Here is a 72,089-nt window from a genome sequence, read left to right on the forward strand (position 1 = left end):
CTCGACATACAGGCGCACAGTGAAATAGTGCCTAGTCTCTGAAGCCATGTGACTCTGGCCTGAATAGCGTCCCTAACAGCAAACGGTAAAGAGCGAGCTCTACAAAATTGTCTTTTCATAGCAAGACATGACTGTCACTGAGTAATTTGAAGCGGAGGCAACTGAGTCGACAATACATACCACCACTCATTGATGACACAAGAGCTCCAATGTCCAGCTGGAACTCAACTCACTGGATGGAAATGACAGCCGCCAGATTCCATGGTATTTGCTAAATAGCTTGCCCATTTCACGTGACCGCATGGAGAGGTTCTCCTTCATTGGGCCGTGCTGTTACGCAATGCCGGCGTGCATCTTGTTGACACACTGCTGTCTGGTGTCCGCTTTTTCCCCGAGCTCAACAGTCAGCAGCGCTGTGCAGGCAACTGTTTCTTGGGCCCTGTTAGCCATAATCTGATCATGACTGGAACTTCATTTACGTCTGTAATGCACACTTAAATGTCGAGGTAGTTGGTCGTTTATGAGCCGTTCATGAGCCTTTACTTCATTATGAGGGAAGATTATTACAAACTGCAGAGCCATGAGCTCTGCTAAGACGCCGGGTATAAGAAGAAGATGAGGAGTCAGAATCATCGTCTGGATGATGCTGGTGAGGGCGACGACTTTTGTACCAGTTCCGTTATGGAATGTATCCTGAGGTTCAGAATTAACCTCAAAAGATTTAACAACCTCGAAAAAACTTCTTTTAGGATCCGATGTTGCTTCTCACGAATAAGGTGAACAGTCTCATCACGAATAAATGTTTATGCTTAGGAGTCTTTACAATTACGACAAGTGAAACTGAAATGTAGGGCAAAACCTTGCATGTTGACGGCTCATAATGTATAAAATTGGCCATGGTGTTTATGACACAGATTCAGCTTTAGCCCATCTGCACATGGTGCGTCTGATAATGGTAGCATTTTGGTTAACAGAGTTCATTGAAAGATATATTAAATGGGGTTTACGAGTGGTTATAATTTCTGCAACACTTCATGAAAAATACAGCTGGACGACAGGAGTAAAGCACTTTGCTGCTTATCAGAAATCCTACAAGCAAGATACAGCAGTTCAAAACGTCAGAGGTATTAGTCCAGCTCTCTGAAGACTCGTTGAAACATTGGGGCTATAGGGTAGCCACCGATTGATGTTCCTGCTCACACAACAGCTGCTAAAGAGGAGCATGCTGCTCTTATTGGTGCTGCTGTGTTTCTATCGCAGCTTTAGTTGTTACCAGAGCTGTTGCTGCTAATACAGTAACAGCTGCCCAAGTTCAAAATCTACAGTACTGGCACTGAGACCAGTCTTATCACAAAACGTATGGTAGGGACTTTCTCATCTCCACTTTTCTGTCAGTTCTCTGCACAAAAGCATGCACCATAATCAGGACGAGATGCGTCGTCAGCTGCGCACTGAATGTACGACAGCAGAGAAAAACAGACAGTCCAAAAAGGGAACTGGGTCTTAGATGGTGCAACAAGATGATTGATTGTTGGAAAACACAGAACCAATGTCAAGACTGTCTTCCAACAAGCCATATACCCCAGATAGTGACACCACCCATATGACGTGGCAGTCTCATCTCTTGCGATTGGCTGCAACGACTCTCCTGCTAGTGACTTGCAGCTGCTATCGATAACCACTGTAGACGGGGATACTAAAGTGTTATGTTTCTGGGTTTTTGATTTGGAAGCCCGAATTACACAGCACTTTTTTTATGGAACTAGTGACCAGCCTCAGCTTGCATGGGTAGCACTAACTTATAAATATACCCAAGGGAAGCAACTCCATCTTGAATGACTTCGAATATTTTTTTGTGTACAACAAAATAAGATACACATTTTTTTTTCATGGACATACGGCCGTTAAGGGGGTGAAGGACTCCCTTGAAAAAAATTGAGTTTGATATCTCTGATTTAATACCGTTGAGATAGTTACAGATATAAGAAAATACTTCAAACAGACGTTCTATGGTTTTTAAAGTACTTTACGATGTTGCACCTAGATGTGTTGAAAAAGCCAGTCTGTTCGAAATCATTCCTCTGTCCCCCCCCCACATACACTCTATTTCGTTTTTCGTTTTCACATTTGACGAACAGCAGCGTTCACACCAAATTAAGCTCCATATGATGATGTTGTATTCCAAAGAAGCATTTGTCAGTCATGAGCTAGAAAAGTATGTGACTGTAAGCATGCCCAACATATGTACACTTCTATGCCAATTGTCATTTAGGTTGTTTAATAAGTCTTTCCCAGATAAATATATTCAAAGTGTAGATTCTGCATGTATAGCTCCATTATATGCTAGGGGGGGGGGGGGGGGGGAGGGGGGAAGGGGATTGGGGGAAGAAAGTGATTTTTTCAACACATCTATGTGCACCACTGTAATGTACATTAAAAATCAAAGAACTTCTATTTGTAGATTTGTTTTAGTGTATATATTACAGTTTCAATGATACTGATACAGAAATATTAAATTCGATTATTTTCCAAGTGGGAGTTTCACCTCTTTATCAGTGTCATTGGCACATATAAAGGAATATGTGTCTCTTATTTTGCTCTGCAGTACAACATAGTCAAAGCCGATCGAAATCCGAGTGTATCCCTTTGTTAGGTTTATTTTTGGCTAGTATAACGGCTGTAGATTATATCCATAAAATGTTACTACTGACCTGCCACAGCGTCACGCATGTAGCGCAACGACCAGACAACTTTGAGGTGCAGCAGTAGTAAATTACATACACAAACTGTCTTTGTGAATCAGTCTATTAGTGAAAACTGTACCGAAGTCCGTGTGGTAGTTCCTGAAAGCAGTATTTTCATACAGACAGAAAAACGCTACTGAGGACTTTGTATCAGTAACATGTTAAGACAGAATCCAAGTAGAGTGATAACCCAGCAATAGAGTGGTAACCTAAGGCCAATAATTCAAAATTTTAAATAGTGCCATAGAAGAGCAATTTTAGGGTAAGAGCTAAGCCCTTGAAGAACGTAGGAACAGTCTGAATGTACTCTGTCGCTCGAGCTGAGTAACAAGTACTCAGATTGTATACAGTCAGCTTATCTTCAGGTGATCATGAGGACCGGCCATATAATTCTCACATTATGGCCCATGCCACTAATTGCTATGGGAAAGACCAAGCACCACGTGGCACAAGATACCAACCATCCGAATATTTGTGCTACTTTACAGACCTTAGGACATGTTAGTGTGTCTGTACACTGCCAATCACTACTAGATGAGGGTGAAAATATGTGGGTGGTCCTTGCAGGGCTGCTATGGCTGATCTACCAACTCAGTCGGTTGGTAGCGCTGTCTCCAGGCGCTATCAGCAGCTGTGCTGAAACAGCACATATTGTGGACATGTGGACCACACTGCTGGCTCAGGATTCACGATGGGTGCTATGACTGACCCACTTTTATACAACCAGTATCCATGGGGGTCATTTGCTTCATTGTCTTCGCTCTATTCCAGTGTTACTAGAGGGAGCTGTAAAGGGTAGAAGATGTAGGGGACTACACCCAACAAATAAATGAGGACATAGTATGGTACATGTTCTGTTCTGAAATGTGGATTTTCGCACAAGAGATGGATTCGTGGTGGTTCTCATCAAACTGGTAAGTAGAAAGATGACTGAAATAAAAGTATAGTTAGGACAAAATGTATGTATGAGCTACATTCCCTCAAAGCAGAAAAATTTACTTCTAAGGATTGTGTATAGCCTATGGAATACTATTTAGACAATAACAACGACAGAACTTAGTTTCGTTGAAATGATAACTGCTGCTATTCTCTCCATTTGTGAAATGTGTTTTTCATCTATTCTCGACTTCTTCACAAAGTTCACTTCAATTTTCTTGTACTTGTGTGCCTTAAAATCTAAACACTAATAAGTTCTATTACCAAATGTTATAATTCAGTCAGAGTGAATTAATCACCTTACGTTGAATTGTGAATCAGTTACTTCATTCTAAAACTTTGAGGAATCCGACGACTTGCTTTTGCTTTTCTATGTAGAGTTACACAATAATTAACTTATTGGCTTCCAAGCAGTTGTTTGTGTTTGTATCTCAGTGTTTTGAGATTATTCAACATCATCGCTTCTTGCTATTAACTTTTCTGCTTGAGGTGTAACATTTTCCAATGTTTCCCACATGCAATACTGTGCTCTACTAGTAAATATGTGTTTTCAATAGCAAAATAACTAATATTATGTGTCAGCTTTGAAGAACCCTTTTGGGATAAGTTTGTGGTTGAAGTTGCACTGTAATCTGTACTGTAGCAGTAATACATGGTGCTTCAATTTTTGATAACTAAAATCAAAGCTGTGTTCACTGTTCTGTCGTTTTAATATCACATGATGTTTGATAGTTGTTAATATAATACACTTACAGAGCACACTTCAATTTCGTGTTGGCAGTGTTTGATTAAGTGATTCTACATGACAACATCTGATCATTAGAGAACATAATGTACGTGTTTTAAACACATTCACAAGATTTTCATCAGTTTTTTAATTTTTTCATGGGTTTTCATGTCCTGCAATTAGGGTGAACCTTATATGTACAGTTAACAGACATGTATTTTATGAGCAGTTCAACATTTTTGACTGTGGTTCATAAGAAAATGCCATTACCTCTAGTGTCACATAGAAATACATAATCATTTCATAAATGTAGTTATATTTTATTTATGTAGGTTAGAATATTACTTGATTATACTCTAAAACTCACAAACATATCTTGCATGCTCTTCATCCCAGTCAACATATATGTGGAGAAGAGCTCAGATATACATAAATGACTGGTTTGCTAATGTAATATATGTATAATACACTTGACAGGTAACGACAGTCACCCTAAGTAGCACATTTATTACTGCAAACAGAATTAAAGGACAGCTTTTATCTACAGTCAGGTATGTATAATAGACTGTAAATTTCTCAAAAGGTTCATAAATCACTCTAAGCAGAATGCTCTATTATTGTAAACAGAATAAAAAGATAGCACTTATCTCCAGTCAACTGGAGTAAACTAGAAAGATGGCTATCATAAAGGAAACTGAAACATATAAAAAAACTCCATTGTCTGCTAGAATGCTGTGCTCTCCATTATATGTCACTGGAATTGCTGTAGGAAGCTTAGCAACGAGATACAAACTGCTAAAACAAGTATTAATTGCCTGTATGAGCTGTGAATACAAACATTATTTGAGTTCCAGAAGAAACATTAGTCTTGATTTATATTCATGTGTGATTAAACTTTACAATTTGTAAGTGGTTAAGTTGAGGTATATAAACATACACACATTGAAAAATGAGTACACACAGTATTGAAATGATTTGAATATTGCAGGTGCCTTAGTTCATAAAAAAACTCTCCCAGTGTCACAAACCTATGAAGCTTTTCAACAGATTTATCACTTTATGGTTTTCAAAGGTAAAATATTATCAATTTATAGTTACAGTTTCATAAATGAAGCTATAAAATAAAGCTGTAATATGTTTTCACTAAGCATTAAATGAAGTTATACTTCCTTTGTTTGTTTTGTTTGTTTGTAGAAACTTGTATTAATCCTCAATCATAAATTCTTTTCTGAAAGTTTTAAATGTAAATTTGCGTTTAGTCTTTTAAAATAAATCTGTGAATGAATTATAGTATTGCAGCTTAGTAATCCAAAAAAGTAAAAGCATCTGTCGATTTGTAATACTTTTATTTTTAATTATATTTTGTAAGCATTCTAATATGAATTTTGATTGAGTGTTTTTACTTCCAATTACTTTTATACTATTGTATGGTTACCAACAGAGTTCTTTTATTTTATAATAAAAAAGCTGTTTCAATGCATACAAGAACGTCATTCATTTTAGGACAACTCTTACATAGTGAAGTAAGATATAAGTTGAAGGAAATGATGATTTTAGAAAGAGTGAAATATTTTAAAGTATTTGTAATAATTGCAGATGCCTTGATGAGTTCCAAATTGTTTGTGTCTCTCTCACACATTTGTCAGCTTTTCTCCCAACACTACATTTCTAATTATCACAGCTAAAAAGTACTGATTATATGCATTAAAGAAAAATGAATTTACATTGTTACTCATCATCAGCTATAGGCTTAAGTATTCCATTACCTCTTATTCTTCGATATTAGAATAAACTATTATAGGAAAAGTTTTATGGTGCAGTATATAATCTGAAATTCAAAACTGTGTAGAGACAATAAAGTATGTTAACTAACATTAACTGATCGTAAATTATGAACTGACAAGTACAGAATATGAAAGTACGAGGGCAGTTCAATAAGTAATGCAACACATTTTTTTTTTCTCGGCCAGTTTTGGTTGAAAAAACCGGAAATTTCTTGTAGAATATTTTCAAACATTCCCGCTTCGTCTCGTATAGTTTCATTGACTTCCGACAGGTGGCAGCGCTGTACGGAGCTGTTAAAATGGCGTCTGTAACGGATGTGCGTTGCAAACAACGGGCAGTGATCGAGTTTCTTTTAGCGGAAAACCAGGGCATCTCAGATATTCATAGGCGCTTGTAGAATGTCTACGGTGATCTGGCAGTGGACAAAAGCGCGGTGAGTCGTTGGACAAAGCGTGTGTCATCACCGCCGCAAGGTCAAGCAAGACTGTCTGATCTCCCGCATGCGGGCCGGCCGTGCACAGCTGTGACTCCTGCAATGACGGAGCGTGTGAACACACTCGATCGAGATGATCGACGGATCACCATCAAACAACTCTGTGCTCAACTTGACATCTCTGTTGGTAGTGCTGTCACAATTGTTCACCAGTTGGGATATTCAAAGGTTTGTTCCCGCTGGGTCCCTCGTTGTCTAACCGAACACCATAAAGAGCAAAGGAGAACCATCTGTGCGGAACTGCTTGCTCGTCATGTGGCTGAGGGTGACAATTTCTTGTCAAAGATTGTTAAGGCGATGAAACATGGGTTCATCACTTCGAACCTGAAACAAAACGGCAATCAATGGAGTGGCACCACACCCACTCCCCTACCAAGAAAAAATGTAAAGCCATGCCCTCAGCTGGTAAAGTCATGGTTACAGTCTTCTGGGACGCTTAAGGGGTTATTCTGTTCGATGCCCTTCCCCATGGTCAAACGATCAGCTCTGAAGTGTATTGTGCTACTCTTCAGAAATTGAAGAAACGACTTCAGCGTGTTCGTAGGCACAAAAATCTGAACGAATTTCTCCTTCTTCATGACAACGCAAGACCTCACACAAGTCTTCGCACCCGAGAGGAGCTCACAAAACTTCAGTGGACTGTTCTTCCTCATGCACCCTACAGCCCCAATCTCGCACCGTCGGATTTCCATATGTTTGGCCCAATGAAGGACGCAATCCGTAGGAGGCACTACACGGATGATGAAGAAGTTATTGATGCAGTACGACGTTGGCTCCGACATCGACCAGTGGAATGGTACCGTGCAGGTACACAGGCCCTCATTTCAAGGTGGCGTAAGGCCATAGCATTGAATGGAGATTACGTTGAAAAATAGTGTTGTGTAGCTAAAAGATTGGGGAATAACCTGGTGTATTTCAATGCTGAATAAAACAACCCCTGTTTCAGAAAAAAAATGTGTTGCATTACTTATTGAACTGCCCTCGTAAAATAAGTTAAATTTTGAAATTACATAACATATGTTTGTTGATAGAAGTTTTGCATATTGTACAAATACAAAAAGAATTACATATTTGTATCATGCTGCGGTTGAAATAGCGACCAATACAATCAGAAGAAAACATGCTTTTTTGTCTATAATCGTAATGTTTTTATTTTGCCTACTTGGTACCAGTTTTCTTTCACAGTACCATGCTCAGGCCATCCCCAACACGCAGTTACCACTCTCACTTCCCAGCTAGGTGCATCAAATACACACCTAAAAAGGCGTCTATAGATCACACCACTGAGCGAAGCTCAATATTTTAGCTGCTGAAACTCACAAAATTTATTTTGGGCTAGTTGGAACTGAAAATACAATACATTTCCAATAAAAATTATGTAGTAAGTGATAACACACACACACACACACACACACACACACACACACACACACACACACACACACGAACAAGCACTCACACCCTGTGGTTGTTGGATAAAATTCTTTTTTCTCAAACATCGAACAGCGAAACATCAACGTAGAAGTGTGAAACACCACAAGCACCAAATACTTCCAGGTCCTCTTCTTGGAATACCCTATTCGTAAAGTGGGAGAGCTCTATCTGAAGTCTGAAAGACTAACTTATCGAATTTCCTTTGGCCTGGCAGAGGTTCGCCACAATCATGTTGATTTTGTGGTTTCCACACATGAAAATACGTGTGATTTGCACTAAGATGCAACACTTTTTTTGTGTTTGACATTTTGAAGCACTCGAAATTTCGTTACCTAAGGCATGACTTATGCTCAGCTGAGCATCAATTTGATGAAAAGCAGAATACCTTGTACAAGTCCAACTGTAATACCCACACGAAATTTCTTAATGATACAACCAGCCACGTCATCACGTTTTCGGCAATAATAATATTTGGAGAAATTGTATGTTCGTCACTTTCGTTCATTCTTTGTTCATTATTTGTTCATTCTTACGTCATATTCTGTGATAAGCATGTTACGCATTCTCTTTAGCAAGCCTCACAAGTCTCTCTTGCGTCTGAGCCGAAGATGTTATAGGGGTCGGACAAAAATACTGAAATACCAAAACCACATTTGCTATGCCTAATACAGAGTAGAAAAACGTTAGCATTCGAAACAGCTTCCAGTCGTCTCTGAATGGATAAATATCGGTCCTGAATACAAAAGAATATTATAACATTCAAAGTAGCGACAAGATGAGCCAACGATACTGTATAGCGATCACGCACTAATCTCTCCTAACTAGAGCACAAAGGCTCAATAATATTGAGATATGGTGACACTCTGGGGGGCCAGAGGAGAGGCAACAATTCATAGTCATGCTGAGAAAACCAGTCCTGGATGGAAACGGGCTATGTCGTCATGGAACACAGGATCACAAGATCACCATTAGTGAACAAACATTGTACAATGGGACTGATCTGATCAGCCAAAATGCTCACGTAATCCTTGATAGTAATACGATCTCGAAGAGTAACCACGGGGTTCATGGAGTGAATCTCACCATGTTTCACTTTTGCGACGAAGTTTGGACATGAGGCAGACACTGTAAAACAAGATTCATCAAACTAAATGACATTCTTCCATTGTTCCACAGCCCATCTTCAGTGGCTTCGCTATCACGCTTTCCTGTTACGCGTATTTGCATCACAAATGAGTGGTTTGGAACTTCCAGCTCCCTATCTGCTATCCTGGTTATGGAAGGATCCACAAAACTAGCACCTAGGATTTGCCAACTTTCGAATTCAATTAGCTCCGACAGAATGCACTCACAGTTAAACAGTACACTGCTCTGACCGTGATTAACACTCGCAAGATATTGAGGACATTTCACCGGCGCCGTTCATTGGTAAATACAACAATGTAAACTGCTGGCTTGGCTAGCATTTGCATTAATGTTCAAGCATGCAAATGTCGCCGTTTTTCCATATTTTCGCTCAACCCCTGTATGTGTGAAACCTGGTACTGGTATCCATCATTGTCGTCCTTTTAGTTTTCTCAGCTTCATTTAACCTCATCTTACACGTCCTACATAGTATGCTCCACATTCTATTCACTAGGTCCTCCAGCTTTGTTTCAGCCATAGGGTTACGTCACATGTGAACAGTAGCAGTGGTTTTCATTCTTCTCGTACTGATCAGAAAATTTCTTTTACTACTTTGTAATAGTCATAAGTAAACACGGGATGTTTTACTTCATTTAATATATGTACTTGAGTGTAGCAGCTACAATAAAATATTGAAAATATGTCATGTTAATAATTGTTTGAAATAAGTTACTTCTTGTTATTAGTTTATGTTACTGGATTAGATCCAGGCGTTGCCCATTATCAGCACTATCTCATAATATTTTTTTGTATATGCCACTGATGATAATCTATACTATTGAGTTGGCATTGGCATTTAATGTACATGCTAAGATTATTTTTTTGTTATACAAGAGAGAATATACATTATGCTACCTCTAATTTTCATTGCTGTTATTAGTAGAATAAAGATATCTCTTGTCATTGAAGGCTACTAGTGAGATTTTCGAGGATTTTTTTGTTTTTTTTTAGATCAGTCTATTCATTTAAAATAATGTCAACATGTTTCAACATATGTATGAAAAACTCTATTTTGTCCAATATATTTAGTAAGCTGCCTCTTTAGGCAATTGTAGGACTTATAGCTGGTGTGTAATGTCACTGACTATGTGGTTTCATTGTGTAATGAATGCAAATAGCTTCATGCAAATCAGATTCAAATGTTATTTAAAATTTTTTCGAAATTACACACCATTGATTTTCTCACAGTTATTGCATGTTAACTTATGAACATATTTACAAAACTGTTATATTATGACACATTTGTGATCACTATATGTTGTGTGTTCTGCCACCTGTTTTTTGATTGTTTTTCTGAAGTGTATTTCTGATTTTATCTGAAATCATACCCCAATTTGGAATGATAGTGAACTGTGTATTTATGCTACAATGTGTCTTTGGTAAGGTAATGTTGTCTTTTATTTTCTTTTCACTTGTGTGTAGTTCCCTGGCATAAAATTTTGGCCACTATGGTAAAGTTGTAATTATAGTTTTTTTGATATTCTTCTTAGTGTCTTTTGTTTGGATATTATGTTTTCTTTACCCAATGAATGTTTCATTAGACTCTCCAAATAGTTCCAAAATATGCTTCTTTGTGTGCTTTAGGATGTCAAGAGTTGTTGTTGTTGTTGTGGTCTTCAGTCCTGAGACTGGTTTGATGCAGCTCTCCATGCTACTCTATCCTGTGCAAGCTTTTTCATCTCCCAGTACCTACTGCAACCTACATCCTTCTGAATCTGCTTAGTGTATTCATCTCTTGGTCTCCCTCTACGATTTTTACCCTCCACGCTGCCCTCCAATAGTAAACTGGTGATCCCTTGATGCCTCAGAACATGTCCTACCAAGCGATCCCTTCTTCTGGTCAAGTTGTGCCACAAACTTCTCTTCTCCCCAATCCTATTCAATACTTCCTCATTAGTTATGTGATCTACCCATCTAATCTTCAGCATTCTTCTGTAGCACCACATTTCGAAAGCTTCTATTCTCTTCTTGTCCAAACTATTTATTGTCCATGTTTCACTTCCATACATGGCTACACTCCATACGAATACTTTCAGAAATGACTTCCTGACACTTAAATCAATACTGGATGTTAACAAATTTCTCTTCTTCAGAAACGCTTTCCTTGCCATTGCCAGCCTACATTTTATATCCTCTCTACTTCGACCATCATCAGTTATTTTGCTCCCCAAATAGCAAAATTCCTTTACTACTTTAAGTGCCTCATTTCCTAATCTAATTCCCTCAGCATCACCCGACTTAATTAGACTACATTCCATTATCCTTGTTTTGCTTTTCTTGATGTTCATCTTATACCCTCCTTTCAAGACACTGTCCATTCCATTCAACTGCTCTTCCAAGTCCTGTGTTGTCTCTGACAGAATTACAATGTCATCGGCGAACCGCAAAGTTTTTATTTCTTCTCCATGAATTTTAATACCTACTCCGAATTTTTCTTTTGTTTCCTTTACTGCTTGCTCAATATACAGATTGAACAACATCGGGGAGAGGCTACAACCCTGTCTTACTCCCTTCCCAACCACTGCTTCCCTTTCATGTCCCTCGACTCTTATAACTGCCATCTGGTTTCTGTACAAATTGTAAATAGCCTTTCGCTCCCTGTATTTTACCCCTGCCACCTTTAGAATTTGAAAGAGAGTATTCCAGTCAACATTGTCAAAAGCTTTCTCTAAGTCTACAAATGCTAGAAACGTAAGTTTGCCTTTCCTTAATCTTTCTTCTAAGATAAGTCGTAAGGTCAGTATTGCCTCACGTGTTCCAGTGTTTCTACGGAATCCAAACTGATCTTCCCCGAGGTTGGCTTCTACTAGTTTTTCCATTCGTCTGTAAAGAATTCGTGTTAGTATTTTGCAGCTGTGACTTACAACGTTTTATGCAGCCTGTGTTTCTCTGTCTTCAGTAGATGTAGGAATTTTCACTGGTCCATTTTTATGGACTTTTATTGATTTAGAGGTCTAAGAAATATTTTATTTCACTATGCAGTTCATGTTAGTTGTAAAGAAGATATTTTTATGTAGGTTATTCCATTATGAGTTTAAGATATCTGTTTCATTTTCTCCTAGTTCAAATAAAATCAGGGAATTATGTACATATTTGCAATAGTACTGAATTTAAACAGTTAATTTTCATCGCTTAAAAAAAGAATTATTCTCTGCATGGTTAAGGAAAATATTAGCTACCACACCAGCAAGGCAAATATTCATTGCTAAACATAAACATCCATTGTCAAACATAAAATAACTATGGGAGAATGACAATTTTAATAAAGTAATAAATTCTTGTTCTTGAACTGTGCACATTTTACACTTTGGTGAATAATTTTAATAGTTCCTGGTGTATAAGTATACATGTCAGTTGTATATGAGAACATAATTTTTGCATTCTCTGAAGTATGTACATCTCCAATTTGTTGCATCAGGTCATATGAGTTCTTTACTGTATACTGATCATCGTATATGTATTTCTGAGTCTGAGTACAACTAAAATAATAATGAACTATTGATCTAACATGGGTGTTTGTTTATGAATTTTTGGGCAGGACTGTAACATGGGTGCATTATGATACAGTAAGCTTTTTTCCTTTCCTTAAGTAGAAAAATCAATTTTAGACAGGAATTTTTCAATGAGGACTTGGAATCGATTGATTACATTTTAGTCTGTGCAAGTAAAGTTATTTTTGCTAAAAAATTCAAGGAATTTATTAATGTAATCTGTTTGCAACATAATTACTACAACATTCCCCATGTTGGCTTTGAGAACTATAGCAGTGTTTCTATTTTCTCACAAATTTTACGAAAATCATAGATTTCATATTAGTAGAATTTATTGTTTTTACTTTTATAATTGTGTTTACCTATCTTTTGTATATATTTCCTATAATGTAGTTGTTTGGCAGTATGAAACCTTAGTTGAAGCTGTTACTATTTTATATATGCAGCAGATTTGCTAAATTAATATTAATTATGTTACTTGATACATTATATACTAGACCTTTCTATAAATGGTATATATCATTATTATTAAATTCTGTTTCTGTCAATCTGGATGTCTAGAAAAAATGAAATAGAATAGCTATGGCAATAAAGTGCAAATTCAATGTAATTTAATTATTTTTAGTTCTCCTGAATAACTAGACTTAGGCCACAACCAGATTTTGTTTACCTATTTTAAACTACTGTTATTCTCATAACAAAACAATGTGCCTCTATTATTTATGTCATGATCACTTTCCCTACAAACAACCTTAAGTGGACCTGTCCTTGGATGTACAAATCAAATTCATTGCTGAGAAGTTGATGGCAGCAAGGGACATGTGGCTTCTTTGTCAGCAGTCATGGGGAACGAAAGTCTCTGCTTTGGTGATAATGTTACCTCAGCATGTGGGTCACAATTGATTGTAACATTTTGAAAGAAATTTTTTAAAATCACACTTGGACTGATTGAACGTCCTTGATGTCTCTCTCCCTTTCGTAATGCCCTTGTATTATTAGGGATGCCTGGAGGATTTAGAACAAGAAACTAGGACTAACATGATATAGACAACCTCAGTTCACTTGGCCGCTAATGGCACTAGGGTATATATAAATTATATCGAACACTGAAATAAGAAGCATTGGAATGAAGTACACCAAACGGATGCACCAAGGAGAAACAGTATGAAAACATTAGTCACATGTGTGGAATAGGAATATCGATGGACTGATCAGAGCATGCTGTGCATGTTGCCTATGTGAAACAGAAATAGTAACATGCCTTTGGATTTTCACTGTTCTTACTCTTTGCTCTAAGAACCACAGTTTAATATTACAAGCATTTGTTCTGTTTTCACACATCTATTTCTTAGGAGCAGAAATGTTGGTGAACTTTCTTAAACCAAAGGATGAATAATAAGAACTGTACTTATAGAAACTACTACATGGAGAATAAGCATAGCAATTAATATCTTAGTTACCCTAAAATAACGTAAATATGAAAGAATTTCAAATGTTCAAATGCCTGTGAATTCCTAAGGGACCAAACTGCTTAGGTCTTCAGTCCCTAGACTTACACACTACTTAAACTAACTTATGCTAAGACCAACACACAAACACACACCCTTGCCCGAGGGAGGACTCGAACCTCCGGCGGGAGGGGCCCCACAGTCCGTGACACGGCGCCCCAGACCGCACAGTCACTCAGCGCCGCCCGCTGACAGTTGAAAAGGATCATAGTGTGTAATAGGCAGACATTTACCCAGACCATCATATAGGAATTCCAAACTGCATCAGGATCCACTGCAGGTACTATCACAGTTAGGCAGGAGGTGAGAAAAGTTGTATTTCATGGTCGAGCGGCTACTCATTAGCCACACATCACGTCGCTAAATGCCAAACGACGCCTCGCTTGGTGTAAGGAGCATAAACATTGGACGATTGAACAGTGGAAAAACGTTGTGTGGAGTGACGAATGACGGTACACAATGTGGCGATGCGATGGCAGGGTGTGGGTATGGCGAATGCCCAGTGAACATCATCTGCCAGCGTGTGTAGTACCAACAGTAAAATTCGGAGGCGGTGGTGTTATGGTGTGGTTCTGTTTTTCATGGAGGGGGCTTGCACCCCTTGTTTTGCGTAGCACTGTCACAGTATAGGTGTAAATGCACGGCCTGAGGCGGAGTGATTACACGACAATAACATCCCTGTAATGGACTGACGTGCACGGAATCCTGGCCTGAATCCTATAGTACACCGACCTACATCGATACCTCTCCTCAGTGCTGCACTCCGTGAAGAATGGGCTGCCATTCCCCAAGAAACCTTCCAGCAGCTGCGAGAGTGTAAGCTGTCATCAAGGTAAGGGTGGGCCAACACCATATTGAATTCCAGCATTACCGATGGAGGGCGCCACGAACTTGTTAGATATTTTCTGCCAGGTGTCCGGACACTTTTGATCACGTAGTGTAGTTGGCGTACTGCAACGTAAAGACTGACATAAAGTCCTGGAAACCTGAGTATTTATTACTAATGACCTGAGACAACTACCATATGTCAACTTGCCTATGAACTAGTGTGGCATACTTTTCTGGGCTCATTCGTGGTCTTCACCACCTCCCTATTTCGCGAGAATGGCTTTCAGGGCTTCAGGTTGTTGCTTTTCAGCTATATCAGCAGGCCGATAGGTTTTCTTGTAAAACTTGTACTCTCTCTCATGCAATTGGTATGGGCTGGGACATGATGTCATCTCCTCGCTCTGATCATGTTGTTGAGTGTATGATTTAAGCTTGTCGCTCGCGCAAGGTGAGGCAATCTCTTATGGATTTGTTCTGCTTCCCTCAGTATTGGCATTCTGCCTGTCTGTCGTTTTGATTGGGACACGTTGCACTGGCTGGCTTCCCCTGTCATGGTGCTGGTTGGAGAGGACTTCGAGAAATTTTTATATTTGTCCACGATATATTTCTGATGTGAAAGATTCCTGTCTTCTTTAACAGAAATCGTCCTGAATTTTTCTTAATTTGTTCTGAAACAATCATGAAATGCATGTGGCGTAGGTTACTACACATTGCACAAGTATATGTTATTTAAGCGCTTGATATCTGTATTCATAAGGGTTTTTGAACTGTCCTTAAGGGGGAAGTTCATGAAAAACATACACCACGTAAAAGATGCATACAATCCACAATTTTCAACATATAGAAATGAAATTTTTACCATGAATTTAAAACATTTACTGTCAAGCTCGTTAGATTATATATATTTAACTTTTTTATGGAATTTAAAATTTGTTTTCAAACAGTAATACACATACTTTGTCTCAAAAACTATTCAAAAGAAGCCTACATAATTTTCTCTGCTTAATATGCTTGCACATAGTAACCTTCTGTCACGAGCCATCTTGAATATATCGGATTGGAGAATTTTAATGAATTTCAATTGTGGTTCTGTAAGTATAATGTAAAGTTCGTGCAAAATTCCAAGCACTTTGCCCCATATCTCATCTTACATTCAGAATTTCAAAGTTTGCTCTTGACCGACATTTATTGGGTTTATAGAAATTAGTGTACAAAATACTAGCCTTCATAGATTCTGAGAGAAAGTACATAAACTGTGAAAAAGCACAATGTTCTAGAAATGGAAGTTACGGTTCAACCTAACGTTTTATCTTATGTTATCTCTTCGGAAGGCCCCATATTTGTGCTCAGAATCCTCTTTTCCATGAAGATTTCTCATCTGGTTTCTTCTTTTCTGCTTTCTTTCCTTTATTGGGTTTTCAACTGACTTTTCAGCTGGAGAGAGACGCTGTGAATCTATTTTTCTCATGATGTTTTGTATTATATTTCCTATCTCAAAGCCCATTCTCTCTAGTACTTTCATCCTCCGTACGTTCCCATCATTAAATGCAAGAAATGCATCATAAGTTGCACGTCTAAGACGTGTAGCAATGAAAACTTGGTTTTGAGACATTGTTTGCTCGTGAATGAATTTAGAGACTCATCTGAATTGTGCATTTAATCATGAACACTTTGTTGTAGAAGTTCATTATCGATCCACAACCGGTAAGTGGGCTTTACAGCATCAAGGATACAATTTGGAAAGCTCTCCTTGTGAATGTAGGGGTTGTTATCTCTCTCAGCTTACAGATACACTACTGGCCATTAAAATTGCTACACCAAGAAGAAATGCAGGTAATAAACGGGTTTTTCATTGGACAAATATATTATACTAGAAATGACATGTGATTACATTTTCACGCAATTTGGGTGCATAGATCCTGAGAAGTCAGTACGCAGAACAACCACGTCCGGCCGGAATGACGACCTTGATACGCCTGGGCATTGAGTCAAACAGAGCTTGGTTGCCGTGTACAGGGACAGCCGCCCAAGCAGCTTCAACACGATACCACAGTTCATCAAAAGTAGTAACTGGCGTATTGTGACGAGTCAGTTGCTCGGCCACCATTGAGCAGACGTTTTCAGTTGGTGAGAAATCTGGAGAATGTGCTGGCCAGGGCAGCAGTCGAACATTTTCTACATCCAGAAAGGCCCGTACAGGACCTGCAAAATGCCGTCGTGCATTATCCTACTAAAATGTAGGGTTTCGCAGGGATCGAATGAATGGTGGAACCACGGAATGTAAAACATCTGAAATGTAACGTCCACTGCTCAAAGTGCCGTTAATCCGAACAAGAGATGACCGAGACGTGTAACCAATGGCACCCCATACCATCACACCTCGTGATACGCCAGTAAAGCGATGACGAATACACGCTTCCAGCGTGCGTTCACCGCGATGTCGCCAAACAGGGATGCGACCATCATGATGCTGTAAACAGAACCTACATTCATCCGAAAACGGACTTTTTTCCATTCCTGCACCCAGGTTCGTCGTTGAGTACACCAACGCGGGCGCTCCTGTGTGTGATGCAGCATCAAGGGTAACTGCAGCCATGATCTCCGAGCTGATAGTCCATGCTGCTGCAAACGTCGTCGAAGTGTTCGTGCAGATGGTTGTTGTCTTGCAAACGTCCGCATCTGTTGACTCAGGGATCGAGACGCGGCTGCACGATCCGTTACAGCCATGCGGATAAGATGCCTGTCCTCTCGAATGCTAGTGATACGAGGCCGTTGGGATCCAGAACGGCGTTCCGTATTACCCTCCTGAACCCACCGACTCCATATTCTGCTAACAGTCATTGGATCTCGACCAACGCGAGCAGCAATGTCGCGATACGATAAACCGCAATCGCGATAGGTTACAATCCGACCTTTATCAGAGTCGAAAACGTGATGGAATACATTTCTCCTCCTGACACGAGGCATCACAACAACGTTTCACCAGGCAACGCCGGTCAAGTGCTGTCTGTGTATGAGAAATTGATTGGAAACTTTCCTCATGTCAGCACGTTGTAGGTGTCGCCACCGGCGCCAACCTTGTGTGAACGCTCTGAAATGCTAATCATTTCCATATCACAGCACCTTCTTCCTGTCGGTTAAATTTCACGTCTGTTGCACGTCATCTTGGTGGTGTAGCAATTTTAATGGCCAGTAGTGTATTTACTCCAGCTTATATGGAACAGATGTAGAATGACATGTTCATCTGTTGATACCATGTGGAAATATATAGCTCATGCTGCACTTTTCATGTTTCTTACACCGGATAGGTTCTGTCTGATAGCCTTGCGAAAGCAAAGTCGAAGGGTGCCTATCATCGCGAATCGACCTATCGCGCCAGGCTTTCGTGCTCGATTGCCTTTGGCTAGAGGGCGGCCACGGGCTGCTACTAACAAGGGAACTTCCCCATCGCACCCCCCTCAGATTTAGTTATAACTTGGCACAGTGGATACGCCTTGAAAAACTGTACACAGATCAATCGAGAAAACAGGAAAAAGTTGTTTGGGACCATGAAAAAAATAAGCATAATATACAAACTTAGTAGCCCATGCTCAAAATAGGCAACATTAAGGAGAGTACCACCCCAGTTGTGTCGTGGTTCTGTGGTTAGCGTGAGAGACGGTGGAACGAGAGGTTCTTGATTCCAGTCTTCTCTCCAGTGAAAATTTTAATTTTTTATTTTCAGACAGTTATCAAAGTTCAGGCACACACACATAATCAACTTCGCTTTCAAAAATTCCAGGACATTTTCAGATTTGCTTGGACATATGCAGGATTTGACGGTCTGCACACGGAAAAATTTGAAAACGTTAAAAACATATGTTTCGACAGAGCACAGGGAAAACAGTGCGACTGTGAAACTGTTGCATTAATTTGTTGCAGTTTATGTGACAAACTCTTATGTTTTCATCACTTTTTTGGGTGTGATTATCACGTCCACAAGAAAACCTAAATCGGGCAAGGTAGAAGAATCTTTTTACCCATTCGCCCAGTGTACAAGTTAGGTTGGTCGACAACATATTCCTGTCATGTGACGCACATGCCGTCACCAGTGTCGTATAGAATATATCAGACGTGTTTTCCTGTGGAGGAATCGGTTGACCTATGACCTTGCGATCAAATTTTTTCGGTTCCCATTGGAGAGGCACGTCCTTTCGTCTACTAATCGCACGTTTTTGCGGTGCGGTCACAAAACACAGACACTAAACTTTTTACAGTGAACAGAAACGTCAATGAACGAACGAACAGATCATAACTGCGAAAATAAAGAAATTGAACTTTTCAGGCAAGGGTGCATTTGAACCAAGGACCTCTCGTTCCACAGCTGCTCACGCTAACCACGGGACCACGGCGCTCCTGATCTCACACTGTCCTTGATATTGCCTATCTTGCACATAGACTACTCAGTTTGTATATTTCGCTTATTTTTTTCATAGTTCTACACACCTTCTTCGTGTTTTCTTGATTGACCTGTGTCCAGTTTTTCAAGGCCTATCCACTGTGCCAATTTATGACTAAATCTGAGGGTGGTGCGATTGGGAGTTTCCCTTGTAAGAGGTGTTCTGGATAGATCGTTGTGTCGCTGACAGACTGCAGAGGAGGCAGTTGCTGCCATGTGGGGGCTGTGCTCTCGACGACGGCTATGTGGGCCGCGTGGTGTCTTCCAAGGAGGGGTCTTTTCCATCGCGGCCTTGAGGACTGGTGCTGCAGACCGCCGTCTGTGCCAGAGTTCTACTCTACATTCTGCCACCAGTCCGCAAGCTGCAGGTTTACGTCTCTCCATTAATACTAGGAAGTGCTTTATTATGCAGTGCAGCAGCTCTGTTGTGTCTCCTGTTATGACAGGTTATACCAGCCAGTGCCTTGCAAGGTGCGCTAATTTGGGCAGTGCTTCTTAACTGGGCGGACCTCTGAGAAAAACCGATATCCACTAATTATCATCTTGCTGTTTAAATAATTTGATTTGTTTGACAAGGTTCAGGCTCCCATGGTAAAATATGTTTTTAAGCACGTGCTTGCTGTTTATTGTGTTGGTCCTTTGGTGAGACAAGTGGATAAGGACATACGATGTTGCATTCAGTAAATTTAGTCGTTGTGAACAGTGTAAAGCTTTGCTGTGGTTTTTTGACGCTCCACCTTTGATCTTGCGGCCATCCAATAGAGTTGGCCCAGCCTGGACTCCCTAAGTGTTTAAAGGGATTGTTTATAGAAGGCCGGTAGTGCGGGTCTTGCACCCAAAAATTTTCTACTGCTTATGAATGAAGCAAAGTTGTATTAACATATTCTAGCTCTGTGTTATATCACGTGGAACCAGAAATTTTTTACTTGTCCTTTCTTATATTGTAAAATAGAGTGGTATTGAAGGAAGGGGTGCAGCTAATCCCTATACCTAAGCCCCAGATTGTGAGATTCAACTATTTGTTGCCATGCTATGTTGTGAATGTTAATTTTATTGTGTTCGTGATAATAGTCTTGTGTAGGTTTTAGAACTAGTTAATTTGGGCAACTTGGGCGCGTTCTTATGGAGTGTCACGGGTTTTACCTACTGGTACGAACCTGTTGCAATACCAGAAGGTCACTCAGAACACTTCGTAACAACACTCGCACCCTCCAAATTTCTTATTACATTTGTGTACACATCTTTCCTACTGGCCGGAGTGGCCGAGCGGTTCTAGGCGCTTCAGTTTGGAATTGCGAGACCGCTACGGTCGCAGGTCCGAATCCTGCCTCGGGCATGGATGTGTGTGATTTCCTTAGGTTAGTTAGGTTTAAGTAGTAATTCGAAGTTCTAGGGGACTGATGACCTCAAATATTAAGTCCCATAGTGCTCAGAACCATTTGAACCATTTGAACCACATCTTTCCTCGTAACATTCTTCACGTTGATTTAAATGTCACTGAATTTGCCCAGCTAAGGCTCGGTTGGATGTGATTATGAGTTTGTGTAAATTATTTTATGTACTGCTAATCGTTTTTAAGAGTGTTTTGATTTTATTTAAGCCGTGTAATTTTACTCTGAAATGCTTATTGATGTAAATTGGTGAATTTCATCATACCTGAATCTTCGCTTCGGAGTGCTCTCAGTTTAGAAATTGGTAACTGTACGCTTTGGTTTTGTGGCCCTCTTTTAAGTTTGCTAATTTACGTGGAACCTTGTAGTCTTAGTAAATTGTAAAAGAAATGCGCATTGACGAATGTTGTTCAAACCCCATTTGCCCTGGCCTTCCTAGTCCTTCTTAGTAGGAGCGTATTGAGCCGTCTCGAGTGTCAGTCCAGTTAAATTATGATTCAAATCTCATTTCTTTGTCAGACATTCTCACTCTTACAGTGGAGTGTTACATATTCGTAATTGTGCCATTTCATGTTAATTTTACTTGGTCAGTTTTGGGTACGTAAATTTGCGGAACATTTTAACAGAAGCATTCTGGACGTGTATTCTTTCAAACTAGGATTTTTAATTTGATGCAGTATTCTCTGTTAGTTTTGTGCGTTGCAATTATAAGACCTGTACTGTGATGTCACACATTGTGTCATTTTTCACTGCACTGCACGCCACGGACCTTTAGGTGATAGCTTCTTTAGTATACAGTTCTACGTTATCTAATTTCTTCTACATCTGCATCTACATCTACATCCATACTCCGCAAGACACCTGACGGTGTGTGGCGGAGGGTACTTTGAGTACCTCTATCGGTTCTCCCTTCTATTCCAGTCTCGTATTGTTCGTGGAAAGAAGGATTGTCGGTATGCCTCTGTGTGGGCTCTAAGCTCTCTGATTTTATCCTCATGGTCTCTTCGCGAGATATACGTAGGAGGGAGCGACATACTGCTTGACTCCTCGGTGAAGGTATGTTCTCGAAACTTCAACAAAAGCCCGTACCGAGCTACTGAGCGTCTCTCTTGCAGAGTCTTCCACTGGAGTTTATCTATCATCTCCGTAACGCTTTCGCGATTACTAAATGATCCTGTATCGAAGCGCGCTGCTCTCCGTTGGATCTTCTCTATCTCTTCTATCAACCCTATCTGATAGGGATGCTACACCGGTAAGCAGTATTCAAGCAGTGGGCGAACAAGTGTACTGTAACCTACATTCTTTGTTTTCCGATTGCATTTCCTTAGTATTCTTCCAATGAATCTCAGTCTGGCATCTGCTTTACCGACGATCAACTTTATATGGTCCTTCCATTTTAAATCGCTCCTAATGCCTACTCCCAAATAATGTATGGAATTAACTGCTTCCAGTTGCTGACCTGCTATATTGTAGCTAAATGGTAAAGGGTCTTTCTTTCTATATATTCGCAGCACATTACACTTGTCTACATTGAGATTCAATTGCCACTCCCTGCACCATGCGTCAATTCGTTGCAGGTCCTCCTGCATTTTAGTAATATTTCCATTGTTACAACCTCTCGATACACCACAGCATCATGCGCAAAAAGCCTCAGTGAAATTCCGATGTTATCCACAAGGTCATTTATGTATATTGTGAATAGCCACGGTCCTACGACACTCCCCTGCGGCACACCTGAAATCACTCTTACTTCGGAAGACTTCTCTCCATTGAGAATGACATGCTGCGTTCTGTTATCTAGGAACTCTTCAACCCAATCACACAATTGGTCTGATAGTCCATATGCTCTTACTTTAAGTAAGTAAAAGTAAAAGTTAACTGGAACACAGTTACAAAATTTCATGTGGATTTAGCGACTAATTTCATGAGACAGCATTTACGTAACTATCCTGCTTTCATTGTTCAGGTGAAAGAATGTTAAAATTGCAGTAAGTACACAAACGAAAGTTAAGATAGGAGACCTGTAAACAAAAGAAAAAAAAAAAAAGGTTAGAGGTGTACTATACCTTGTGCTTATTTTTATCATTTCATGGCAAAAGCTCACAGCAGTGGAAGTAACGTCACCTACAATCTCTATGTAAGAGATGATTACCCAGTGGGATTATCATTGAGAATTCCCATCTGAATTATGCCTCGTATAAAGAGAGGCATCGATCAGGACTTGTCGGAAATCGATACTGGCAGGATGGTGGTTAATCATTCTGCGATACTGATAGGGGTCCCACGACTGTCATCCGAAGATGGAACAGATAGATTCAGAAGGGCTTTAATGCCGTACAGGGTCCCAACAGTCCCAGGCGCCCTTTGAGACGGCAGACATACTGTTCAGTCGGCATTTGGGTGCCGTGTATCCAGATCACGCGCCGTGAACCAGGAAGTGAAGTAATTTGCAAAAAAATACTGATACACTTGGGAACCTCGACGTCGTCTGCAGCACCAGTGAGAGTCAGAATTGCGACCATTGATGCGGCGTGCCATTACGTCGTGGAATAAGTAGGAGGGTCCACACTGGGGCACCTAACTACACTGGACGCTGGAGTGGCACCACGTCGTCTTTTCTGAAGAGTCATCATCATAACGGACGTGTCCCTGTGTGGCCACAATGCATAGAAGTAAGTAGAGCGTCTTCCGTGATGCGCGAGGTCAAGCGTCCCCCTCCCACAGGGCACGGACAACCACAGGCGTGCTGGTCGCTCCACGCAACACGTATCGTACGGAACATTGAGAGTGAAGTTTCAGTCATCCGATTTGGCTCAATAAAACATTTTATATAGATGAAGGAAAGCTACATTCGTCTCTGTAGTTAGTTTCTCGTTGAAGCTTCTAATTTTCGTGTGAAATTACACTACTGGCCATTAAAATTGCTTCACCAAGAAAAAAATGCAGATGATAAACGGGTTTTCATTGAATAAATATATTATACTATAACTGACATGTGATTACATTTTCACGCAGTTTGGGTGCATAGATCCTGAGAAATCAGTACCCAGAACAACCACCTCTGGGCGTAATAACGGCCTTGATACGCCTGGGCATTGAGTCAAACAGAGCTTGGATGGCGTGAACAGGTATAGCTGCCCATGCAGCTTCAACACGAAACCGCAGTTCGTTAGTGACTGGGGAATTGCGACGAGCCAGTTGCTTGGCCACCATTGACCAGACGTTTTCAATTGGTGAGAAATCTGGAGAATGTTCTCGCAGGGCAGCAGTCGTACATTTTCTGTATCCAGAAAGGCCCGTACAGGACCTGCAACATGCCGTCGTGCATTATCATGCTAAAATGTAGGGTTTCGCAAGGGATCGAATGAAGGGTAGAGCCACGCGTCGTAACACATCTGAAATGTAACGTCCACTGTTCAAAGTGCCATCAGTGCGAACAAGAGGTGACCGAGACGTGTAACCAATGGCACCCCATACCATCACGCCGGGTGATACGCCAGTATGGCGAAGACGAATACACGCTTCCAATGTGCGTTCACCGCGATGTCGCCAAACACGGTGCGACCATCATGGAGCTGTAAACAGAACCTGCATTCATCCGAAAAAATGACGTTTTGTCATTCGTGCACCCAGGTTCGTCGTTGAGTACACCATCACAGGCGCTCCTGTCTGTGATGCAGCGTCAAGGGTAACCACTACTATGGTCTCCGAGCTGATAGTCCATGCTGCTGAAAACGCTGTCGAACAGTTCGTGCAGATGGTTGTTGTCTTGCAAACGTCCCCATCTGTTGACGCAGGGATCGAGACGTGGCTGCAGGATCCGTTACACCATGTGGATAAAATGCCTGTTATCTCGACTGCTGGTGATACGAGGCCGTTGGGATCCAGCACGTCGTTCCATATTATCCTCCGGAACCCCCTGATTCCATATTCTGCTAACAGTCATTGGCTCTCGACCAACGCGAGCAGCAATGTCGGGATAAGATAAACCGCAATCGCGATAGGCTACAATCCGACCATTATGAAAGTCGGAAACGTGATGGAACGTATTTCTCCTCCTTACACGAGGGATCGCAACAACGTTTCACCAGGCAGAGATGCAAAGGTAAGCAAATTTATACGGCTCTGAGCAATATGGGACTTAACTTCTCAGGTCATCAGTCCCGTAGAACTTAGAACTACTTAAACTTAACTAACCTAAGGACATCACACACATCCATGCCCGAGGCAGGATTCGAACCTGCGACCGTAGCAGTCGCTCGGTTCCAGACTGTAGCGCCTAGAACCGCTCGGCCACTCCGGCCGGCAAGCAAATTTATAATATTGAACTGTCTCCACTGGCAGCAGCAGTGGCTGGAACCCAGACTGGCATGGAGTGAAACTGTGTGCCGGATCCGGCCTCGAACTTGCCTTTCACGGCAAGGCAAAGGTCCCGAGTTCGAGTCTCGGTCGGGCACACAGTTTAAATCTGCCAGGAAGTTTTATATCAGCGCACATTCCCTCAGAGTGAAAATCTCGTTCGGGAAACATCCACCAGACTGGGTCAAAGCCATGTCTCCGCAATATCCTTTCTTCCAGTCGTGCTAGTTCTACAAGTTTCGCGGGAGAGCTTCTGTGAAGTTTGGAAGGTAGGAGACGAGGTAATGGCGGAAGTAAGACTGTGAGGACGGGGCGTGAGTCGTGCTTGGGTAGCTCAGCGGCTAGAGCACTTGCCCGTAGAAGGCAAAGGTCCCGAGTTCCAGTCTCGGGGCCGGCCGGAGTGGCCAAGCGGTTCTAGGCGCTTCAGTCTGCAACCACGCGACCGCTACGGTCGCAGGTTCGAATCCTGCCTCGAGCATGGATGTGTGTGATGTTCTTAGGTTAGATAGGTTTAAGCAGTTCTAGGGTACTGATGACCTCATAAGTGAAGTCCCATAGTGCTCTAGTCTCGTCCGGCACACAGTTTTAATCTGCCAAGAAGTTTCGTATCAGGCACACTCCGCTGCAGGGTGAAAATTTAATACCGGCAGCATAGTTGGTTTAAAAACAACTCTGGCACCCTGACTCTTTTACAGTAAAACGAACGTCTCGATTACGACAGGTTATCAGATGTATAGAAAATTTTATTCATTACCTTCTTAATGTTTCTTGTATTTCTTAAATAGCACTTTAACTGATTGTGAGCTCAATAGTTCACTGATCACACTACCAGGAAAAGTGTTTAACACTGTTTAATATTGTCTACATGATACGTTGAATACTGACATGTTGTAGTATAGTCTGAGAACTATCACATGAGATAATTGAAGGCCTGTAATCATTAGCTCCCAGAGAGTAGCAAGGACAGTGAAAGCAGTACAATGCCCCTTAACAAACAACGAAGGACGTTTTTAGGGCATAAATCTCAATATTTAAAACAATCCTATTCTAAGTATTTGTTGAGGTTGTAGCAAGAGTTTATCAAATTTATTAGCAAATGATGCACCTGAAGTCTGCACTAGGTGTGCTGTGTATGTAGGCATATATTATAACTGGTATTTACTTACCAAATCCCTTACTTCGTTTCTCATTTACAGCTCCTCCAGTTTTCTCATTATTATTTCTCAGATAATTTGTCACGATACTGAATATTAGTAGATAAGGCAAACGATCCGTAAGGCTGTGAGTAATTAAATATATACTACGATTTTACAATATGGCTGTGCCTTCAAAATGATATCAAAAGGATCTCTGCTCGTTACCGAAAGCAAGGTTGTATCCCATTACAAGAGTAAAAATATATGTTATCTCCATGTTTAAACTACATTAATTTGGTTGTAAATAATATTCAATAAAATTAAACATTCCTGTTGCAGTGGTCTAAAGATATAATAATTTATCCACATTCACAGTTCATTGAGTTTATTTATTAATCTTCTAGTACTTTGTTATAATTAAGTTAATTTAACCTCCTCTTTATTTTGAATAGTTTCACACTAATAATTTTCTGTTATTCTAAGTTCATTTAAAACGTCAATCGTCTTAACACAGAACTTAACTGAAAGAATGGAATTCTTCTCATGTCAGCTTCTACACAAAACTCTCTATGTGCCAGCGTTCTATTTAACAATCTTCGGGTATAGCTAGAAAATTGTTTCATTTTGTTTTGTGTTGACATGTACGAGATATTTTGCAAGACACATGCTACTAAATCAGCAAGAACGAAAGATAATTTTGCTCGCTGTATAACAGAAACAGCTAATCTAATTTCTCCTACCTCTGTTTGCATGAGCTGTTCAACGAGGTACTCCATATCTCCCCGGAACAGAAAGGATGATGACGTGGCTGTGGTTCATGTAAAATCTTTAAAGGTGTGTAAACTTCACATGTACATAGGGCTCTGATCTTTGAAATACTATCCTTAAAAAGAATCTCAGAACGATCCATAACAAAGTCATTTGACTTGCATCTGCTCCCTGCCATGTAAATATATCCACAATCTTACGCAGGGAGCCGAGTGATGGTAGAGATGTCAAATTTCAATTACTTACGCGGTGTGCAGAAGGCACGCATTTACTGCCGACCAATACACAGTCATTGAAGGGATACGTAAAAGATCGGAAATTACTTACTGTAATTCACACATTCACATTCGTTCTTTGCTGGTGACATCACCTGATTCCACAATCGTTTATGATGAGTGTGTTCTTCTTTTTCGAACCATTTAAGGTCACTTCTTACTGCTGTAATACTGAGTTGACCGTAAGATACAATCTTTAATACACAGAAAATACACACATCATGCAAATCCGAGTTCGTGAGATGAATCAATGCTAAAATAAACTTTTTATTTCACTTACTGAGATACAGTAGCAAGAGTAGCCGGCCGGAGTGGCCGTGCGGTTCTGGGCGCCACAGTCTGGAGCCGAGTGACCGCTACGGTCGCAGGTTCGAATCCTGCCTCGGGCATGGATGTGTGTGATGTCCTTAGGTTAGTTAGGTTTAATTAGTTCCGAGTTCTAGGCGACTGATGACCTCAGAAGTTCAGTCGCATAGTGCTCAGAGCCAGTCACAGCAAGAGTAAATATAGTTCATGATCTCTGTTCGTGTTGCCAACTTCCACTTGCCCTGAAGAAGATAATGCGTCTATCACGTTAACAGTTATCCTTAAATTTCCACCACTGCTAGTTTAAATGCGAAGCCTTTGTTTCTTTTGTGATGTATTCGATTAGCATACGTTCTTTTTCGCTTATTGATTCCTCTTATTCGTACAAGAGTACTACCTCATTGTGGATGTCATTATTAACAGTCCTAAAGTTATGTACTCTTGCTTATTAGCTTATTTTGTGGGGTTTGGCAAGATGAATACTGTATATACCTACACATGTTTCGTATTATACTGGAATCTATGCATGAGCCTGTGTATTGATGGATGTGAACTTCACATGCAACGCAAAGCAATTGCCACTGAAGTTGCAATTTCGTAAATGTTCTTGAACAGAGTAAGTTGCCTCCACCTCGTAAGCAGTTGGCATAAGCCAACCCATTCCCTTCCTTAACTTTGCGTTCAGAATCTGTCTCAGGACTTCCTGCCTATATCCTAGAATTGGTTTGTGACTTTTCCTTTGTCGAAATCCTGTCGAAGGTCGTTAATGCAAGGATAGCAAGGACACATACTAAGTGTTCATTGATATTTATTATCCGGTGCACGTCTGTATGTACTAATTCGTGTTAATCCTGGTACTGGTTCTGCAAGTGTATTCCCAAAACCTCGTATTTTGTAACCAATTTTCGTAGAGACAGAAAGAAAATTGAGCTGTAACAGGATCTGCAGTTAGTGGTCCCAGTGCCAAAGGGTACGTAGTTTCAAGTGCAACGTGATTCTCACTTTTACACAATTCAACTTGTCTTTCCTTTAATTTAATTTTACTTCATTTAGTTTCTCGTCCTGCCCTGTCAGAGTGCCATGTAGTGCCCGTTATCGTCCCAAAAAATCGTAACTTGGAAACTATTAGAGATAGAGTAACGAGATTTCCTAGAAAGCGTTTCTCAGTATTCAAACGTTCTTACTGTTATATTTGAATTTCAGTGTGTACCAACGTTAATCGCTCGTCAAACATCAAGACTACATTCGTTCTGCCCTTATGCGGGTCACCATTGCAGTACCAACAGTTCTGATTTCTGCGCTGATTCGTGCACTAACGGTAGCTGTTCCACTGACTGGCTGCTGTGTATTCGTGATCCTTGGCGTAACTCCACAAAAAGACGTAACAGTGGGAGAGTGTAGGACCATGTTATACTGCCATGACGACACGCCTAGCTCTCAGGAAATGTACCATTCACATCCAGCACATTCAGATTTCTATATGGGGTACACGATAATGTTGGGAGATGATGGAGAGCTGCAGATCTTCGATCTGTGTTAGCTGGTACTGTTCGAGCACGTCCAGATAATATTTTCTGTTGTAAATATCTATATGAAAAAAAATTTGCAAGAAAGGGCAGTGGAAAAAATGAGAGCTGCTGAACGTTTTTGAACAATCCATAATTGGCTGGGTCTTATAGTTTCCAAGTTATGATTTTTTGATAGGGTAGGTGACTTTATGGGTACCCTCTATAGTATTCTCTCCGGTTTTTTATACTTTGGACGCCAATGATCGTAAAATGATTCAGCTAGATCTGACACAAACAACTGTGGAAGTATTTTACGTACTGCAGTCCTCATTCCTTAGAAACAAACACCAGAGAAACCTTGTCTCAAGCAGTAAAGCGCAATAGGCAGAATTTATTCAAAATCGTAATAATTGGGTCCATAGTCCACTGACGCAAATACACTCACTGCCACGTTTTTCTATCATTTCATATTGCACATCGTTAATACAAATGACCACAATATCTTCGTCTATTGGGAGTGGATACTCTTGGAAGCTTACATCCTGTGGCTTCAAGAAAAATGAATGGGGATGACCTATCTCTTGCACCTCATTTGTTCGCTGTAACCTAGAAGCAGATAACGTGTCTTATACTGTGAAGTATCGCACGGAATAGAATTCTGTTTGCGGTGTTAATAGCTCGTACGTTTTTTCTTGTCTGAATGACTTACGACATTCTGAAGACATATATTAGCAGGCATGTAACTGACTTTGCAGCTGCGATCTACAGCCCAAACTACTTTGACACTTGCTGGAAACACACTTCGCAATTCGGTGCCTTTTGCGGTTTTGTGAAGTGTATTCCGTAACATTAAGAGACTTAACATTCCGAACGATAAAATGCGAAAAATGTGGTTTAATATCATCTCAGTGTTTTACAGGTATCGATAACGTTTGCCTTTTCTTTCTGCTACGTCTAGTGATCTAATTCGTGGAAAAATGAAAGTTTAATCTGATCTAATTAGATCGACTCATCTGTTTCAGTGCAGAGTCAGACTGTAAGATCGGTCGGTGAATATTTTCTTTAGTTTGTCCATAATGGTTTGGAGAATACGCCTGCTATCATGGTAAAATCACCGATGTACGTTTGATTTCCATTTGCAACTGAGGCTGACGTGTTGCATGCTCAATTTATCACAGTTGGTGACAGGGCTGTACAACGTTAAAAATTCTTAAAAATTCTTAAACCTATGGAAGCCACACTTTTTTGAGAATCATTTTTCCTGCCGTAACTAAGCAGCGGGGATTTATTGTACAACTTTCACGTTGTTTTCTTGTAACATGACAGAATAGTCTCGATTTTCCTCGTTTACAAAAGTTCTATAAAAGGTCTTTACATTTTAGTTGTTTGAGGAAACGTCTCTCTCTCTACATTACTGCTTAGGGGCCTGCATCATTAATAAGGCTCATGCTGAACATGATCCTGGCTAAAGACAGGGGGTGGACACGCATGTTTACATCTAATGTCACATCAACTAATGATTTTATTGGTTATGCCAAACAACAAGATGATGCAATAACGGGAACATTGTGTATTTCGTCATTGATACTATTTTGTAGATAAATATGAAGGGAAGGATCTGTAAAAGTTGAGTGACGTAGATGAAGCTGAAAATGAATTCAAAACACCTATAAATGAATATAACAAAAACACTGAAAATTTTGTTGCGATTTGTACGTTCTAGGAACTGGCAGAAAACGATTTGTCGATTCTGTGACAAAACAGCTCAACAGTTTACCCGTAACTACAGAAGGGGGCAGGCAAATACCCTTCCAGTGGAGAAAATGCTGTGAAAATCTATATAACATCCAATAATATCACCACGCATTCTTACGATGAACTTACACAGTAAAAGAGCACAAAAAGAGAAAATAATTTCTCTAATTCTTTGTCTAGAGGAACATGGCAGAAACTAACTCATTACATAAAACACGTGATAGTAAAAATCGTTTATGTGAAAGTTAGAGACCATTGAAAATACAGTTAGTAAACTCTTTATCCTATCGTCTCACGTTACAGATATTTTTATCAGATGTACTGAGTTCAATTAGGGAATGGCTATCGACCATATGAATTAGAGGAAGTGGGAAGCGTTTATGAACGTCGTACCCCGTGAAAGCTGTCACATGTTTTCTGCACCATTTCTCATTATTACAGCAGATCTGCCCATATCAGTACGAAAGTCATGATCGTCGTGCTATATACAGGAAAGGAATCATAGTTAAATCCTGCAATACAACAAGGAAATTACCACAGATATCGGATGGTGAGTTTGTTAATACATTAGCGTAGATTTATTTAATGATTATTTAATTTCTGCAGCAATTATCAGTGTTAAGTGCACCAGCAAATCGATAATTCTAAGCTGCTTTTCCTGGTACTGCTGTTTCGATAGAAATACCTACAACCACTGTGTTTAAAACATTGCTCTGAAGACAGAAATATTTTGTGGATCAAGTTTTAATCTTAAATCTTACTATTCTTAGTAGCATCATTTACAAGAATGATAGAATATCTTCCACACTACACCGTACATAACCAGTTGTTATACTTCAGTCTTTTCACACTTTCTTTAGACTTATGGGATATATTTCCAGCGCAGCACCAATTGTGTAATCACTGCCTTTAACACATCTTGATATCAATGTAATTAATTCGTCAACTTACTTTTATACTCCTAAATCCGTTAGGTAGGTATATTCATTTTAGTATACCAATGTGATGTCCTCATCCGTAGGAAACTCACGATCTGTGACGTCTACTGATACAAAGCAGGTAGAGGAAAAATATGATGGATGTTTAGGAATGATTCGTGACCTAATAAACGATTTCGGTTCTCAATATTTAGGGGATGTTGGTTAGAAACCATCCCTCTTAAGACAGGTACTGTCCTCTAAGCTTCAGGCCACTATTTATCGGTAGCAGAGCAGCGCGGCTTGCGACATTACCATTACCTTCAGTTTGAATCCGGAGCCTCTCCTGTTAAAATTTCGCTGTTAAATGTGAATAATATAAATACATACAGCTGGCTGTTGCAGTGCTATTCGGATAGTGAAATGAAGCTCTTTCCGAAATTGTATTTATAAGCATCCCCAAACACGAATGCCATCAACATCTGTAACGAGGAGTAATTACATACAAATAACAAAAGCTTGTCCGCTTTGTAAGCTCCTAGTACTCTCTTGTTTGTCGTTCCTCGAGATTGCTGATTAAACAAAAAACGTATTCTATGTCGGACACAGAGGTGTAACGTTTGAAAGGTGGCTACACTGAGCCACAGCGCCAGAGATTGCACCAAAGAGTATTATTCAGCAGCCTCCACTGGCAGTGATTGTTGAGAACTCGTAGTAGGCAGTGATTATTTAGAAGTAGCGGAGTGCAGTGCTTGTCGAGGACTCTTAGTAGGCAGTGCTTGCTGAGATGTGGTAGTGAAAAGTTCTTGTCGAGATGTCGTAGTAGTGAGTGCTTGTTCCATGTTTTATGCAGTTATTTGATGGGCTAGATAGCAGATGTTGTTCTAATGGAGATGTTGTAATGATTAGAGTGCTTTTCGTCAATATATATGAAGGTAACAAAACTCGGTTAGTTTCTCATTATCTCAATGTCATAAATAATGCGTCATTACAGGTTCAGTCAACAAAGGATCTGGCTTGTGTTCTTGTATTAGAGTGTAATTATGGTTTTCTTGCGCAATTATAGTATTTCTATTTTTTTTAATTACTTCAGTATAAACGGTATTTAAAATTTCCTGTCTTGGACTGCTTCTCCTGAAATGATGTCACTTGTTGGTGTCTGCACCTACTCAACATTGCTTTGTTGCCACTAATGGAACTGCTTCTACTGAAATGATATCACTTGTTGGTGTCTGCACTTGTTCAACATTACTGGGTGCCACTGATGGACTGCTTCTACTGAGATAATGTCACTTGTTGGTGTCTGCACCTGTTCAACATTGCTGGGTGCCACTGATGGACTGCTTTTACTGAAATAATGTCACTTGTTGGTGTCTGCACCTGTTCAACATTGCTGGGTGCCACTGATGGACTGCTTCTACTGAGATAATGTCACTTGCTGGTGTCTGCACCTGTTCAACATTGCTGGATGCCACTGACGGACTGATTCTACTGAGATAATGTCACTTGTTGGTGTCTGCACCTGTTCAACAATGCTGGGTGCCACTGATGGACTGCTTCTACTGAAAAGATGTCACCTGTTGGTGTCTGTACTTGCTCAACATTGCTGAGTGCCACTAATGGAACTGCTTCTGCTGAATGATGTCACTTGTTGGTGTTTGCACCTGTTGACCATTGCTGGGTGCTACTGCTGGAACTATCAACTACTTGTTTTTTTTTTTTTGAATAATTAAAAGTATTTTATGTGAACATTTGTATAAACTGATTTTTTGTGTATTGTGTAAACTATTATGTAAAGTCACATGTATGAAGGAATTTGTATTGCTTACTGTATTTTACATATTAGATTATTGAAGGTCAGTGCAAAGCCAAAATTTTATCTAATTATGTGGTATTTACATATTAATATTATCTTTTATTTTTGTCTGTATTTTTGTGGAAGAATTTGGTGGTATTTTCACCACCAATGCTGGCAAAAATACCATCAAATTCTGGCCCGTGGAGGAGGGTCATATGAAAGGTGGCTACACTGAGCCACAGCGCCAGAGATTGCGCCAAAGAGGATTATTCAGCCGCCTCCACTGGCAGTGCTTGATGAGAACTCGTAGTAGGCAGTGATTATTTAGAAGTAGCGGAGTGCAGTGCTTGTCGAGGACTCGTAGTAGGCAGTGCTTGCTGAGATGTGGTAGTGAAAAGTTCTTGTCGAGATGTCGTAGTAGTGAGTGCTTGTTCCATCTTTTATGCAGTTATTTGATGGGCTAGATAGCAGATGTTGTTCTAATGGAGATGTTGTAATGATTAGAGTGCTTTTCGTTAATATATATGAAGGTAACAAAACTCGGTTTTTTTCTCATTATCTCAATGTCTTAAATAATGGGTCATTACAGGTTCAGTCAACAAAGCATCTGGCTTGTGTTCTTGTATTAGAGTGTAATTCTGGTTTTCTTGCGCGATTATAATATTTCAATTTTTTTTAATTACTTCAGTATAAACGGTATTTAAAATTCCTTGTCTTGTTGAAGAAGAACCGTGCCAGATGTGTACGTTGAATCACACTCCCACACACAGAACAATTACACTTGTGTTTTGGTTTCGTAGGTTTTATAGTTGCTGGGGACTTAATTAATTAATTGTGTTAACGGAAATTTTCTTTCATTCTTTGTTGGTATTCTATGCAGTCAGATTGCGTACAAATACTAGTCAGGGCCAACCGTTTACGAAACAGCGTAGTCGGACATACAGCTACTAAATCAAAAAATTAAAAAACATTTGCATTAAAATTAATAATTAAGCCCCCATGCACGTTTTAGATACGGGCCCAGCTACAATACCCGCTCCCTCTAAAATAAAATATAGAACCTATCATTAACTAACATAACTTTAATTATGGCAGATACAACTAGAAATTTAGTTCAAAGTGTTGTATAATCCCATCTGATATAAGGAATTGGCTATTCGTTCATTGTTTTCGAAGGATTAAAGAAATTTATTAACAGCGTTAAATGTTATTAAAAATTAAATACATTATATTGACTGACACTCATGAATGAGCATATGCCTATGCTTTTGTCTGTTGTACCCACCTTGATCTCTATTGAAACTGGACCATGTGGCGCGTTTTCTGCGATGCGACGGTATTGATGGTCTTACAGAGGTAGCTGACTTCACTAAGTTTGTGTTTCGTCATAGAATTCCGCAGATCGTTTTTTATAAATCTGAGCTTAGAAAATCAACTTTCAGCTGAAGAAACAGGAACACGAATAGTTAAAAACAGGTAAAATCCAATCATAAATCTGGAACGCTGGCACATACCATTGATTATCAATTACCAGTAATTCTTTTTAGTCAGCGATAGAGGTTAATGATACTATTTTTTTATTTTCCAGAAAGTTTTTGAAACCTTTTACCTGGTCTGGGAGTTCACTGGCTAAATTCTTCTTATATACATTTAGAAGAATTGCTTCATTGCAGATCTCTTTATTGGAAGATGAATTAAGAAAATTGGGAAAATAACTATTAGAAAATGGTACATACACTCAAATATGCTCTTTTTCTGGGCTGCAGTTATGTCCAAATAGCTTTTACAAACAGTGACTGTGAAATACTTATTTTGATCCACTAGCCACTCGTCCTGACAATTCACCAAAATGTTTCTTTTTTTTTCACGTTGGGAATCATTTTACTGTAAAATTTTTCTGAGAACCCCTATATCTTTGCCAAAGACGTAAATGACTAACTACTCCTTCAAAAATGTTTCGATAAATAATCAGCTGCATTCTGAACAAGAAAAAACGCTTTATCGAGGCCTACATTTTCCGACTGCAAAATCTGAGATGACAAAATAGTACGTTCTGGAATCTTCGATTGCGGCACTGCCTGGAAAATTAATTCAAATTTCTGTAATTGGGTTTTCAAGACAAACGGTTGTTCCCTCTCTTCCGTGTACTGTTATCAATATTATTTTTGAGAGAGGGAAGGGCTTTAGCAGACTGGTATATCCAAGATCAACGTACTGAGAAAAGCTTTTTTAAGGTAGAAGAAGACACTAAAAGTTTCCATCCTTTAATACTGTGACTGGAGAAAAGATACGTTTCTACTGTACCTTTGAAGCGCCCGAAATCTTGAACTTCACATGCAGCTTCGTTATGCGCTAGATTTACAGTTTGCGCTGCACAATGCACGTATTTTTCAGTTCATTGTCTCTGTCCAGTTCGAACACTTCTATACATATCTCACATATTGGCACAACCATCTTAGGCTTCACCGCGGCATTTAGGTAACAAGAGTCCTCTTTTCTTCTATTGCACTTAGTATTTCCTATTCTATTCCTAATGTGATGTGAGTATTTTATTTCACGAAAACCTAAAAGCTTTCATTTATTTTTACGACACAAGGCTATCTAGTGACATCACGTGAAACTATAACGTATCTGAAACATTAGTTAATTAATTTCCTTTTGTACTGTGTTGCATCTGTAGTAATAGAAAGGAATTGGACAACTTTAATGCCATTAATAATTTCTTTTTCAACTGCACGGGATAGTCGAACTTTTAACTCATCCTGAATTTGAGGGATAAGGTACTTTTTGTAGATTTTGGTTCGTTTATTAGATCACGTAGCACCGGATCGTACTTTGCGTCATAATTACTAAGACGTTTCCTTTGTTCGATTTTTTCAGTTTCCTCTGTAAATCCCCGAAAAGCTGTGTTACTGGATACCAGTGTAAGGTCACATTAACAGTACGCTCATCGATCTGTTTCCATATATTCTCACCTTTATTTACTTCCGAATCCATATTAGAGTCTTAGTATGAAAAGAACGCATTCTTTGAAATGTGCGTCGCTAGTTTCATGCAGAAATTTTTGGTTCGCCGTCTCCAGTCTCAAAGATCTTCCCTCCAAGCTGAATACTGTTTCTGTCCTTCGAAGAACCAACCCGATTTACAGTAAACAGTCATTTTTAGATAAACAACGCATCCATTCTCTCCAAATTCATTGTAATACCTACGTGAAATTTACGTAACGTTTAGTGGAGAAACGGTAATTTCCAAGAATGATTACCTATCGAAGTTGGAGAAGTCCAAGCGGTGCATATCGAAGTTGCGATAGTAAATCGATTATGGTGGTCTCGTGGAGCGCGTTATGATAAATTACTTGTGGTCGTCATTTGTATCAGTTTTGCGTTGTTTCTTCAGTTTCAGTAAATTACGTTTCGGCCATATTTGCTTGTGACATTTTCCCTTCATAACAAGTGTAATGAGTGGTGCTCCTCAAGTTTCGTCTGCGGATTGCCTCACATGGAGAACTCTCATCCCATGTATAAGCAGTGTAGAGAAATGTTTGACTTTTTCCCGGAAATATGGACTTCTTCCCGACGAAGTCACGAGAGACTGTACTGACTATGGTGCTGCCAAGTCGGTGAAACTGCGTAAGAGGAGTGCGGACACAAAGATTCCATGGCAATTTCATTGCGGGCTTTGTGGAAAGCGAACCATCATCAGGAAAAATAGATGGTTCGAGTCCTCTAAACTATCGATTGAGACGAGTATAATTCTTGTGTCGTGCTGGATTCGTGATTACACTCTGCAAGCCACAGCATCAGGAACTGGGCTATCGACGAATACCGTCTGTGATTACTTCGGATTTTGCCGAGAAGTGTGCTACGTCATACTGACAAACGACAGTGTGCCAATTGGTGGACCGCATAAAATAGTGGAAGTAGACGAGTCTCACATTGCTAGGCGAAAGAATCAGAGAGGGCGGCCTACTAAAAGTGAAGTAGATCATATTTGGGTTTTTGGTGTCATAGAAAGGCGGTCACGCAAGTGTTTCGTTGTCAGGGTATTGTCGCGAGACAAGGTGACTCTAGTGGGTCTTATAAAGCATTTCATACTGCCAGGAACAAAAGTCATCACCGACGGGTTTCAGTCATACCACAGTCTCAAAGCCGAAGGGTTGAAGCACGAATTTGTGAACCACTCTGTCGAGTTTGTCTCTTCAGATGACGCCAGTGTCCATACCCAGAGCATAGAACGCCTGTGGAAGTCTGTCAAGTCAACCATAAAAAGAGAAGGCCGTCCAGGAGAAAGGGACGAACTCTATTTATTCCAGTACCTATGCTTTCACAACTTTCGTCTCCACGGAAAAGTCGATCCATGCGACACTCTGCCGATCATCCTACGCGGTATTGGCAGAGTATACCCCGGGTATGGCAAAAAAGGACATGTCCCTGCAGCTACTACATCGAGCGGACTCTCACAAGACGATAACACCGACGGCGACTAAGGTAAGTCGTCTCCTTTCAATTTTCCAGTGCTTTTCTAACGCTTTTCTTTTGTCGTTCTCTAGTGACAACTTGAAACATACTCGTAACGAGGGCCACGAGACCTCCATAATCGATTTACCATTGCAACTTCAACATGTATCGTTTGGAGCATTCCTACATCGATAGGCAGTCACTCTTGGAAATTACCAGAAGCACCTGTTTTTTCTGATTGGCATATTTGGGGAATGGGCCCTCAGGTTGATAAAAATTTTGTCTAACAAATAACTTCTTAGTTCAATCATATATACCTAACTAATAATCTGTACGATCATTACGTACTCTGCGTTATTAACAGGTTATACTTATGGTGATTTTGTTAGAATCTTCTTTGTCGCTTTCACAATTGCCGTTATGACTTTTTTATTTCACAAGAGTATTCAGTTGTGACACTGCGAATTTTGTAAACGCTGAGCTAGCTCTACCACTACGAGGAGAAATAGAGTTGGCCAGGTGCGAGTGGGACTCGGGCCCGGGGGGTTCCGTACAATCTTAATTATGTACTCCGAGGTGACAAAAGTCTTGGGATAACGATATGCACATACACAGATTGCGCCAGTATACCGTAGCAAGGTATAAAAGGCTAGCAGAATGGCGGAGCTGTCATTTATACTCAGGTGTGATTCGTGCGAAAAGGTTTCCGACGTGATTATGGCTGCACGGCGGGAATTAAGACTTGGAATGCTGAACGGTAGTCGGAGCTAGACGCATACGACATTATGTTCCGGCAAAGCGTTAAGGAATTCAGCATTGCAACATCCACAGTGTCAAGAGCATGCCGTGAATACCAGATTTCAAGCATTACCTCTCACCACAGACAGCGAAGTGGCCTAGGGCCTTCACTTAACGACCGAGAGCAGCAGCGTTTGCGTGGATAAATGTGAAACGTGTCTTACAGGAGGCAGGCGACCATTACTATAATAATGAGTAGTTCTTCATTCAGGCTGAGTGGGTCGCAATGGTAAAAGTGAAACATTGGGCAAAGACAAATCTGCGAATGTTTCTTTCACATATAGCTTGAAATACTTTATCTACAAGCAGTAATCACCCCTGGATATCGGATGATGGTTAAATTTCGAAACGTGTTATATGGTTAATTAAGTCACGCCTTTCCTGATGTCTGACTTTTATCATTGCGACCCAGACAGCCTGAATGCAGAACTACTGCTTGTGTTACTTTCAAGTTTGACGTCGGATAATAAATGACAAAAGGAATACTCTTTCATGTGATATCATTAGAAATTTTCTGATTTTTTTCTTTTAGTTGTACTGTGAAACATTACCCGCAGCCGAATTTAATGATTGTAGGTCAACGGGAAGTTGTTCAAATGTGTGTGAATTCCTAAGGGACCAAACTGCTTAGGTCATCGGTCCCTAGACTTACACACTACTTACACTAACTTATGCTAAGAACAACACACACTCCCATGATGAGGGAGGACTCGAACCTCCGCCGTGAGGGGTCGCGCAGTCCGTGACATGACGCCTCAAACCGCGCGGCCACTCCGCGCGGCCAACGGGAAGTACCCACAGATTTTAAAAAACGTTCAAATGTGTGTGAAACCTTATGGGACTTAACTGCTTAGGTCATCAGTCCCAAATCTTACACACTACTTAACCTAAATTATCCAAAGGACAAACACACACACCCATGCCCGAGGGAGGACTCGAACCTCCGCCGGGACCACAGATTTTGATGAGTGAGTTTGTAAGTACCAAGTATGTGACATAAATGACAATCCGTTGACTGCATTGACTTAGAAGCTACAGTGTTTTACACCGCAAAAGAACCGTAGGCCAACGGCCTTGTCGCAGTGGTAACATCTGTTCCCGTCAGATCACCGACTTGAAGCGCTGTCGGGTTGGGCTAGCACTTGGATGGGTGACCGTTCATTCTGCCGAGCGCTGTCGCCGAGCTGGCTGCACTCTGCCCTTGCGAGGCAAACTGAGGAGCTACTTGACTGAGAAGTAGCGGCTCCGGTCTCGTAAACTACATACGGGCGGGAGAGCGGTGTGCTGACCGCATGCCCCTTCACATCCGCATCCTGTGTCGCCTGTGTATGAGGATGACACGGCGGCCGGTCGGTACCGTTGGGCCTTCCTGGCCCGTTGGGCGGTGTTTAGTTTTAACGAACCGTAGGCTTTACTATGTGACATAGATTTCATCTTAATACGTGTAGCCCTTCCTATTACAGAGGGTTCTTAACAGATGGACGAGCAGATGGAAAATTGAAATGACAAAAAAATTTTCTCGTGTTCTATACTTAAAAAATATGGTTTTTGGATCTTTCCTTTTCTTCCACAGTCAAGATTCTAGAACAACGGCAAATAACCTGTAGATTTTGATAATTGAGTTAGCAAGTTTCAAAATACGTGACATAAATGTTCGTATGGTCTGACTGCATTGACTTACGTATTACAAGCATTCGTTTTTTACAGTGCCAGGGTGACATAGACCTCAATGGTTCAAATGACTCTGAGCACTATGGGACTTAACATCCATGGTCATCAGTCCCCTAGAACTTAGAACTACTTAAACCTAACTAACCTAAGGACATCACACACATCCATGCACGAGGCAGGATTCGAACCTGCGACCGTAGCAGTCGCGCGGCTCCGGACTGAGCGCCTAGAACCGCTAGACCACCACGGCCGGCAGACCTCAATAATTGAAGTAAATTTCAACTTGATACGTGTACCCTTTCCTGAGAAATAGGGTACAGTCAGAGAGACGGAAAACAAGGCGACCCTATAAGGGTTACTTTTTAACTATATGAGCCGGCCGCGGTGGTCTAGCGGTTCTAGGCGCTCAGTCCGGAACCGCGCGACTGCTACGTTCGCAGGTTCGAATCCTGCCTCGGGCATGGATGTGTGTGATGTCCTTAGGTTAGTTAGGTTTAAGTAGGTGTAAGTTCTAGGGGACTAATGACCTCAGAAGATGAGTCCCATAGTGCTCAGAGCCATTTGAAACATTTTTTTAACCATCTGAGTCACGGAATCCTAAAAAATACTTACGTTCACTAATTTTTCTGTGTGTTCTACTAATTCCCGCATTGTCTTTCTTTCTTGTGTTCTACTTAGATTTTTGTACGTAGTTATAAGAGTTTTCATTTTTCTATAAATGTACACTGACAAATATTAAGAAACATTAAATTTTAAACAGTTCAAGTCAACGTTGAAAAATATCACACCGCTTAAACATTAAATTTTAAACAGTTCAAGTCAACGTTGAAAAATATCACACCGCTTAACGGCACACCACTTATTCATTTCCGGCGAAGAGACTTGGCTGTTGACTGGTCGATTCTTCACCACAACGTCTTATTCGATTACTGACACTGCTGTCGAATACAGGAGTGCCACAGTTAAACGTTAAAAAAGAGTGCACGATATCTCGGGCACACTGAACACCAAGGAAGAATAATTTTCTAGCTAAATTTGTTATTTTGGACACATTTTCATTGTTGTCACTGTTTTGTAGTAAGTAATATGCGCCGCTCTTTTGTGACAAGAGAAGAGTATTCTGGAAACCAAGTGCTACTTACACACTCTTTCAGCTGTGTCAGTGTTGACCGATTTTATGAAACTATACATTTTTCTGTATTTATATCAGTATTTATTTTAATTTTTTATATTCATTTCCAATCTTAATAATGTTAAGAATAATATTTTACTTACTCTCGTGCTGGGCTCTCCTGCACTGCAGGCTCTCAAGCTGCGCCCCTGTCGGAAAGGAACTTGGACGGATTAGGCAACGGGCATTAGTCGCGGTTGGGTTTGTTTTCCCCGGTAACATGTTGACTAGTCAATTACTTTTCACCTAGAAACACAACATTTCACAGATCTATAAAACGACGCCATACCCCCGTCTACCTCAAAGATACGTCTGACGAATACACCGACACCCATATGTCTCAGAAGCGAGCGAGACTGTCACTGTTCCTTGCTCTTTGAACAGTGCTTTCTGCACCCGGTACAGAGCTGCGAATTGTTTCACAACAGACCTCACACCTAAATATACACAAAGAATGCAGTAGACCACTGCAACTGCTGTTGATGTGGTCTACATCTGGTGGCATGACGTCCATTAGCCTCCATACACTAGCGTCCCATCCATGGCACCGTTATCTTCAGTGGCTTATGATGGAGATCAATAAGGACGCATAGCATAATCAACAAACATCTTATTCATCGGAGAGTTTCTGAACAACAGAAACGAGATAACGAGACTTCTACAGTATTCGTTAGCCACGTAAGACATTTCCTCGAAGTACTGATCCAAAATCATCTATTGAGAGATGTTTTTTCAGCTGTGACCTCGGAAGATCATAGAAACAGAATCTGATTACACTACTTGCCATTCAAACTGCTACACCACGAAGATGTCGTGCTACAGACGCGAAATTTAACCGACAGGAAGAGGATGCCGTGATATGCAAATGATTAGCTTTTCAGAGCATTCACACAAGGTTGGCGCCGGTGGCGACATTTACAACGTGCTGACATGAGGAAAGTTTCCAACCGATTTCTCATACACAAACAGCAGTTGACCGGCGTTGCCTGGTGAAACGTTGTTGTGATGCCTCGTAAGCAGGAGAAATGCATACCATCACGTTTCCGACTTTGATAAAGGTCGGATTGTAGCCTATCGCGATTGCGGTTTATCGTATCGCGACATCGCTGCTCGCATTGTTCGAGATCCAATGAATGTTAGCAGAATATGGAATCGGTAGCTTCAGGAGGGTAATACGGAACGCCGTGCTGGATCCCAACGGCCTCGTATCACTAGCACTCGAGATGACAGGCATCTAATACGCATGGCTGTAACGGATCGTGCAGCCACGTCTCGATCCCTGAGACAACAGATGGGGACGTTTGCAAGACAACAACCATCTTCATGAACAGTTCGACGACGTTTGCAGCAGCATGGACTGTCAGCTCGGAGACCATGGCTGCGGTTACCCTTGACGCTGCATCACAGTCAGGAACGCCTGTGATGGTGTACTCAACGACGAACCTGGGTGCACGAATGGCAAAATGTCATTTTTTGGGATGAATCCAGGTCCTGTTTACAACATCATGATGGCGCATCAGTGTTTGGCGACATCGCGGTGAACGCACATTGGAAGAGTGTATTCGTCATTCCCATACTGGCGTATCATACGGCATGATGGTATGGGGTGCCATTGGTTACACGTTTCGGTCACCTCTTGTTCGCACTGACGGCACTTTGAACAGTGTACGTTACATTTCAGATGTGTTACGACTCGTGGCTCTACCCTTCATTCGATCCCTGCGAAACCGTACATTTCAGCAGGATAATGCACGACGACGTGTTGCGGGTCCTGTACAGGCCTTTCTGGATACAGAAAATGTTCGACTGCAGGCCTGGCCAGTACATTCTCCAGATCTCTCACTAATTGAAAAAGTCTGGTCAACGGTGGCCGAGCAACTGGCTCATCACAATACGCCAGTCACTACTCTTGATGTACTGTGGTATCGTGTTAAATCTGCATGGGCAGCTGTACCTGTACACGCCATCCAAGCTCTGTTTGACTCAATGGCCAAGCGTATCAGAGCCGTTATTACAGCCAGAGGTGGTTTTCTCGGTACTGATTTCTCAGGATGTATGCATCCAAATTGCGTGAAAATGTAATCATATGTCAGTTCTAGTTTAATATATTTGTACAATGAATACCCGTTTATCATCTGCATTTCCTCTTGGTGTAGCAACTTTAGTGGCCAGTGCTGTAATTATACACTCCTGGAAATTGAAATAAGAACATCGTGAATTCATTGTCCCAGGAAGGGGAAACTTTATTGACACATTCCTGGGGTCAGATACATCACATGATCACACTGACAGAACCACAGGCACATAGACACAGGCAACAGAGCATGCACAATGTCGGCACTAGTACAGTGTATATCCACCTTTCGCAGCAATGCAGGCTGCTATTCTCCCATGGAGACGATCGTAGAGATGCTGGATGTAGTCCTGCGGAACGGCTTGCCATGCCATTTCCACCTGGCGCCTCAGTTGGACGAGCGTTCGTGCTGGACGTACAGACCGCGTGAGACGACGCTTCATCCAGTCCCAAACATGCTCAATGGAGGACAGATCCGGAGATCTTGCTGGCCAGGGTAGTTGACTTACACCTTCTAGAGCACGTTGGGTGGCACGGGATACATGCGGACGTGCATTGTCCTGTTGGAACAGCAAGTTCCCTTGCCGGTCTAGGAATGATAGAACGATGGGTTCGATGACGGTTTGGATGTACCGTGCACTATTCAGTGTCCCCTCGGCGATCACCAGTGGTGTACGGCCAGTGTAGGAGATCGCTCCCCACACCATGATGCCGGGTGTTGGCTCTGTGTGCCTCGGTCGTATGCAGTCCTGATTGTGGCGCTCACCTGCACGGCGCCAAACACGCATACGACCATCATTGGCACCAAGGCAGAAGCGACTCTCATCGCTGAAGAAGACACGTCTCCATTCGTCCCTCCACTCACGCCCGTCGCGATACCACTGGAGGCGGGCTGCACGATGTTGGGGCGTGAGCGGAAGACGGCCTAACGGTGTGCGGGACCGTAGCCCAGCTTCATGGAGACGGTTGCGAATGGTCCTCGCCGATACCCCAAGAGCAACAGTGTCCCTAATTTGCTGGGAAGTGGCGGTGCGGTCCCCTACGGCACTGCGTAGGATCCTACGATCTTTGCGTGCATCCGTGCGTCGCTGCGGTCCGGTCCCAGGTCGACGGGCACGTGCACCTTCCGCCGACCACTGGCGACAACATCGATGTACTGTGGAGACCTCACGAACCACATGTTGAGCAATTCGGCGGTACGTCCACCCGGCCTCCCGCATGCCCACAATACGCCCTCGCTCAAAGTCCGTCAACTGCACATACGGTTCACGTCCACGCTGTCGCGGCATGCTACCAGTGTTAAAGACTGCGATGGAGCTCCGTATGCCACGGCAAACTGGCTGACACTGACGGCGGCGGTGCACAAATGCTGCGCAGCTAGCGCCATTCGACGGCCAACACCGCGGTTCCTGGTGTGTCCGCTGCGCCGTGCGTGTGATCATTGCTTGTACAGCCCTCTCGCAGTGTCCGGAGCAAGTATGGTGGGTCTGACACACCGGTGTCAATGTGTTCTTTTTTCCATTTCCAGCCGGCCGCGGTGGCCGTGCGGTTCTGGCGCTGCAGTCCGGAACCGCGGGACTGCTACGGTCGCAGGTTCGAATCCTGCCTCGGGCACAGGTGTGTGTGATGTCCTTAGGTTAGTTAGGTTTAAGTAGTTCTAAGTTCTAGGGGACTTATGACCTAAGATGTTGAGTCCCATAGTGCTCAGAGCCATTTCCATTTCCAGGAATGTATTTTATAGTGTCATGTTTTTAATGAAGTTATTCTTTTAGTAATGTTGCTCTATTGAATGAGAGCACCAGAACGTGAGAAGTATTTGTGTTAACAAACAGATAGCCTGGGCGTGTAATTACTGACCAAATTTAAAAATTTAAAATGCTGTAATAATCTACTCGTTAATGGGAGTAATATTACGTTAAGGGCTTAATGCAATAAGACAAGTATTACAGTAATTTTGCATTGTCTAGAGGCTGAATAGCCCAGACTATATTTATCAAATGCAGTGTATAAGAATCAGAGCACTTAAGCGACTTACAACCAACTTTGCACGTAATTTCAAACTGTTATGAAGCTTTTTCTCGCTGATGATGAAAGGAAAACAGTTCAGTGCATACTATATTTTCGCTGCTCATGCAGTAAAACTTCAGTGCCTGGCTAGACGCTTTAATTTTTAGCTTCTGTAGTACTAACTCTAGTAGCGACATGTTTTGCAGACAGTACCTAGTATACCACTGAACATACCTGCAAAACTATATTAATCTACGACACACGTTATTGGAGATATGAGGTGATAAACATCAAGTAGCGTGGAAAATGCTTAAAAACAATTAAAACAAAGAGTAAATAATCCTGACCATTCATCCAGTTTTCGATAATGATACTACTTAGCGACATTCAACAAACTTAAAACATAAGTTCAAACCGTTTCTAAACATTGTCTCGCTCAGGTGCTGAACGTCAAATATTTAACACATCATCCCATTTCTATCAGAAGTCTTAAACTGTTTTGTACATGAGAGTTTGATCCTTTAAAGAGTCGTGGGTATACCACCGCTAGCAAAGTGAGTTAATTTATGCGGAGCTATCTTGTGGCAAAAGAAAGTATAAGGCCTGTATAACATGCAGCGGTCATTTTGGCTCTTTTATTGATGAGTTCACTCAAGACAGCGAACAAGTCAATAATACTTAGGCCTACACGCGAAATACACAATAAATAGTTGTTACGGTCTTCAGTCCGAAGATTGGTTTGATGCAGTTCTCCATGCTACTATATCCCGTGGAAGCCTCTTCGACTCCAAATAACTATCGCAACCTACATCATTCTGAATCGGCCTGCTCTATTGATCTCTTGGTCTTCCTTTAAGATTTTTACTGCCCACACTCCCTTCCAGTACTAAACCCGTGATCAATGGATGTCTCAGAACGAGTCATATCAACAGATCCCTTATTTTAGTCGAGGTGTGCCACAAATTTCCTGCTCGTCGCTTCTATTCAGTACCTCCTTGTTAGTTTCATGCTCTACCCATCTAATCTTCAGTATCCTTCTGTAGCACCTCATTTCAAAAGCTTCTCTTCCTGTCTAAACTGGATCTCATCCGAGTTTCACTTCCATACTGTCCTCCCTCCTGACAAATAGCTTCAGAAAAAATATCCCATCACTTAAGCCTATACTCGATGTTAACAAATTTCTCTTCTTCAGAAATGCTTGTCGTTCCATTGCCAGTCTACATTTTATGTCCTTTCTACTTCGGCCATCACCACTTATTTTGCTCGCCAAATTGCAAAACTCATGTACTACTTTCCTAATCTAATTTTCACAGCATCATCTGATTTAGTTCAACTACATTCCATTATGCTTGTTTTGATTTTCTTGATGTTCGTCTTATCTACTCCTTTCGCAGCACTGTCCATTCCGTTTAACTGCTCTGAAAAGTCCTTTGCTGTCTCTGAAGAAAATTACAATATCATCGGGAAACCTCAAAGTTTTTACGTCTTCCCCTGAACTCTAATTCCTACGCCAACTTTTTCTTTGATTTGCTTTACTACTTGCTCAGTGTACACATTGAATAACATTGGGGGTTGCCTAAAACCCCATCCCACTCGCTTCTCAGCCAGTGCATCCCTTTCATGACCATCGACTCTTATAACTGCCATCTGGTCTCTGTACAAGTTGTAAACAGCCTTTCGCTCTCCGTATGTTACCCCTGCTGCTTTCCGAATTTCGAAGACAGTATTTCTGCTTTTTCGAAGCCTGCAAATGCTATAAATGTAGGTTTGCCTTTGATTAACGTATCTCCAAGATACGTCGTAGGGTCAGTATTGTCTTGAGTGATCCTACGATTCTCTGGAATCCAGAGTTTCCGTTCTTCTGTAAAGAATTACTGTTAACATTTTGCAACCATGACTGATAGTTAGGTAATTTTCTCACCTGTTAATGCTTTCTTTGGAACTGGAACTGACACATTCTTCTTAAAATCCGAGGGTATTTCGCTTGTCTCAGATATCTTGCCCGCCAGATGGATGAGTATCTTGTGGTTACCTCTCCCAAGGCAACAAGTAGTTCCGATGTAAAGTCATCTACTCCTGGGCGTTGTTTCGAGTCAGGTCTTTCAGTGCCCTGTCAAATTCTTCTCGCACTATCATATCTTTCAACTCATCTTCATCGAAATCAGTAGTAAGGTAGTGGGGACATCAGTACAATTTTGATATCAAATTGATATGCAAATTAATTAAATTGATCAATTAATTACCCCCCCCCGCCACCCCCGCCTCCAACCACATCCACCACCACTCATGGATGACATCATGTGTTTTTCTCAGCCTGCATGTGGGCCCCAGATCATCCCCCACCTCCGACCCTCCCCCTGCCCCCCAACCTACCCTATTGGCGGGAATTTCGAATTTTGGTGAGAATTTCTTTGTCCCGGGGCTGTGCTAACAACCCACCCCAACAACCCCCACCCCGGAATTGGTGGGAAATTAAAATTGGCAGTACCCTTTCTGGGACTCGAACCCTGGTCCACCTGGATGGAAAGCCCAAGTGCACCCCGCCCCCCCTAACACAATTTCACGACCAGAGGCACATGGAACTGATGGGAAACTAAAAATGGCGGTGGCGTTATTGCGACTCGAACCCTGATTCTAATGGCTGGAAAGCCCAACTGTACCCCCAACACATGGAAACTGTCCAGATGCAGGGGAGTTTAATGTAATTTGTTTATTTTGGTCGGGAAATTGACGCAAAGTTAGATCCTAATTACATAATTAATTATAACGATTGTGCCTAGTTACAAATTGGTTCAAATGGCTCTGAGCACTATGGGACTTAACGTCTGAGGGCGTCAGTCCCCTAGACCTTAGAACTACTTAAACCTAACCAACCTAAGAACGTCACACACACCAATGCCTGAGGTAGGATTAGAACCTGCCACCGCAGCAGTCCCGCGGTTCCGGACTGAAGCGTCTAGAACCTCTCGGCCACAGCGGCCGGCGCCTAATTACACATCTATATGCATAGAGCTTTACAAGGATCGCATAAAATTGTAATACAACTCAGAAACTGATGGTGCCATAGAACTGGTGTTATCCTGCTGGGCAAAAATTTCGCAATACCATTCGAAAATAGTGACACACACTCAAACTCCACCCTACACCTACAAGCTGGCAGGAAAATTACAGTGGTGTAAGGTACTACCTTTATTCTTTTAGATGGGAAATATGTTCAACTGAAGAGATGATGGTGTTGGACAGAGAGGGGTTTAAAAAGTGTATCACCTGTAAGCATACAGTAGCTGTCGTTTTTTGACGTCAGAGTTCACTACAGACGTCTACTCAAAAACCACACTACAGCCCAGGTAACTGAAGCCAATGTACGATACCACAACTGTTGGAAAAAATGCGTCGCAATTCTAATTACCGTTCAAAATTGTCGTGAAAAAACCAGCACTCATAATGAACAGGTTACAATGCAGCACATGTACTGGGATAAATTGTTGCCCTGAAAGACTGCAGAGGGTGGTAGTTGAACGTGCGTTCTCCTCGAGAAGCGTCCACAAACTGCCAAAAATTGAGATCCTTTCCGATCTCTCCCTTCCTCCTTCTTTCCACCTATTTGGGGGGAGACAACCTTTTTCAAGTGGCCAGCTGCTCTGCCGAAAGCTTAGTGGCACAAGCTGGCCACTGTCCACACAAGGCTTTCCGCCCTATGCTGTTTTTCTGCCACCCCTCTGTGGTCACTGGCCACACTCAGCTTTCCACTATCTGGCCGCCTTAACGCGACGCTCTTTCGCCAGCACAATAGCATGCATAGTCAACTAAACAATAGGAGATGAAAGGACGGCCGCCTCGAGTACAACTTGCCCGCCTAAAGTATAGTGACATAGCCCCCACACTCCGCTGCCTAGTCAGAGTGGCTGTGTCCAGCAACCACCCAAATCAGACACGCCAGCCCCGCATGTAGCAGCCCTCCATTCTGTGATGGAGAACAATTGTATTTGACGTCAACGCATCTATAATCAAGCATCTAGTAATAAAAGGAAAACACAATTGCGACGATAATACATGTCCTCTTTTCACGAAAATAGGTGCAGACATTTAGTTTTATGAGTAAAATCGCTGTAGCTCTTACATTCAACTGCAGGATACAATTCGCATGTCATAATTTTGACATTCACCGAAGTGTACTGCCACTGATTACAGTTGATCAACAGAGACATGACCACCCTATGTAAAATCACAAAAAAACTTATGCTATTTTGCTGTGAAACCTACTGATCACTGCAGAATATCCTCGTTATTTCGAAACTGCCATCAGAGTAAATAAAAAGCGATAATTTAAACTCCAAAGAAAAAATATCTATATTAAGCAATTTCTGTGGTGTCACCGCCAGACACCACACTTGCTAGGTGGTAACCTTTAAATCGGCCGCGGTCCGTTAGTAGACGTCGGACCCGCGTGTCACCACTGTCAGTGATTGCAGACCGAGCGCCGCCACACGGCAGGTCTAGAGAGACTTCCTAGCACTCGCCCCAGTTGTATAGCCGACTTTGCTAGCGATGGTTCACTGACAAATTAAGCTCTCATTTGCCGAGACGATAGTTAGCATAGCCTTCAGCTACGTCATTTGCTACGACCTAGCAAGGCGCCACTATTGTAGTGACTTGGCAAGAGAGCCAAGCCACTCGGAGGTAGCCGAAAGGTACGCGTTTAAGCTCACGCAGACAGTCGTGAGGTCTGGAACATGACAATGTCTTGAGAATTGCCAATAAAGTACGAAGATCTTGGAATACTTAACTTTAATCCATAATTGGTGTACATCGCTCTTGATGATACACAAAACAATCTCAATATAAACTGGTAATGGCGCCTTGCTAGGTCGTAGCCAATGACGTAGCTGAAGGCTATGCTAACTATCGTCTCGGCAAATAAGAGCGTATTGGTCAGTGTAGCATCGCTAGCAAAGTCGGCTGTACAACTGGGGCGAGTACTAGGACGTCTCTCTAGACCTGCCGTGTGGTGGCGCTCGGTCTGCAATCACTGACAGTGGCGACACGCGGGTCCGACGTATACTAATGGACCGCGGCCGATTTAAAGGCTACCACCTAGCAAGTGTGGTGTCTGGCGGTGACACCACAATTATCATTTGCTATTTATCTTGTGATGCATGTACCGTCAAGAGCGATGTTCACCAATGTTGGATTAAAGGTAAGTATTCTAGAGGCTACGTACCTTTTTTGCTAGTCTCAAGACCTTGTCCTGTTCCAGACCTCACGCCAGCCTGCGTGAGTTTAAACGCGTGCCTTTCGGCTTCCCGTCATAGTGAATTGGCTGTCTTGCCAGTCCACAACAATTTCTTTAGCTTGATGGACGAATTACACATCCTGAGAGCATCTCTTGCATTTAGTGTCTGTAAATAAACTCATGCAAGTGTGTATTACAAACATTTCAGACACGTGAAATAACATTAGAGAATACAATCTTTCATGCCTTGGCTCACATGTCAGAAAAAACACAATCTTTTTACATTCCACAACAACAATCTGTAACTCAAGAGAATTTAGCTGTTTCGTACTCTATGACAGGTTGCCTTTACCAGTGGGATGCTATATCATACTAGCATTTACGAAACAAATTGTGAGAGCCTGTCACGCTCTGTGTAGGTGGGAGATTGAAAGTTAGTTAAAAGATATCGCCGCAATGAAAAAAAAAACCTTCTCAAGGATCATTCCGTGGCGCCCCAGTCATGTCTTTCACCAGCAAGGCAGCACATCATTGTTACCAAATGGGTAGGCTAATTAATTAAATTGGTCATGAGTCACTTTGCGTTGCCAGGAATTTTTTTTCAGCCTTCGGATTACACTCGTCAGGTAGGACAACTGGGAATCAATGGAGGGAACATTGCATTCTTTTCGAGATACACTATTGAGAAACATATGACACTGACCGCAGAGGGATTATACAGGCTACAGCATACATTTCTCGTAAGGACCACGCTATTAAAAATGCGATCATAATAACTTTATTACCGTCACGCTACATAAAATGTGGTCTTGAGTCTGCAGGCCCACATGAGTCACTAGCACTGTTAGGTTTTCTGGTAGAAATGCTGTCCGCAATTTGGAATCAAGTCTACCCGTACAACCACATATTTTGTGATGGATCCTGTAGTGACATCTTTTAATGATTACAGCCACTGGTGAATCATATTCTTGCCACACTCGTATCTCGAAACGAGTCACATTTTCGAACCTATCTGCTGAAGATCCCATACACCAATAACTCCAGCGCTGTTTTTTAAACAGTCCATCTGGTAACTTCTCCTCAGTGTCTGCCCCGCCCTCCCTACAGCTTTGTCCATGTGATCACCCCAGTTTAAGTCGGATCTCAACGGAAGTTGGAGACCTTCTGCATAACGTGAAGAAACAGGACGAGCTGAGTTAATGCGACATTACTGCACTTGGACCCGTCAGTGAAAATGGGAACATGTTGTCATAGCTCAGCCAACTGTGTACAGTGGCGCCAAACGAAGCTTCCCCTCCAACACGAGGTAGTAGAATTGATAGTACGAGCAGTTACGGTGATGTTTCTTGTTGGGAAAATTAGGAAGACTCCACATCATACAGAGCATGGAAGGAGGATGAGCATTTTGCTACTGCATTGCGATACATCTCCAAACTACATACAGTCACTGAAGTCCGAAGGAGATCTGTGACTCTCAGCATGCATTCATATATCACCCAAACATTCTCTCCCACCTAGGTATTTTGCACTATCCAACAGAGAGAACCTAAGAGCTATGAAAACTTCACTAATGTCATCCGTTAGAGAACTCGATAAGACATTAACCTGTGCCGGTCTTCTGACATATCTGAAACAAATACAGTCTGCTTTCTGGAATTGACCATATGTGGCCATGCTATTAAATATAGGGTATTGTTTCATTGGAGCAGGTAGCTCATGATCGAAGTCGCTTCCACAGACCGGTTTAAAGTTTCATCAGCAGTACTCTAGGATGACAATAGCCAACAGACTATCAATCACATGAGAGGGTAACCAGCTGCGACATAGTCGAGAATATGAACAGTGATTCAATTCTGTCAAATGTTTTTTTTTTTATTCCAGTCCTTGACCACAATATAAATTCCTTTGACGATTACCGGTTTCAGTCAGTCATGACCAGCGTCAGATCTGCAATATAAAAGAGTATATGCACCTAGTGGGAAATCTATCTTTAAACAATACAGCATTTCATATCACAATATACTATCATACAAAGTGGGAAATGTACAGGTAAAGTGTACCTGCTCTACACCATGTCCTAATGTGATACAGCTGCAATGGCATCGTCAGAACATATAAATACACTCAGCATAGCATCGTCATATAGATGTAAAATAGGATGAGGTAAAATACATAGCCTATAGGCAATGTTTTATGTATATTTCATTTTTGACCGTAAATTCATCGTAAAAGTGTCAGACCTATTATCTTTATATATTTCCTTTTAATCATTTTATCTAATAATTTTATATAATGATTTTATATATTTGCCGGGCGTTGTATCCGAGCGGTTCTAGGCGCTTCAGTCTGGAACCGTGCGGCCGCTACGGTCGCAGGTTCGAATCCTGCTTTGAGGATGGATGTTTTTGATGTCCTTCGGTTAGTTAGGTTTAAAAGTAGTTCTACGTTCCAGGGGACTGAAGACCTCAGATGTTATGTCTCATACTGCTCAGAGCCATTTGAAATTTTTTTATATATTTCCTTTTAATAATTTTGTACGGTTAACTGTATTCGTCTTTTATTTTATCAAAATTGGTTTCTGTCATAGTTACCAAAACTTAGAAGTCTGCTACATGTATTTTACCTAATGTGTTTTTATCATATTATGGTTCTTACGCAAATGAAGAATACGTCTGAGTCCACAGTAGCGACATCTATGAAGAATGTAGGCAAACACATTTATGGTAGCTAATGCACTTCAGTAGGTTTTGTACAATAACGCCAGTTGCAAAATGACTGTGTGGACGATGTGGCCTATTTTACACCATATTTTAGATCTGTATGACGATGCTAATGCTGAGTGTGTTTATATGTTTTGACGATGTCATTACGGCTTTATCACATTAGGAGATGTTGTAGAACAGTTATGCTTTTACCAATTTTCAGCAGTTTGTGGATGATTCTGGAGGAGAGCGAACGCTCAACTACTGACCCCTCTGCAGTCTTCTAGGACGACGAGTTTTCCCCAGTACATGTGCTGTATTATGACCCGTTCATTATGAATACTGTTTTTTTTTCACAACAATTTCGAAGTGTAATTAGAACTGTGACGAATTTTTTTCCATCAGTTGTGATATCCTGTGTTGGCTTCGCTTACTTGGCTGTATGGTGGTTTATGGGTAGGCGTCTGTAGTGAACTCTGACGTCAAACAACGACAGATATTATAAGCTCACAGGTAATGCACTTTTTAAACTCCTCTCTGACCAACAGCAGCAACTCGTCAGTTGAATATATTTCCCACCAAAAAGAATAAAGATAGTACCTTACACCATTGCCTTTTTCCTGCCAACCTGTAGGTGTAGGGTAGAGTTTGAGTGTGCGTGTCGCTAGTTTAAAATGGCATTGCGAAATTTTTTCCCAGCAGGATAACACCAGTTTCATGGCATCGTCAGTTTTTGAGTTTTATTGCGATTTTAGCTGTCCTTGTATCGTACTGTGCATATAATTGTGTAAATAGACACAATCTTGATGATTAATTATTTAATTCATGACAGAAATAAATAAATTATACTAACCTAGCCATCCTTTCCTTTAAAGAGATTACACATTAGTGGTTGTTTTTTCACTATTTGATTTAATGTACGCGTTAGAATTTAATGTTATCAATAATATTGTTATTAAGTTTGATATATAGTTTTATCCAACGTAACTGTATTTTAACGAAGACTTACAGCTTTAAGTAAAATCAATAAAGCAAATTTCAGGGAATGTTGTGTAGTTAAAGAAGATGTTGGTTCGAGTATTGAAAAAGATATGTTGAGAAGTTGATATGTGCGAGAGGAAACAGACGAAACAGTTATGCAAGACGATTGTGGGTAGGAGAATTGAACGTGTCGACGTCAGTAAACGTTCCTCAGTCACAATGAGGATGTTTTCTTGGCAAAGGTCAGATTACGAGCCCCATAATAAGTTAATAACGATGTACACACCTATACACTTTAGGTTAAAAAATTGGCTCGCAAAAGTAATTTCAATCGTCTTACCGTTAATATTTGGCTGTGTTGACTAATGAGTTTGACGACCACTGTTCTAGGACAGAGCTTCTTCAAAATTTCCTTCAAGCGTGAAACCATTCGAGTTATTTCTTGTTGTGTGCGCAGAATGTGCAGTGATCGGTACTGAGGAACGAGTAAACAGTGTAGCATTCGATTTTTACATTGTATACTAATAAGTTGTTTACAACATCTTTGCAATATGGTGTCTTGCACTAGGTCCAAACTGAATGGTACGCAGCTCGTGGTCTAGTGGCTAGCGTTGCTGCCTGTGGATCACTGGATCCCAGGTTCGATTCCCGGCCGGGTTGGGGATTTTCTCTTCACGGAGACTGAGTGTTTGTGTTTTCCTCGTCATTTCATCATCATCATTCACGACAGTGGCTAGACTGGACTGCGTAAAAGAACTGGAATGCGAAAAAAATTGGGACTTTGTACGGGCGCTGATGACCGTGCAGTTGAGCACCCCACAAACGAAACATTATCATCATCATCAAACTGAATGAAGCTGCGCCGTTTCAGACATTGTTCTTGTATTCCAGAGAATGAACGCTCGAATCGCCATCTCATCTTTAAATTACTCCTAAAGCCAGAATAATTCCTACTGCAAGGCTCATCTCAAGTAGACCTGTAAATGTGCAAAAGGCTGTATATCTGTATTATGTTTTTTATTGTTCTGTACTGTAAGATCTTGATATTTGACATATCCTTGTGAGAATGATACACAGGCGAAGAAAACTACTTCTACTGCTGCTAATACCAGTGTTATGACTGCTGCAAGAACACAGACAAATAAAAGGGGTACATATTAAGACAAACGAGATAAGTAATGTCACAATAATATATAAATTTTTGAAATTGGCTGAGCGAATGCACATATAGTATTGTTGTTCTGTGTTTTTCTTGGGTTTGTGCTATCATCTTTAAATTAGCCAACGACTCGTGGACCGGTGTTGACCATGAGTTTGTGCTATCATCTTTGATTTAGCCAACGCTCATTGCAATGCAAAGAAAAATAATACAATCTGATTGAATCAGACGGTGTTCTGTCGTCAGTATGAGAGGCATTAGCAAACGTCTACTAACATGGCTGTTTTGGTATTGGTCTATGTGGTCTGTTGACTGACTACTCTAATTGCAGAGGCACGTGCTGTCCTTTCGATGAGCAGCTGTAACGCGCGTGTATTTATTCCTCCCGGATAACATTTAAAAGCTCCTGTCTAGAGAAAACAATCGAGTAACAATAATGGCACCTCTTTCCATGACCATGACCAAGTGGGTCCTTTGCAGCAAAATTTGAAACAACCCATGTGAGACGTTAAGTTTCCAGGTTCATGATAATCCGCAACCCTGACAAATGAAGATCGTAAAACCGGACGTAATGCCTCTTTATTGCAACACGACAACGCCTGTTGAGGAGAGCTGACGAACGTACATCTCTTCTCAGACCTTTTTGTGTGTGTGGATGGGCTATTATCTGCAAAGATTCGGTTTTAATGGAAATCACTGTCTTCACGATGATGTGCTGCTTATTAAGTCTATTAATTATTCGGCTTTAAAATTGGGGAAAAGTACCTCTACACCTGAGAGACATGCTTAAATTGGTGGTCTCCGAAACATCCTCCAAGTCGTAATGCATTTTTTGTTGCTCAAAAACTAAAGTTTTTTAATCATTTCTTTGCTTTAATTATTTCTATTTCATTCCACTTAGCCCTTTATTCTACTCCCGGTATTGTGATCACTTGAGAGTGTGTTATCACTCAACGCCTTCCTGAATTTGAGTCCAGCGTCTTAAAGCTGCGTCACCTTGCTTGGTCACAGGTCGGAATACTCCGCCAGTTTGTTTTCACGGTCACAACAGAGCGTACTGGTTTGACCACAGCCTCGGCCCGACGTTGGACCACTGCACCAATTTCTTAGTTTCTGGTTCTGATGCAGGTTGGCTTCAACAGTACAAAATTCACGAAGTCTACAGTATTCAGTGATGTGCTGATTGCAGAAGTGAAGGATTTTAATACGAGTTCCACTTGAACCCGCCCTACAACTGCCATGCATCTTTTAGACACTCCTGTTGTGATTCCAGTCTGTCAGTCAACGTTGTTGAGCGGGAAATAGTCCAAATGAGATGGATAGGTTGTGGTAGAATTGTGGTAAGATTTTATGGGGCCAAACTGCTTAGGTCATTGGTCAATAAGCTGACAGGCTAGTTAATCTAACCTAAACTAACTTACGCTATGGACAACACACAAACTCATGCCCAAGGGAGGATTCGAACCTCCGATGGAGGGAGCCGCGGAGACCGTGACAAGACGCCCTAGGCTGCGCGGCTACCCCGCGCTTCAGGGTTGGTTCTATTGGGGACTATGTGAGGTATCGAATCTTATTTATTCATGATAATCTCAACACCAAACGCGACAAATGAAGATCGTAAATCCCGGCATACTGCCTGAAACATGACAATGCTCGTTGTTGAGCGCTGAGGAATGTATATCTCCCTTAGAAAAAACTGCACGTTCGCCTTGAACGTTATCCGTAGAACGTTTTTCACATACGGTTAGTCGGGATCTTGTTTGGTACAATCGTTCAGCAACAGCAAGTTATTCTTTGTGTATTCGGATATAAATTACATGGAAGATGATTTCCCATTAACGTACTCATGTGTGATAAACTCAAATAAAAATACGACATTGAATTTAGAGGGTCTGAGTGTGGTACGGGATGATTTCGTGCTGCACGAATGTAGAATTCTGTAATCGTCATCATTTGTATTTGGTCACGTAACTAATTAGGACATAGAGAATCCGCTATAGATCTGCAGTTAATACAAAAATTAGAAGTATGTGGGCTGTAAGATTGCTATATTTCATTACAGCTGGCGAAAGAAACTTAATTCTGATTGATACTATGTATAATCGCTATCTACAGTATGATTTGTAGATGAGTTCACGGTCTAATCAGTGCCACAGTTCATTAGCCACTAGATCTTGGAGAGAGAGAGCGGAACGGATTGTGGGCAGGATGAAGCACTTGGCTGTGTCAAGACGACTGAGAGAAAAAGAAGTCTGCATTATTGCAGAGATGTGCTTTACGGAGATACCAGGCAAGAAAGCCACCATTATCCTTATGTCGCTCTCAAATGAGACATAAGTGGGCGGCATTAGATAAAGATGTACGAAGGAAAAAGGGACATTTTAGGGTGATTCTTATGTGTCACCGCGGAAACACACGCGGAAGGCAGTCATATGACCTCTCTCCCACGATCCCTTATTGGCTATTAAAAGAATTCAAGGCTATTCTGCTTCTTTGCCTGGGCGTTGTACTGTGCTTGAAGTTGGCTCTTGGGACTGTGCTGAAGCAACTGGATGAATAACGCAAAAACCTTAAGGAGAAAAAATAATTAAAATAAAGTTTTTAAACTGTAGGGTCCCACTTTAAGACTGTCAACAGAGATGGCACAGTCTGCCTAGCATTCACACATGACTAATCTGGATGTTAACATCCTGACTGTGTCCACTCGTAGAATTAATTGTGACTCCTAGTTATTTCAGACTGCATGTCGCCCAAACATGTAAAATAATACAGACGTTATATAATGTATGGCTCTGAGCTTGGCCGTACCGATGTTACTATATAATCGAGATATAAGAAATTTTTTATACTCACAGTTACCTTCACTTCTCGAAATAAATGTCACTTATTCATTATTGAACAGTTTCTCTTGAACATTCCAATACTAAAGGTTACTTACTAATACACCTAGAATTCAAGGTCGTTGGCCAAATCGTTAACACGACAGGCGGACTGTTGGACGTGGTGCTGCCGAGTCTGTATGGTAGCGGGAGGTGGACATCAGGATTGTGAGGATAATCTCATAGAAATTCAGAAACAGACGGTTTGCAGATTCAAAACTGGAGTTTACTGTTCCGGTAGTATGCCCTAAGTGGAACAGATGTGTTGCAGTCTGCGGCTACAGAGGCCTGTCGGTGTCAGACTGAGGGCATACTGCCCGAAAAAATGGAGGTGCTGAGCAACACGTCCGGTCAGGAGGACAACTGGCAGGCAAGATGGCGATCCATTCTTCATTTTGACTACGGCATGATGGAACTTTCTTATTTCACTTCAAAATGGTTCAAATGGCTCTGAGCACTATGGGACTTAACATCTATGGTCATCTGTCCCCTAGAACTTAGAACTACTTAAATCTAATTATCCTAAGGACAGCACAAACACCCAGTCATCACGAGGCAGAGAAAATCCCTGACCCCGCCGGGAATCGAACCCGGGAACCCGGGCTTGGGAAGCGAGAACGCTACCGCACGACCACGAGCTGTGGACTCTTATTTCACTCTGTTCCTTTAATTCTTCTAGTTCTTGAAATTTCTTCTTATTCCACACTCTTTTATTTCTCTTGCACAGTCTGTTAGCTCTTCTCCTTAATTCTCGACATTGTTCCACAAAATATTAAAGAATGCATGAGATCTTCATCAAACCCTGAAGGCCTTCCTGAACGTGGAGAGTCACTAAAGTCAAAACGATCTTCCTTAAAACGAGAAAACTATTTTGTTGCCGTGCTCTGTCCAATAGCATTATCCCCATACACGGTGCAATTGTTTATAGGTGCCTCCACTGGTGTCACCCCTCTATTTAACTCGAAAAGAAGAAAATGACAGAAATGTTCCGACTTCTCCTATGGCCCTCTATTTCCTATCACCCAGAGTTCCACTCAATATCTGCAAATTACAATACGTGGCAGAAACAGTGAATTGCAAATAAAAAATGAAAGTAGATAAATAAACTCACAGTAGAGTCAGTGTCGTCGTAACTGCCGTCTGCTTCACGTCTGCTGTGCAGCGAGCTACCTTAATTTAAGTATTAACTGTATTTTTCTTACTTGTCACTTCTTCTTCCGTGTGTATTTGCTTTTAGGAAGCTTTAATTGTCGAGTGCTATTAATAGTTAAATAGATTTCGTGTTTGTTTTGAATACAGTCAGAGAGAGTCCCTTTAGTCAACCGTAGTGCCAGTAGTGCTAGTGTTTGTTTGCAATACAGTCCAGAGACAGGTAGTGCTATTTTCATTGTTTTCTACAAGAAGTGCCTAGCAACCACAGTTTAGTGAATAAACAGCCGCCTTTAGTGAATTAGCAGTCTAGTTAAAAGTTGATTAACTCTCTTCAGTAAATTGATTCCTTAGGATGGATAGGATGTGTGACTGCTGTGTACGGACGCAGGAGGAGCTGGCCACTGTTCGCGAACAGCTGAGCGTGTTGATGGCCGCGGTCAGCCGTCTTCAGGCTGCTGCCTTGGAGTGTAGCGGCAGTGGGGAGTCTGGTGCGTCGCAAGGTACACCCCAGGTGTTACATGCTTCACCCACTGTCCCTGCTGTCGAGACATCTTCGCGTGTGCTGGGCGCGGTTGGGCCACCCTCTCCCCAAGGGGAGTGGCGGGTTCAGCGGCGTTCGCGGCGCACGAGGCGGAGGGTCAATGTGGAGGCTGGCCGTGTGGCATCGCCCGCTCTGCCTGTGAGTGGACATGTGGCTGCTCCTTCAGCAAGGTCCGAGCAGGCACACGGGGGGAGGGGTTTATTAGTTATTGGGAGCTCCAACGTTAGGCGGGTGATGGAGCCCCTTAGGGAAATAGCGGGAAGGTCGGGGAAGAAGGCCAGTGTTCACTCTGTCTGCTTGCCTGGGGGTCTCATCCGAGATGTGGAGGAGGCCCTACCGGCGGCGATAGAGAGCACTGGGTGCACCCGACTGCAAAATGTTGCTCATGTCGGCACCAATGACTCCTGCCGTCTGGGTTCAGAGGACATCCTCAGTTCGTACAGGCGGTTGGCGGAATTGGTGAAGGCGGAAAGCCTCGCTCGCGGGGTGAAATCAGAGCTAACTATTTGTAGTATCGTTCCCCGAACCGATCGCGGTCCTCTGGTTTGGAGCCGAGTGGAAGGCTTAAACCAGAGGATCAGACGATTCTGCGGAGATCTGGGGTGCAAATTTCACGACCTCCGCTATCGGGTGGAGAAATATAGGGTCCCCCTGAATAGGTCAGGCGTCACTACACGCCGGAAGCGGCTACAAGGGTAGCGGAGTACGTGTGGAGTGCACATGGGGGTTTTTTAGGTTAGAGAATCCCCTCCCGAGGCCCGACAAGACGCCTCCTGAGACGCAGCAAGGTAGGAGTAGGCAAAATGCAACAGGGAATAACAATATTAATGTGCTAATAGTAAACTGCAGGAGCGTCTACAGAAAGGTTCCAGAACTGCTCTCATTAATAAACGGTCACAACGCTCATATAGTACTAGGGACAGAAAGTTGGCTGAAACCAGACGTAAATAGTAATGAAATCCTAAACTCAGATTGGAATGTATACCGCAGAGACAGGCTGGACAATGAAGGGGGAGGCGTGTTTATAGCGATAAGAAGTTCAATAGTATCGAAGGAAATTGACGGAGATCCGAAATGTGAAATGATTTGGGTGAAGGTCACGGTTAAAGCAGGCTCAGACATGGTAATTGGATGTCTCAATAGGCCCCCTGGCTCAGCAGCTGTTGTGGCTGAGCACCTGAAGGATAATTTGGAAAATATTTCGAGTAGATTTCCCCACCATGTTATAGTTCTGGGTGGAGATTTTAATTTGCCGGATGTAGACTGGGAGACTCAGACGTTCATAACGGGTGGCAGGGACAAAGAATCCAGTGAAATTTTTTTAAGTGCTTTATCTGAAAACTACCTTGAGCAGTTAAACAGAGAACCGACTCGTGGCGATAACATATTAGACCTTCTGGTGACAAACAGACCCGAACTATTTGAAAAAGTTAACGCAGAACAGGGAATCAGCGATCATAAAGCGGTTACGGCATCGATGATTTCAGCCGTAAATAGGAATATTAAAAAGGGTAGGAAGATTATTCTGTTTAGAAAAAGTGACAAAAAGCAGATTTCAGAGTACCTGTTGGCTCAACACAAAAGTTTTGTCTCAAGAACATATAGTGTTGAGGATCAGTGGACAAAGTTCAAAACCGTCGTACATAATGCGTTAGATGAGTATGTGCCAAGCAAGATCGTAAGAGATGGAAAAGAGCCACCGTGGTACAACAACCGAGTTAGACAACTGCTGCGGAAGCAAAGGGAACTTCACAGCAAACATAAACATAGCCAAAGCCTTGCAGACAAACAAAAATTACGCGAAGCGAAATGTAGTGTGAGGAGGGCTATGCGAGAGGCGTTCAATGAATTCAAAAGTAAAGTTCTATCTACTGACTTGGCAGAAAATCCTAAGAAATTTTGGTCTTATGTCAAAGCGGTAGGTGGGTCAAAACAAAATGTCCAGACACTCTGTGACCAAAATGGTACTGAAACAGAGGATGACAGACTAAAGGCCGAAATACTAAATGCCTTTTTCCAAAGTTGTTTCACAGAGGAAGATTGCACTGTAGTTCCTTCTCTAGATTGTCGCACAGATGACACAATGGTAGATATCGAAATAGACGACAGAGGGATAGAGAAACAATTAAAATGGCTCAAAAGAGGAAAGGCCTCTGGACCTGATGGGATACCAGTTCAATTTTACACAGAGTACGCGAAGGAACTTGCCCCCCTTCTTGCAGCGGTGTACCGTAGGTCTCTAGAAGAGCGTAGCGTTCCAAAGGATTGGAAAAGGGCACAGGTCATCCCCGTTTTCAAGAAGGGACGTCGAGCAGATGTGCAGAACTATAGACCTATATCTCTAACGTCGATCAGTTGTAGAATTTTGGAACACGTATTGTGTTCGAGTATAATGACTTTTCTGGAGACTAGAAATCTACTCTGTAGGAATCAGTATGGGTTTCGAAAAAGACGGTCATGTGAAACCCAGCTGGCGCTATTCGTCCACGAGACTCAGAGGGCCATAGACACGGCTTCACAGGTAGATGCCGTGTTTCTTGACTTCCGCAAGGCGTTCGATACAGTTCCCCACAGTCGTTTAATGAACAAAGTAAGAGCATATGGACTATCAGACCAAATGTGTGATTGGATTGAGGAGTTCCTAGATAACAGGACGCAGCATGTCATTCTCAATGGAGAGAAGTCTTCCGAAGTAAGAGTGACTTCAGGTGTGCCGCAGGGGACTGTCATAGGACCGTTGCTATTCTCAATATACATAAATGACCTTGTGGATGACATCGGAAGTTCACTGAGGCTTTTTGCAGATGATGCTGTGGTGTATCGAGAGGTTGTAACAATGGAAAATTGTACTGAAATGCAGGAGGATCTGCAGAGAATTGACGCATGGTGCAGGGAATGGCAATTGAATCTCAATGTAGACAAGTGTAATGTGCTGCGAATACACAGAAAGATAGATCCTTTATCATTTAGCTACAAAATAGCAGGTCAGCAACTGGAGGCAGTTAATACCATAAATTATCTCGGGGTACGCATTAGGAGTGATTTAAAATGGAATGATCATATAATGTTGATCGTTGGTAAAGCAGATGCCAGACTGAGAATCATTGGAAGAATCCTAAGGAAATGCAATCCGAAAACAAAGGAAGTAGGTTACAGTACGCTTGTTCGCCCACTGCTTGAATACTGCTCAGCAGTGTGGGATCCGTACCAGATAGGGTTGATAGAAGATATAGAGAAGATCCAACGGAGAGCAGCGCGCTTCGTTACAGGATCATTTAGTAATCGCGAAAGCGTTACGGAGATGATAGATAAACTCCAGTGGAAGACTCTGCAGGAGAGACGCTCAGTAGCTCGGTACAGGCTTTTGTCAAAGTTTCGAGAGCATACCTTCACCGAAGAGTCAAGCAGTATATTGCTCCCTCCTACGTATATCTCGCGAAGAGACCATGAGGATAAAATCAGAGAGATTAGAGCCCACACAGAGGCATACCGACAATCCTTCTTTCCACGAACAATACGAGACTGGAATAGAAGGGAGAACCGATAGAGGTACTCAAGATACCCCTCCGCCACATACCGTCAGGTGGCTTGCGGAGTATGGATGTAGATGTAGATGTAGATGTAGATGTAACTGGAATACCTCCACGCAAAACAAAAACGCTACGAACGTATGCACCAAAATAATAATTGGGTTGCATGATTATTGTACAGTACGATTTCTAACGCTTTTGTTACTCTTAGGGTGATAGTCAATTTCCACGAATTCTTGTACATAGTGACCATTTCAAGCTGGATCGAATTCTTAAGTTCTTCATATTGCCGAGTAGCGACACTTCGTGTTTGTTTGGTAGCGGCCAGGAGGTTATTTTCAGTGTGCTAGAGTCGTACCTGCTGGTGTACAAGAGTCTAGTGATGTTGAGTAGCAAGCGGCTTAGTTTGATGGACAGCGCTGTCCATCGATCAGCGTCGTCCTGATCGGGGGTTCCGAGTGCAGTTTTTCGTACAGCTCTGCCTGCGTTGAACCAGGCTCGGTTGACGCGATGGAGCGGCACTGCTTCCAAAACATTAAAACATTTCACTTTTGTTGCTGCTTGACGCCCCCCCCCCCCCCCCCCCAAGACAAGCTCTGACTCCTTAATAAGAGTTTTAAAAGGATTCGTATGCTATTAGCTGTTGGGTTATTTGGTCCAAGGCTACTTCTTTTTCCTTTAGTGCAGGCTAGTCGACGTAGCTATTATTACTGCGCGACTAGGGGGAAAGGGAGGGGTACAACAAATTGTCTTACCCTTCGCACATTGCACCCGACGATGAGGGGTAGTCCTGGAAGGGTGGAGCATCAGTAACACCAATAAACAAAGCAAACACAATACAGCACCTCATCATAGTCATTAGTGAGGGTAGGTGAGGGTACACCACCTGAGGATGTCTTGGCAAGCTATCGCCAATTCATTGTGTTCGGTGGGGGCGCTGGGTAACGCAAGCCCTGTTGTGTTGGCAGAAGAGCCAACACCGTGTTACTAGAGGAGCCCGAAATGCACGCGTTTTAGCTCACGCAGGCTGGCGTGAGGAGGGAAGAACTATACTGACTTGAGGTCTGGAACATGACAATGGCCGGCCGGAGTGGCCGTGCGGTTCTAGGCGCTACAGTCTGGAACCGAGCGACCGCTACGGTCGCAGGTTCGAATCCTGCCTCGGGCATGGATGTGTGTGATGTCCTTAGGTTAGTTGGGTGCAATTAGTTCTAAGTTCTAGGCGACTGATGACCTCAGAAGTTAAGCCGCATAGTGCTCAGAGCCATTTGAACCATTTGAACCTTAGGTTAGTTAGGTTTAAGTAGTTCTAAGTTCTTGGGGGTTGATGACCATAGATGTTAAGTCCCATAGTGCTCAGAGCCATTTGAACCATGACAAGGAATTAGAATTCAGAAAGCGGACGTAATTAGTTTGATACTTAACTTTAACCCATTAATGATGAACGTCGCTCTTCACGGTACATGGGTCACAATATTATCTGTTCAGAAGACATAGTAACTGAATATGGCGTCTTCCTAGGTCGTAGCAAATGACGTAGCTGAAGGCTATGCTAAACTGTCGTCTCTACAAATGAGAGCGTATGTAGGTAGTGAACCATCGCTAGCAAAGTCGGCTGCACAACTGGGGCGAGTGCTAGGAAGTCTCTCTAGACTAGACCTGCCGTGTGGCGGCGCTCAGTCTGCAATCACTGATAGTGGCGACACGCGGGTCCGACGTATACTAACGGACCGCGGCCGAATTAAAGGCTACCACCTAGCAAGTGTGGTGTCTGGCGGTGACACCACAAGCCCTATCACATAAAATGTAATATGATAATGAATTGCAATGACGCATGAAAATCCTGTCCTTCTCTCATCCGCAATGATTAACAGAATTCGGTAGAGGTTTTAACTCTAACAGGAGAGTTAAAATGAGGATGAATCAGAATATTAATTTTCACGAAATATCTCGTGTTTCAGGAATGACTATTCTAGTTTCTTACTTTGACGATGGTGTCAGGTTCGAATCTTTTAGGTGTGCTGATATTGTTCGCATTAGCAAATCGATCTTCATAGATTACATAGGAGGCATGTCTGAGTAATTACTGTAATTCGTAGCGATCTCAGTGAGATAGCCGTAATAGTGGCTAAACAGACGTCGTGCAAACTGGTTACTCCCCTTCATGCAGTCAGCCCCACCCTCACTTCCACGGTAATACCTGTCAATAACGTACCAAAGGTATTAGTGGTACAAAATCAAAGATTATTTGTTCTGGGGAGGTGCAGTCGCCTTGTTGCTGTGTTGCAACTGTTTCTGAGTGACTTTAAACTTGTTATTTCCTACCTTGCCTTTAAAACTGTTCTGTTCTAGCAGCTTCCAGATCACTTTAAGGCGGTGGGATAACCACTTCACCTATTTCCTCACTGAACTGCAACTTGTCGAGTTCAAACGGAGAAACATGGTTCTTACAGAAACTGCCTGATGGGACATTCGTATATGTTGTGACTGTTGTATGCAGAAATTACATATCAACGTACCTGTTCCAGTCAAAATGTGACTCTTTGACATGGTATGACAGCATCTCAACGACTGGTTTATGAACAAGGTCTAAGCAACAATTTGCTTTGGGTTGAAATGGAATTGTACTCCATTTTTTTAAAAATCGGAACAACTTAAATACTTCTGTGGACACTATTGACATAACATTTGTTTCTTTTCCAGTTAGTTTAGCATTAAGTAGAACTAAGTGATTTACAAAAGTGCAAGCAACAGTTTCTGTAGTTGTGTCCACAAGTGGTACTAGGTGTCGGTATCCAAAAGTGATGAATAATGAATGATATGTGTTTATTATTTTGGGTAGTTTGTGAAAAGGGTCCAACAATATTCACGACACATTCTGAAATGGTCTGACGGTTTTTGGGAGTGTTTGTAAAGAAATTTCGATTCTCACCCTCTCGCACAAGGCACAGTTCTGTATATATTTGCGATCATTGGTTTGCCTCCCTCTCCTATGCTGGTGTTTGTGGCTCATTGTCAATTATGACAGGCCTGCAAGCTGTCATAACATATCGACGTAATGTGCCATTGCAATTCTTTTGGTTAATGCCTGGTTACTCAGGAGGGTTTTCTGATACAAAATATCATCTTGCACAGCAAAGTCCAGATGGGAGGCAAACAGGTCATGTTCAACATCTCTTTCGTGTGATACTTTTAGATCTTTTGAAACATCTTTATGCATAACCTCGACTTTGCAGCTTAGCTCATCAGCATTCCAATGCAGGCGACCTGATTTGTGGCGCCCACCAACTGAAATTACTACTGTGCTCCTTTAAGCTTAGCATCCATACAAGGGCGGCACGGACAGCGACAACAGTGAATTTTAACCCATGCAGGTAACATTTAAAATAATTTGATCCAAAAACAAGGGCTAAGCTCTTTGTCAGTAGTACTGTAATTCATCTGCATGGAATTCATTTGCCTGGAGGCAAACCTATAGGTGTTACCTAATTACTGCCCTGGCTAAGGACAGCTCCAATAGCATAATCCAAGTGTCCATTGAAATAAGAAGAGGTTTTTCAAGGTGTGGCAACAAAGGCGAACTTGTCAAAACATCTTTGATTTTTTGCAAAGTCATAATGCATTACACATTAAAATACAACACCTTTCTTAAATAGTTTTGTCGATGGTTTAGCTACCATGGTATGATATTCCAAGAACCAACAGTAATAAGTGGTGAAACCCAAAAATGACTGCAACTCCTTGACATTTGTGGGAGCTCGAGAATTTTCAACTGCTTCCATTAGCCTCGGATCAGGCTTAACTCCCTGCACTGATAACGTTCCAGATTTACTGTACCTGTAATTTTTCAAAAGAACACTTCTCCATGTGACACTTAAATGTGCGCTTTGCCACCTAGACTATAAACTTCTTAATCTTTCTGCGTGCTCTTTAGATCTTCTTGAAAAGTCTAAGATATCATCTAGATATACAGATACAGTAGTTCCAAACCTCTCAACAACAACTCAGCAAACCTTAGGAAAGTAGCAGCGACATTCCTTAGGCCAAAAGCCAAGCGAAGAAACTCATACAATAGAATGAAACCACAAAAGTGGTCTTACCTTTGGGTGCAACTGAAAGTAGATGCTACCTGAGGGCATGTCAATGGTAGTAAAATACTTACAGTTCACTAATCGGTCTAATGTTTCGTCGATATTGGTTAGGGAGCCAATGTCAGGGGTACTGGCCTCATTTATCACTGTGATATCGACGCATAGATGATAAGTTTCTTCTCCACTGAATAACTTCTTAGGGACCACGACGATTGGTGACGACCAAGGGTAGCAGACGGTTCGAATTAATCTGCAATCAGGTGCTGTTGAATAGTTTCCCCAGCAACAGACTGTAGACGAAACGGTAGTCTTTAAGGTTTCTGAGCCACTGGTATTGTGTCTCCCGTAGGTATTTCGTGCTGTATGGGGTCAGTTGCTACCAGATGCTGTTGTCTCCCGAATAACCACACATGTTCGTTCAAAACTGGGTGTTCTGACTCAGAAAAATGTATCGACTTTTCCCATAACTGATACCTTAATACAGGTGTAATAGTGTACATGTTCCTCACTGGCAACCTCTTATTTCCATTCCGTTTCAATTGCTTCGACACTGAACTTTTGCTTCCATTACTTCCTCGCCATATACCAGCAGAGTTCCATGCGGTATTTCTGTATCTCTTTGACCAACATTATCATCACATTACTGAAACTTCATTTGACATGAATCTGTAACGAGTCGACAAACGGCGCTCTGGCTGAGCGGATCACCCAGAAACTTCGATCTCGGCGGTTTATTTACTCGTTCGGCATCACAGAGGCATAATTTACAATATTCTTATCACTATATACTAAAAAGAAAACAATATAATTCTACACTATATTAGATATGTTTTTGAGCCACTCTATGGCTGAGTCACTGAGTCTATGTATGTCCATGAGTTCACCACCATAGCCATACACTTTGTACACGAGTAGATGGTCCATTGTCTGTATTTCACCGCACTCACATACAGCGCTGTCTGCCAGGCCCCACTTGTTCATCAGGTGTTTACATCTCCCAACAGTCGTTCTGACCCGGTTTAGAGCTGTCCACACTCTTCTTGGTAGGTTGAAGCCATCAATCTCCTTGATCGAATCGTGTACTAAATTTTTGTTCTTAATTTCACTTGCCGACCATACTTCGTTCCAGGCCGTTCTCGGCTCAAAGGCATGTAGTTCTTCACCGATTTCCACAAAGGGTGATCTGGGTTTAAGCCTGTTTGTCGGTGTCAGATCTTGGTGGATAGGGAGGTCCGGGTTGTCTATAATTTTCCTGTAGGTTTTTGGGGCTAGCTGTGATCGCCTGATTTCTGGAGGCTCTATGTTCGCTAGTACAGGAAGCCATGCACAGGGAGTGGCCCTGAGTGTTCCCGAGATTATTCGCATTGTCTCCCTCAGCTGGACATCCACTTTAGGTACGTGTGCACTACTCCTCCAGACTGGTGAACAGTATTCAGCTACACTGTAGACAAGGGCTAGTGCTGAAGTTCTCAAAGTGCTCACTCCATATCCCCATGTTGTTCCAGCCAGTTTTGAAAGGATAGCATTGCGGGATTTTAGTTTTTGCTTTGTTTCTTCGAGGTGTGAGCTGTACGTTAGGGTCCGGTCTAGTTTCACTCCCAAATATTTAGGCTTATCCTCATGTCTTATGCTTTGGCCATTCGAAAAGATCTGTAATTTTCTGTGTGTCTCTCTGTTGTTGAGGTGCATTATAGTGCTGGTTGTTTTGTTGGGGTTGGGAAGTAGGTGCCACTTGGAGTAATAGGTGTTCAGGACTTCAAGGTCTGCATTCAGTGTTTCGTCGAGATCGTTGTAGTCTTTACTCTGATATGCGATGGCCAGGTCATCTGCATATGCAAATTTGCGTGATTTAGTTTCTGGCAAGTCAGCTATATATAGATTGAAGAGAGCGGGTGCTAGTGCCGAACCCTGTGGCAGACCATTATTCAGAACCATGCTCTTACTGTTCGTGCCATGGAGTGAGACCTTGATTTTCCTGTTCGTTAGTATGTTCTTGAGGAGTTTGTAAGTCTGCTTGCAATTTATGATTCTAGTTAGCTTAAGCAGTAACCCTTCAATCCATACTGTGTCGTAAGCTGATGTGAGGTCTATGAGGACCAGGCCAGTTTTCATCTTGTTTTGGAAGCCTTTCTCAATATAGGTTGTGAGGGACAGCACTTGATCGCAGCAGTTTCTACCTGCTCAGAAACCCGCTTGGTATGTTGGGAGGTTGTATTCGATGTATGGAGTTAATCTAGTCAGCAATATTCTCTCGAATAATTTATAGGATGTACATAGCAGGGATATTGGTCTGTAATTCCTAGGATTATCTCCAGTCTTTCCGGGTGTCAGCACTGCAATGACTTTTGCTTCTTTCCATTCCTTAGGCACAACCCCGTGCTTATGCATTCCGTACAAAGTTTGGCCAGCCACCTTCTTCCTAAAGTTCCCAATTCCTTTAAGAATTCTGGTAGGATGTTGTCAGGTCCGGCTGCTTTCCCTGTCTTCATTAGCTTCAAGGCCTGGGATATCTCTTCTGTCTCCACTTCTTTTACAATGCCCATGTTGGTTGGGTTATTAAGCAATAAACTGCTTAGCTCTTGGGAAATTTCTCTCTTTTCGGCTGTTTTTAGCTGGATTTTGGAGGTCTGTTTCAGGACAGCTGCAATCTCAGATGCGCTGGTTCCAAGAGTCGGCCAGTTAGGCGCTGTGGCACCACCTAATTTCCTCAGCAGGCCCCAGCTCTTCCTGCTGGAGTGGGTAAAATCTAGATTCTCCATCACCTCCTTCCATCTACTCCTAAGTTCCTCATTCATGGCGTTGATCAGTTGGTCTGCAGTCTCCTCGTCCACAGTCTTCTCATATTCCTCAAGTAGTGTTTCACACTCTTTCGTCCAGCTGGGGGTGTATTCCCTTCTCGATCCTCCTGGAATTGCATTTAGGGCCGGTTTTTGTACTAAGTTTACGAATCTTTTGTAGTTCTCAGGTTTTGGTGGTATCCGATTTATCGTTTTCTCAACATAGGATCGGTATTTATTCCAGTCAGCTTTCCTCAGGTTCCACCGGGGCATTGGGGGCCTTTTTATGACTGGGATTGATAGTCCGATCTCCACTATTACTGGATTGTCCTGGCTTCGGGAGAACGCCTCGAGGTCCCTTCTTATAGCTCGCACGGGTGTACCTGTTGCTCCACGTGTGACGAAGGTCAGGTCAGGTGTTGACGTCGTGCCCCACGCCTTTGATTTGAAGGTCGCTGTGTCCTTGGGGTCGAAAAGGAGGTGTAGGTCCCGGTTGTCTGCCCAGTCACTTAGTCCAGTCCCTTCAGCTGTGGATCTCAGGTATCCCCATTTGGTGTGCTGAGAGTTAAAATCGCCAGCGTAAACTGCTGGGCGGTTAGCCTCGGGTAGGATACCTGTGGGCCATTTCTATGATGGAGGTTTGTAGACATTATACAGTGTCATCTCTCCCAGTTTTATGCCTATCGCATGCTCTGCTGGTACCACTTTGGTGTCCAAATTCCTTAGGAGTTCGTTCTTCACTAGGGTAGCTATGCCATGTTTGTCGTGTCCAGTGTAGCTCACAGCTGTAAATCCTGGTATTTTGAGTCGATTGATGGTTTCATCTGTGAGGTGGGTCTCTTTTAGGAGTACGACACTTACTCGTTCTCTCGTTAAGATCTTTTCGAGGATTTCTCCCTTGGCCCTCGTGTAGCCTTCTATGTTGAACTGGCATACGTTCAGCTTCTTCATGCTAAGACTCTGCTCTATTAGCCTCTGTGTGGGCCGGGAGGCATTGTCGCGTCCGGCCGCCGTGGATGTGTAGACTTTTCGCCGCTGTGCCATGTTACAGCGTTGCCCGGGGTACACCATCTAGGAGGTTGTC

This window comes from Schistocerca serialis, chromosome 5, assembly GCF_023864345.2.
Source record: "Schistocerca serialis cubense isolate TAMUIC-IGC-003099 chromosome 5, iqSchSeri2.2, whole genome shotgun sequence".
NCBI classification, from domain to species: Eukaryota; Metazoa; Arthropoda; class Insecta; order Orthoptera; family Acrididae; genus Schistocerca; species Schistocerca serialis.